The sequence below is a fragment of the Nicotiana tabacum genome, chromosome 16 (genome assembly GCF_000715075.1).
Source record: "Nicotiana tabacum cultivar K326 chromosome 16, ASM71507v2, whole genome shotgun sequence".
Lineage (NCBI taxonomy): Eukaryota > Viridiplantae > Streptophyta > Magnoliopsida > Solanales > Solanaceae > Nicotiana > Nicotiana tabacum.
In genome coordinates this window covers 165751222-165823310 of record NC_134095.1, presented here as the reverse complement: position 1 = coordinate 165823310, position 72089 = coordinate 165751222, and the positions used below count along the sequence as shown (strand labels likewise).

The window sequence follows — 72089 nt, the reverse complement described above, 5'->3', positions numbered from 1 at the left end:
AACTTGTGATTCTCTCTGACAGACAAATTGCTCAAAAAACAAGAAGCCATTCAAGATATCAGAAAAGGTCACCTAAGCAAATATCTCCAGTTGGGATAAGGCTGATTGAGCCACAAATACAAATGGTACTAGGTGTGAAACAATCAGGATTGATGCAGAGCAAAAATCTCTTGAAACCGACTCAAGTTGATTGAGCAAAAGCCAAGTTGCCCAAGACTAAAGACCACAAACCGACCACCACTTTCAAAACTGACAAAATTTCCTTAGTTTGAAACAGGAACAAAGCAGTGTAAGGAAAGTGGTTAAAAAAACAAAAAAAAAAGAAAAAAAAAAAGAAGATAAGAGAAGAGTCGACAAAGGGAAGTTTTTGAAATCTTTACCTTTATCTGTCTTGCTAGTGTGCATAAATTTTTCCATTGCTCTTCACATTTTTTCCTCCTAGGATAAAAGTCCCAGTCTGATGGATTTTCCTCCCAATAAAATCTTAGTCTGATGAATCTTTCTCCTAAGATAAAAAACCTAGTCTAATGAACTTTCTCCTAGGATAGACATCTTAGTCTGATGAATCTTTCTCCTAAGATAGAAAACCTAGTATGATGAATTTTCTCCTAGGATAAACGTCTTACTCTGATGAATCTTTCTCCTAAGATAAAATACCCTAGTCTGATAAATTTTCTCCTAGGATAAATAATCTTAGTCTGATGAATCTTTCTCCTAAGATAAGAAACCTAGTCTGATGAATCTTTCTCCTAGGATAAACGTCTTAGTCTGATGAATTTTTCTTCTAAGATAACCAAAAAAAACTAGTCTGATGAATTTTTCTCCTAGGATAAACAATCTTAGTCTGATGAATCCTTCTCCTAAGATAAGGAATCTAGTCTAATGAATCTTTCTCCTAGGATAAACATCTTAGTCTGATGAATCTTTCTCCTAAGATAACAAAAAAAAGAAAAAAAAACCTAGTCTGATGAGTTTTTCTCCTAGGATAAAAAATCTTAGTCTGATGAATCTTTCTCCTAAGATAACCAAAAAAAAACCTAGTCTGATGAATCTTTCTCCTAGTATAAACGTCTTAGTCTGATGAATCTTTCTCCTAAGATAATAAAATAAGAAGCCCTAGTCTGATGAATTTTTCTCCTAGGATAGAAATCTTAGTCTGATGAATCTTTCTCCTAAGATAAAAAATCTAGTCTGATGAATTTTCTCCTAGGATAGAAGTCTTAGTCTGATGAATCTTTCTCCTAAGATAACAACAAAAAAAATCTAGTCTGATGAATCTTTCTCCTAGGATAAACATCTTAATCTGATGAATCTTTCTCCTAAGATAAGAAAACCTAGTTTGATGAATTGAAAAAAGAAGTCTGGTTTGAAAAAAAAAGAATCGTTTGTTCATGTATTCAAAAAATAAGCGTTGGGAAATTTATTTTTATTTTTTTAAAAACAATCAGTCACATGTTAGCGTATGATACATCTTTCCCTAGCTGCATTTTCCCAAGATAATTGAAAAAAAAAAAAGAAGTCTGGTTTGAAAAAAAAGAATCGTTTGTTCATGTATTCAAAAAATAAGCGTTGGGAAATTTATTTTTATTTTTTTAAAAACAATCAGTCACATGTTAGCGTATGATACATCTTTCCCTAGCTGCATTTTCCCAACATAAGGTACACCAATCCTTAGTTAAGACATCTTTTTGACAATAAAGGAACACCATAAAAAAGCATCACGATCTTTTTGGGGTACACCACTCCCGGCTTTTATTGCTTTCGATAATGAAGTAGTTTAGAGTTTTTTGTTACAAATAACTCACAAAATTTTTCTAGTGAAAACTAGGGTAGAAAAATTTCGTTCGTTTGTTTGTTTTGGTATCTAAGCAGGTTTTATCTCGAGACACAAGGTTCGAGATGACCAGAAAGAAGTATCAATCCGAAATAATGAGAAGAAAAAGAAAAGAAGTGAATCCAAAATGCAGAAGCAGATGAAAGATGTGAACTGCTCAAGTCATGGCTGAAGTCACGAGCACTGCATTCCCCGTTCTTATCAGAAGAAGTCGTAGAAGAATGAACTAGCACCTACAGCTTGCAAGCATCAAGGTTCAAATTAAAAGTCTGCATGAAGAACTATTCAAGACTCAAGATCAAGCTTGAGAAGACTTATAGATAGGAATCTTGTAATTCATAGCTAATAGACTTGTTTAGTTCTTTTAGATTTTGATTTTTGATGTAATAACAGGGTCACAGACCGGAGCCTCGACGAAACCTCACTCGACTCCCCAATTCATCATTCCATCATTCTTCTCGAACTACAGGTGACCTGATACCCTTATAACCAGAGATATATAGGTTGTCTAAAACCAGGACTCGGTTGCAACTTCTTCTTTTATTTTCTTCCTCCTTTGAATAACGATATGGTAAAAAGTTAGTCACACGACTCACTTTGTCTTTTCTTCAAAACTCTTCATGTTTTCAAGCAAAGAGAGGCATACTGTGAGCACCTAATTTTTTACCATACTCAAAAATTTACCACTTTTAACATTTAAATAGTTTTTAAGTTTAATTTTGATATTTTTAGCTTTGCTTCACTTTTTATAAGTTTATATTTTAGAATATTAATTTTGTTTCCATTTGCATAAGAAAGAGAAAATATACAAAAAATATTTATTATTAAGCTGATGATTTTATAATTCTTTTATATTTTTATCTTGGTATTTTTAATATAGGCAGAGTAGTATTTTATTATCCTTTTAAAAGAAAAGTCAAAAACAAGAATGACCACATGTCAAAGATTCCAATTTATCCAAAACAATAGTTAACTTTGGACTCACATGCACTAGTCTTACGTCATTCACCAATACTAATTTATTTTTTATTATTTGCATTTCTTCCAATCACAATATAATCTACACACAATAGCATAATTCTAGAATATTCTGTAACGACCCGACTGGTCGTTTCATGAGTACCGCGTTGTTTCCCCCATTTCTGCTTCTTATTACCCTGTTCAGCGGTATTATTTGTTATCGGGTTGGTTGACTCGGGTTCGGAGAGGTTTTGGTAAGGTTTGAGACACTTAGTCTCTTTTGAGTAAGCTTAAGTTAGAAAAGTCAACCGAATGTTGACTTATGTCATAAAGGGATCGGATGTGAGTTCTGATGATTCGGATAGCTTCGGGAGGTGTTTTGGGATTTATGAGAATGATCGGAATGTGTTTTGGAGGTCCAGAGTAGATTTAGGCTTGAATTGATGAAATTAGAATTTTGGCGTTTTCCGGTTGGTAGGTGAGATTTTGATATAGGGGTCGGAATGGAATTTCGGGAGTTGTAAGAGGTCCGTTGTGTCATTTGGGATGTGTGTGCAAAATTTCAGGTCATTCGGGTGTTGTTTGGTAGACTTTTTGATCGAAAGCGGAATTTGGGAGTTTTTGAAATTCTTAAGCTTGAATCCGATGCAAATTTGGTGTTTTGATGTTGTTTTGAGCGTTCCCAAGGTTGGAAAAAGTTTGAATGATGTTATGGGATAGGTTGGCATGTTTGGTTGAGGTCCCGAGGGCCTCGGGTGATTTCGGGTGGTTGAACGGATCATTTCAAGATGAAAAAGATTGCATAAAATCTGTTGTGAGTGTTGCACACTTTTGGCCTTCGCGTTCGCGAGTGGGCCCTCGTGTTCGCGAATGGTTAGGATGAGAGGCAGGAGGTTTGGCCTTCTCATTCACGAAGGGTTGAGGTCAGTGAGCTTCGCGTTCGCGGGGTGTGGGGTCACGTTCGCGATGAGTGGGAAGGCCGAGGTTTCGCGTTCGCGTACGGGGTGTCGCATTCGCGATGAAGGAAAAGTGGTCAATGCCAGGTTGTGCTTCGCGAACGCAAGGCGTTGACCGCGTTCGCGAAGAAGAGGTTTTAAGTGTTGGGCAGAATGTTTTAAAAGACCAATTCCGCGATTTTTAGCCTAGGTTCTACCATTTTTGGGCTATTTTAGAGCTTTTTGAAGAGGATTGAAGAGGGAATCAAAGGGGAACACTTGGAGACAAGATTTATGGAATTAATACTCAATCCTAATGTATTTTATACCTAATTAATCATGGAATTTGTAGAATTTAAGCCAAAATATTGAAAAACTAGGGCTTGTAATTGGGGATCAAAAATTAGGGATTTGAGGGGTTATTTGTGATTGGATTTTGGTACTTTTGATACGAATAAACTCGGGGAGTGATAAGGAGTTTATTGATATAATTTTTATTGGATTTCGAGATGTGGGTTCAGGGGCCGGGTTTGGCCAATTTTGGGATTTGTGTTGTAATTTGATTAATTTCAAGTGGGCTTTGTTCCCTTAGTATATTTTGATGGTTGTGTACTGATTTTGGTTAGATTTGGAGCATTCGGAGGCTGATTCGAGAGGCAAAGGCATCGCGGGCTAGAGTTTGGACCGGATAAAAGTGAGTAATGATTGTAAATGTTGTTCTGAGGGTATGAAACCCCGAATTTCACATCGTTGTGTTATTTTGAGGTGACGCACACGCTAGAAGACGGGCGTGGGGTCGTGCACCGTTGGAGATTGTGACTTAGTCCATCCCATATGATCGTTTAACTGCGTATTTGATTGAAAATTATTTGCTATCATCATGTTTTGGGATGAATGCCATATTTGGGTCTCGTGTCAACCGTTTGAACCCTTAGGGGATTTTTACTAATATTCCTCATTGTTTTGACTTCGTAGTTATACTCGGTCATGCTATATTATACTATTTTCACAATCAGCCATCTTTACTTGTTTTTGTATTTTAAATGATATTTGGGGCTGAGCATCATGTTTTACTGTTGCCCGAGTGGCTTGTGAGATTCTGACTGAGTAAGGCCGAGGGCCTCTGTTGTGAGGATACTTTTGGATTGGGCTGTACGCCGCAACAGTGATATACTGATTCATGATTATGAGGTCGAGGGCCTGATTTGTTACACCAAGTGGTGGCTTGTTATAAGGCTGAGTGCATGTTTGATTATACCACGAGATGACTTGATATTGCGGTTGGGCCATAAAAGGACCCCTCCCGGAGTCTGTACACCCCCGGTGAGCATGGGTACCCAGTGTGAGATGTGATATAGCCCTAGGGGCTGATGTTGTTCCATGTTATTGCCCGAGGGGCTGGTTCTGTTGGTATTTTGCCCGATGGGCTGATTCATATGTCTATCTTTTCTCCCTGTTTTCATTTACTCGTTTGAACTATTAAAAGACCTTTTTAAGAGATTTTTGCTGAACTAAGGTGTTTTTATAAGTTTTCACTATTTTATTGCATTGTATTGGCTTTATACCGCCTCTTTGTAGCATGTTGCTGTATTTTATGTGTTTTCTTATCGCTCAGCTTCCTTTACTTTTATTACTCACTGAGTTGGCGTACTAACATTACTCCCTGCACCCTGTGTGCAGATTCAGGAACCTTGGGTCTTGCTAGCAAGGGTTGATTGCTTCCGACAGCCTGTTCAGAGTCCACTAGGTAGCTGCTCAGCGTGCACAGCCCACTGCTTCTCATTCCTTTCTTTATTTTCATTTGTACTGGATTTGTAATAGACTATGTAGACTTTTTCTACTCTTACAAGGATATTTAAATGTTCATGACTGATGATACCCCGATGTCGAGCTGTGTTTATTTCCTCATTTGTTTTGCTTCACTCTATTTTTGGTATTTATCACTTATTAATGACTTAAATTGAATTATTATAACTGTTTAAATGGATTGGGAATTTGTCTCAGCTGGCCTTGTTTCACGATAGGCGCCATCACGACCGGGTCCAGGTTTAGGGTCGTGACAAGTTGGTATCAGAGCCTAGGTTACATAGCTCTCACGAGTCATGAGCGGGTTTAGTAGAGTCTCACGGATCGATACAGAGATGTCTGTATTTATCCTCGGGAGGCTGCAGGACCTTTAGGAAAAACTTCATATTCTTGAAATTCTTGTCGTGCGAATCTGTTGATCTTAGTATTGAACTTCTGTTATTCTATTCTCTCACAGATGGTGAGGACACGAGAGATCGGTCAGGATGGACAACCATCAGTACCACCAGCTGTGGCCACCAGAGGTCGAGGACGCGGTCGAAGCTGTGGTAGGGGCAGGGATTTAGCTCGCATAGCAGCTAGGGCAGTACCTGCAGATCCACCAGCCGCCCCAGTTCAGGATCAGGTCCCAGTTATAGACACTCCAGCAGCACCCGCTCAGGCACCAGCTGTGCCCATTGTGATTCCGGGTCTTTAGGAAGCCTTGGTTCAGATTCTATCAATATGCATTGGCCTAGCTCAGGCGGTCTCAGTTATTACAGCCGCAGCTACTTCTCAGGTCGGAGGAGGCACTCAGACTCCCGCCGCTCGCACACCTGAGCAAGTCATGCAGGGACTTCAGACACTGGGGGCACCTCCAGCCTAGCCGGTTGCAGCTGTTCAGGACTATGTAGCTCCTGCTATGCCAAAGGACGAGCAGTGCAAGTTGGAGAGGTTTGGTAGACTTCAGCCTCCGACTTTCAGTGGTGCAAGTGGTCGGAGCCAACCCTACACCACTACAAAGTGGCAAGAGCGGTCGAAGCAGCTTTTACTCGAGATGGTCGGGATCGAATCTACAGGGAGCTAGAATTGGGAATTGGATTCCTATCTGAACTAGAAATGCGTAGTGCTCTTAATTACACTTCCAATCATAATTGTTGTTTGTTACTTCTACTTTTATACTAAAGAGATACTAAATTAAACTAGGAGTAAATGCTTGTAAGGTTTTCTAAATAGTTAAATAGGCACTAGGGAAGTGACTTTCTCCTGGGTGATACTTGACGGGATCTAAAGCCTAAGGCAAAGCTATTATGTTGGGGATTGTGGTATAGCCAATGCACGGAACTACTCACTGTATACCTCTCGGTAGCTTGAGTGACTTTGCCCTAATTGACTTTCTCAAGACCAATTGGGTGTCGAAATTGTGCAAGCAATATAGGCTCAAGTCGGGTATACTATCTCTAGGTTTAGCCCTTTAATTGGGGCTATCAATCTCTTGAGTACACCTCAATTCCTTGTTGGACTATTTTCCTAGACTCAATCTCTCTTTCTCAAGAAGAACCCAAGTCAAATAGGCACAAATTAGTTTTTGCAACCACCAATTCAACATGGAAAACATAAATTAGTACAAATATCAACTACCCATAAACATCTAAGCCTTAGAACAAAAGACACATTAAATACCCACACTACAGATGAACCTGGTTCATTTATTGAGGAAACCTTAGCAGATTTTCTAATGAAGGTGGGTGCAAGATATAACCCTAAGAAAAGGAGAACTCCGACACCAAAAGTTCCTAGCACTGCAAGAACCTCCAAGAAAAGGAAGGCTGCTTCTCCAATAACTACTGATATTCCTCTACCAAAAGGAAGGGCCATAAGAAGTAAGTTGAAGCAAAGTGAGGATGAGTTGCAAAAAGCTATGGAAGAAAGTAAGAAGAAAAGAATGGACAAAGGGAAAGCTAAGGTGGCAGAGCCTGTTGATGCTATTGATGTGGATGAGATGGACCCGGTCCATCAAGGTGAACATATGATTGTGGATGTGGAGGTTTAGACCCCTAAGCCCAAGAAGACCAAGACTTCCTCAAAGAAGTCTTCATCTGTATCCAAGTCTGTTGAACCCTCCTCTTTGGCTAAACAAACAAGGTCTGCTGTGAAAGCCAAGCAAGTCAAGATCACTGAGGAAGAAGATTGGAGTGGTGAAGAAGAGGGTGAATCTGACAATGAACAAGATAAGCTGGCCAAGTTGGGTAAATAAAGAATCGTGAAGGGTAGACTTTTGAAGGATTTGGAGGAACCAGGGATGGTTCGACTAGTTGATGCTCTAGCTGTTCAGGGCTGGAAAGACATGGTCCTTTAGTTGGATGGCAGGCCGGTGAGAAATGAGATTATTGAGTTCATGGCGAATGCAGAATTCAAGGATGGCAGAGTTACCAGCGAGGTGAAAGGGGTTAAAGTGTCTTTTGATGCAAAAAGACTGGGTGAAATCCTTAGCATTCCTTCTGAAGGATATGGTGACTACGCAAGGCAAGAATGGTCGAGTCTGGACTCCCTTCCTACTGCCTTTGCCATTACTATGAAGTTTTGTGATGTCACAGAAGTGAATGAGGCCAAGGTTGTGTATAAGAGTGAAATAAAGCCATGCCACAAAGTCCTGTTTGAATTTGTCAACAGGTGTTTGTTGCCTAGGCAGGAAAGAAGACACATCGCTAACTGCATGGATCTGGTTTTGATGGAGTGTCTTGAAAGTGGGCGGCAGATCAACTGGCCTGGATTTATGATCAAGACACTTGATAGGGTTATCAATGGTTCCAAGGCCCATGCCACTCCTTATGGTTTTATTATCACTACTGTTCTTGCTTGTTGTAAGGTGCCACTGAAGAAGTGGGAGATGACCACAAACAAAGACCATTTTGGAATCAATACTCTGATTGCTTGTGATTATGAGGTCAATGTCATTCCCAATGAACCTGGTTTATCTAAAAAGACATCTGTCAACAGCAAGGTCAGAGCCTTAGTGAAGCAGAGTGGGGTAAAGAACGCTGAGATAGGTAGGCTGAAGGCTCGCTTGGCAGAGGTGGAATCTGAGAGAGATGCCCTCATAACTGAGCTCGCTAATGAAAGGGAGAAGAATGATGGAATCCCTAAAGATATGTTGCACCTTATCCAAGCCAATAACCAAGCCCCTAGCTCTTCTAAGCCTTAGTTTTCTAGCCTTTGCCCAGACCTTTCAGTGACCTAGATAAGGGATTTCTTTTGTTTTGATCATGTTTTAACTGTTTTGGTTTCTTTTTGAGGATTGTGGTAGAATCATATTCTCTATCAATGAAGTTTGCTGCTTTTGCTCTTGTTGATATTTTTCCTTAATATTGAATATGTGTAGTTGATTACTGATGATTAATCCATGAATGCATTTGCAGTTGCCCCAGTGGCCATGAGTAATTTTTAATATCTAGGAATCATACTTTGTTTATGCAACTTTTTGATGATGCCAAAAGGGGAAAGAGATATTGTGCCTTATATTCTGAATAGTGATGTTTATAACCTAATGCACCCGGTCCTTGATGATAAGTGAAAAATTTTTAACTTTGCATTGATGTTAAGCTGAGTTCTGACAGGGCCTAAGTGGATGAAAAGCACAGAGTTTGTCATCATCAAAAAGGGGGAATTTGTTGTCTCAAGTAAAGGTTAAGTTTTGAAGATTGACAAAGGAACTCAGACATGAACCAGGTTCATCCTAGTGCACAGATATGGACAGACATAAGCATGTGAGATGCACGTGAAAGAGATAGACTTATCTTGAATGAAGTAATATCTCTTGATCCTGATCGAAATAATTTCATATGGGATAAGGAGAAGGACTCCTTAATCAAAGAGAACACAGTTTAAGAGAAGGATGGAGTTAGAGGTTGAGATCAACTAGAACTCTTCCACCAAGGAAGAGTAGCATCAGAATTCTAGTCAATCTCTATTTTCTAACTCTATAAATATCAGTGTTGTTCTCTTTTACAGGTAACGCACATAAGCAAAAGTTAAACGTGAATTGAGAGCAAAATAGCAAGGCAATTTTGTAAGCAATTTGTGTGTGATTCAAGCGTGCAAACCTGAAGCTACTTGAACTAGATAGAAGAACCAGTTCTAAGTGTCGGTCTTTTATTCTAGTTCAATTGTAGTAGGTGTTTTCATATTGTATCTTTCAGCTTTATCTAGAAGCAATTGTATTAGGTACTCAATGTTTTCAAGTTAGAGTTAACTTGAAGTTGTCACCAGTTGAGGCTGCATGCTACAACGCGATTAGAGTTAGTCCTAGGTTTACAAAAGAGTTTTTGTAAATGCAGTTTTTGGCTCAGTGATTTTAGTGGAGAGTTTGGGAAAATCCTACAGGAAAGTAGGTCGTGATATTTTCACCTTTTGAGCCAGGTATTTTTCACGTAAAATTTCTGTGTTCTTTAATTTCTGTACTTATTATTCCGCAACAGTAGTAGTTGGAACACATAGAAGAACCAGGTCCTTCTATAATCAGGTTAAGTGAAAAATTGGACACCACATAAATCACCCCTCCCCCACCCCTTGTGTGGTATTGAAGTATAAAACATCATTTTTAAAATAAGATTTAGAGCTCGATTCATTATCGGAGCTTGATAAAATTGGTATGGTTTAACCCGTATCGGAATGAGTGTTCGAATTTCGTGAAAATTTTGCTGTGTTCCGAAAGGCCGGCCCCACGTTGACTTTTGGTTGGTTTTTTAATCTAAAATTTTAAGTCGGCATTTTATTATCCGACATTATTTCCGATGAATTTTAGTGAAGTTATACAATTAATTTGGATAGATTTGAGCTGTCCGAAGGTCAATTCAAACAAGGAAACTATTTTGGAATATCGACCTAACTTCAAAAAGATAAATATCTTGGCTAACCTTGTGTGGGGAAATTTTCCCTTAGTCATCGAGTCTTATGTGGAAATTATGTGATTGAAAATCATGTATGCGAGGTGACGAGTACGTACTTGGTTTATATGTGCAAATTATATCTGTTAAAATTTGTATACATCCTTAAGTATTAAATTAAAAAATTGTTGGAACTTATTAAATCCCTTATTTGTCATGCCTCTTTCCTTGTTTGCCAAGGTTGTTTTTATATGATAATTTGGTGTGATTGCCACTTGACGTTTATGTGAATTCTGTGTTTGTTGAGTTGTCATTTAGTGAAAATAATTTTATTATGGATTTTTTATCTGCAAATAATTTATTAAATAATTTTAAAAGGAGGCATTAATCTATTTGCCAAAAAATTAGATTAAAGAAGGCGTTATTTCTTAATGAATTACTTTTCAGTTCTTATTGTTGAAATTGGTATTGAGTTATAAAGGCCGTAAATTATATTGAGGCAAAGTGTTAAATTGTGAATATTATTTTGTTGAGTTTTTCACTCCCGGATATTTTATTAAGATTTTTGTGTGCATTATGGTCGAGCCGTGAGCTTCTTATTGTGGAAAAATAATGTATTGTTGATTTCTGTGGCAAGTTGTAATAATTGAGCACCTGATGTGCAATTTGTGATATGTTGTAATACTTGAGCACTTGATGTGCAATTTGTGATATGTTTTAATATTTGAGCACTTGATGTGCAATTTGTGATATGTTGTGATATGTGAGCACTTGAGGTACAAATTGTATTATGCTATAATATTTGGGCATTTGAGGTGCAATTTGTGAAATATTGTGATATTAATACGCATGTGGTGATATAAGGTCAGGGTGTTGAAACGCATGAGGGTGGCTTGAAACGCGTGGCTAGTGGGGAAACTACTAGAAGTCATGCGCGTGATAAGGGTGGCTAAAATGCGGGATGTTATTTTGGAAAAAATGATTTCTTTAAAATTAAATGTGAAGGCTCCCGCGGTGATATAAAGAAATGAGATATTGTGAACTTATTTATGATTTGGGACTACGAGGCAGTATCTCAGGAGTGCCCCATTAAGATTTCTTTATTTATGTTCTTGTCTTTGGTGATTTGGTTTTATTTAATATGTAAATTCTTGTCTTCTTCCGTGATGTACTAGTTGACTTTATTATTATGTGTTTTGTGCTCCTTGTTACATTGTGTTGGCTTTGACTTTTTAGTACGAGGCTTTGAAGATTATATTTTTGGTTTTTACTGATTTCGATGATTGAGTTGTTTTAAATAAAAGAAATTACTATTATATTTTAAATTAAAAAAGTTTTACATCCAAATCAGCAGCTATCAGGTGCTTCATTTTAATTGAAATGTTATTTTCTTCACCCAAACGATTTCTAAAATAAATTCACTTCTTTGTTAATTTCTTGCTTGATTTAAAAACTGTAAACTTACTTTGTTGGAAATAAATTGATCATGTGGATCTTAGATACATTGATATTATTGGCACGCAAGTTATCCGTATAGTTGTGATAGAAATATGGGCACGAGGTACCGTGAAAATATGAAAGTGGGTTGAGGCCCGTATTTTTATGATTATGAAATGAGGTGTCCCAAGGTGACTTTAATTTGAAGGAATTATATTCCAAAAACTTATATTTGAAAGATTTATACTTGAAGTACTTACATTTGAAAGATGTATATTTGAGGGACTTGATTGATTGGTTGTAATTGTGATCCTTATTCGCTTGAGCAATATATATTGTGTTCTTGTTGCCTTGTTGTTTATATCATTGAATAATTTTTGTTTCCATCATTGCTATTTTTTTCTAATATTATATACTACTACACCGTACAGGTTAATTAATTAGTGAGTGTCTTGGTTGTACCTCGTCACTACTCCACTGAGGTTAGTCTTGATATTTACTGGGTAACGACTGTGATGTACTCATACTACACTTCTGTACATTTTTGTACAGAGCTAGGTATTGGAGATATCGGACTCGAACAGAGTTACAGTGGGATCGCAAAGATTCAAGATAGAGCTGCTTGGTCGTCGCAGTCCCTTGGAGTCTTTACATTTTATCGTACTGTCAATTATTATTCGAGCAGTATTGTATATTTGATTTCCTTGAGATCATTTGATGTATTCAGTTAGAGTTCGTGACTCAGTATTACCAGTTTTGGGAGGTTGTATCATTATTTCCGATTATTTTAAAAAAAATGGCTTGAATTGTTATTATGACCGGCTTACTTAGTCTTAGAGACTAAGTGTCATCACGACGGCTGAGGTGGGATTTTGGTTCGTGACATATAAGGAGAAAACATAGTACTATGAGATTATACTTGACAAGTGATACTATTAATGTTGATTATGTTAAATCTTGTGATAATCTTGCAGATCCACTGACTAAGGCCTTGGCAAGAGAAATGGTCTGGAACATATCGAGGCGGATGGGATTGAAACTCATAAACTCATAAGTCATATATGAGGAAACTCAACCTGGGGACTAGAGATCCTATAACCCGGTTCAATGAGAAGAACGAATCATATGATGGCCTGGTTTGAAATGTACTATTATATTTGTTATTGTTCCATCCCTATAATGTGAATGCATTTATCCTGTAATGATATGCGAGGTTGAGTTTTGTTAACTCTTAATGAAAATTTGTAGTTCATATGAGTGGGGTGTTAGAGTTACATGAGCACCCTTGACAAATTTTACATATGTGAGTGTGGAAGTAAGTCGCTTCCTATGAGAATTGGGCTTATTCTCAAAAACACTCATGAAAATCGGGATAGCACAAGGACATAATGTGCTCGCTAATAAAGCTCATGTTAGTATCTTGATTATTATGTGTAAGCAGTGATACTTTATTTCCCTAAAGCAGTCATAGTTCAAATGTGAGACCACTACTGACTCTGGAGTAGAGATTGTTGTTTTACTAAGTGGAGGTTCAATGGAGAGCACACCTTCATTATTCATAATAGTCTCCCTTCAACTGGTAAACTCTCTTATTTTAATATTAAAATAAGTGGAGGAATGTTGGTGTTAGTGTATTTTAATATTAAAATTATAATATTAAAGTGCATTATTTTACTACTAAAAAAATCAGGTTTTAGCGATTCACAAAATCTGTAGCTAAACAGAAAAATCCGTCGCTAATCTCATTTAGCGACGGATTAGCGATGGATTATCAAAAGATTCTGCTAGCTACGAGCATTTTAGCGACAGATTAGCGACGACGTTCGTAGCTTATTCCAACTTTTTTTTGTAGTGCTTCTTGTGAGATAATGGTTATAAATTGGCAAGAAAGTGATCATTAATTTGGTGTAACTCATGAAATCACTAATGCCATGATCTACCACTAATTACCCACTAAAGATTAAATTTGGTAACCACCAACCATGTTCTACAATTTTATTATCCAACTACTTTGTTATTTATTCTATGGAAGAAATTTTACACCTATAAATGGTGGTGTTTCTTCCTTGTGTTGAAGGTGTGAAAATATTGTAACGTGCATGAAAAAAGTGAAATTGGTATAGTGAAAAAGAGAATTAAGAGAAAGAGAAAAATCTAAGTCTCCAACTTATTCTCTACAAAAGAGAATATTATTTTTGTTGAAGGAAGGTGTTCATCTTGGTGAAACTTTAGACTCAACAACTTGTCCAGAGTTTGTTCGAGTCATACGACATTGCCGGATTGTTGTATCCTGGAGGGGACAAGTCAAGAGTATTACTGCTGGAGCGGTGAAAAATGCTACCACATGAAGAATCTACAGAAACCGAAGGGTTGTAACAAAGATGCAGCGTATTGTCTATTTCACTGCCTCTATTCTCCAACTTTGTCTCTATTTATACACATAGCTAATCTGTTGAATTATACTTAATTACTAACTCTATAACTATACAACTTCTACCTTCTACACAGATTAGGACTTTAACTCCGCGTTTCCAAACTCCTTCATGGACATGGATTGGGATTCCTTTCTCAACTCACTTTCATCCCCCTCAAGCTGGAGGTTGGTAGCGAGACAACTCCAAGCTTGCTCCTCAGAAACTGATATTGTTGCTTCGTCAAAGCTTTTGTAAAGATGTCAGCGACTTGATTTAGTGAAGGCACATATTTTGTAACCATGGCACCTGATGTAACCTTTTCCCTTATAAAGTGGTAGTCTAATTCGACATGTTTTGTTCGAGCGTAGAGAATTGGATTACTTGACAAATGCAACGCACTGATGTTATCCGAGTAAAGAACTGGTGGAGAAGCAAGTAAAACACCAACATGATGCAAAAGATGAACTATCCAAGTGACGTCAGCAGCAAGAGCGGCTAGCGCGCGATACTCAGCTTCGGCACTCGATTTTGCTACTGTGTGTTGCTTCTTCGATGACCAGGAAATGCAATTTGCGCCTAATTAAGAAGACACAAAGACCAGTTGTGGACCTGCGAGTGATGGCACAACCTGCCCAGTCGGCATCTGAGAAGCCGACAACTTGTAGGGATGATCTGGACGTAATGCGAAGGCCAAAATTTACAGTCCCAGCTTGATAACGAAGGATGCGCTTTACTCCCTGCCAGTGTACAGTAGTAGGAGCTTGCATAAATTGACAAACTTGATTTACTGCGTGGGTGAGTTCAGGTCATGTTAACGTCAGGTATTGAAGAGCTCCCACAGTACTTTGATAGGGAAACGGATCAACTGTTGTACCTATTGTTGTGTGGAGATCATTCTTTTGGGATAGTGGAGTATGAAGCGCTCGAGAACAATGCATCATTGTTTAACGAAGAACATCCTGAGCATACTTGGTTTGGCTAAGATAAAGACCTTCTCTATATGGGATGACTTCAATGCCTAAGAAGAAATGACGGTTACCCATGTTTTTTAAAGCAAACTGACTACTCAATTGAGAGATCAATGAATGTAGAAGTACTGGATTATTTCCAGTTATTACGATATCATCAACGTACAACAACAATATAATGATGGTAGTGTTGTTGCGAAGAACAAATAGAGACGAGTCAGCATGACTTCCTTTAAAACCCAGCTGAAGTAGAGCTTCACTGAACCACTGAAACCATGCTTTTGGAGCTTGTTTTAATCCGTAGATGGCTCGTTGAAGCAAACAAACATGGTTGGGAGAGGTTGGATCTTGGAATCCAGGGGTTGTTCCATATAGACCGTTTCTTTAAGTCATCCATGAAGAAAAGCATTTTTCACATCTAGTTGTCGAAGAGGCCACTTCCGAACTGTTGCTAAGGTTAGAACAACGTGAATAGTGGTGGCTTTAACGACGGGACTAAATGTATCTTCAAAGTCGAGTCCTTCAATTTGGTTGTATCCTTTTGCAATTAGACGAGCTTTGAACCTGTCTATTGTACCATCTGCCTTCAACTTAGTCTTGAAAACCTATTTTGAGCCAACTACATTCATACAAGAATCACGAGGTACAAGTTGCCAAGTTCTATTACGAGATAAAGCCTCCATTTCCTCTTCCATAGCACGAAGGACCCCATAGATCACAATGAACTTTGATAAGAGGTTCAATCTCAATTTTATTTGAATTCTCAAAAGGTTGCTTACAACTTTTTCCCATTTGACATGCAGTGCAAATAGAAAAGTTCTTGTTCCAACTACTAAATCTAACTAATCTGTTGGAATGTAAAAATTTCATTGTCCTAGAATTAGGATGCTCTAGTCTTTGATGCCAGACTTCATGTGATGCTTTATTTGAACGTATAGCAGCTAAAGTGCGATGCACCTCTCCATCTGCTTTATTTGAATCCAAGGCATATAGGTCTCCTTTCCTACTCCCCTTTGGTAGTAGGTTCCTTGTTTTCTTGTCCTTAAGAACAAAATCACAGTCAGTAAATTCCAAAAGACATGCATTGTCACTTGCAAGCTTGCTTACAGACAATAAGTTTTTCTTTAACTTAGGTACAACTAGGACATCTTTTAGTTTTAGATTTGTACCTATCTCCTTATTTCCAACATGGGTAATTTTGAGTAGTTTTCCATCACCTACCATAACTAAATCTGAACCTTTGAACAAAGTTGAGTTGTTTAGATTACCTGTTGTATGTACCATATGGTGAGTTGCTCCAGAATCCATATAGAGATTGTTGTCTGATGGTTCATTGATTGTTAAGGCTGAAAGTCCTTGTGGTGTTTCTTGTTGGGATTGATAGGAATAATCCCACCTATAAAAACAAGAGACCGCTGTGTGATTGTTTCTTCCACAGATTTGGCATGGATTTGTTTGTGACGAAAAGCTTTTCTGATTATTTGTCGGAAAACTAGATTGTCTTCCAGGTCTGTAGTTATTGAACTTAGGCCCGTACTGACCTCTTCCTCTTGATTGTCCTCTTCCTCTAAAGGAGTTTCCTCTGCCTTGACCAAATGATCCTTGTGTCTTTTGAGCTTGAAAAGCCATGGCATGATCAACATGATCTTTCTCGCTATCTTCTTCTCTCATATCATATCCTCTTAGTGCATTGACAAACTGTGGAAAGGTTGGATATGGAGGCTTCCCCAACATAACTGTCCTCAAAGTTTTGCATTTGTTTCCAAGACCCTTAGCAAAGTTTATAACTTTACTATCTTCATCCAAAGGTTTGTGTATAGCAGTGAGGCTATCACAAATTCCCTTGAATTCTTTTATATACTCATCCACAGTTTTTGACCCCATTTTAATACTCTGAATTTGTTGCTTCAATTGAAATTCCTTATCTTTGCTAGCTTGTAGGTAATTATCCTCAAAACTTTGCCAAATTTGCTTGGCCGAAGTGCATCCAATAATGAGGAACATTGATTCTTCCGTCATAGTTCCAGTTAGCCAACTTCTAATCAAGACATCTCTTTCTTCCCGTTCTAGAAACTTTGAGTTGGGGTTTTCTTCCTCCCTTTCGTTCATCACAACTGCGGGTGGTGGATCTTTCACTCTAATGTCGCCAACTTTCAGCGTCTGCATCAATTGTATTATTTGGATTTTCCAAACTAGGTAGTTTGGGGATTTCAATTTTATGGGACATATGGCAATGAGTTGATGAAGAGAGGCTGCTGAGAGAGAGAGAGTGTGTGGAGGTTGATGTACTAGCCATTGAAGCGTGGATTAGGGTTCAGGATTTATTTTGGTTAACCAAAGTTCTGCTACCATGAAGAATTTACAGAAATTGAAGGGCTATAACAAAGATGCAACGTATTGTCTATTTCACTGTCCTATTCTCCAACTTTGTCTCTATTTATACACATAGCTAATCTGTTGAATTATACTTAATTACTAACTCTATAACTATACAACTTCTACCTTCTACACAGATTAGGACTTTAACTCCACGTTTCCAAACTCCTTCATAGACATGGATTGGGACTCCTTGCTCAACTCACTTTTATCGTAGTGAGCTTGAATCTCCTTAAAGAGAGCGAGATATCAAAGAAAAAGAAAACTAGCTCTAAATTTCGTAATCATGGAATAAATGGTTGGTTGACTTACAAATCATCCAAGGAGTGAGTTTTGTTTTCTACCATGTTGGATAAATTCTAACAACAATTTACATTCTTGTCAGCGACTCTAAAGTGAAAATGGTTGATTTACTGAAAGGTTTTGATGAAGTTTATAAACTGACAGACATGAAAATTATGATTTTGCATAGATCGAGAAATTTTCAACTAGCTTTTATGTGAAAATTGTTTACATCTAAAGCTTCCAGTTGAAATTAATGCGAACACTTGAAATGGTTGAAAATTTTATAGGCAATAGGCCAAATACGAAAATTTTTATTTTGTCTCTCATACAACTAGTATGAGGCAATTTTTTTGTCTCACAGTTTTGTGGACCCAGATTTTTGTGGATCCAGAAGTGTAAGAATGTGATCCACAAATTTGTGAGACAGAAAGGAGTCTCATAACTAGTGTAAATTGTATGAGACACAAAATAAAACTTATCGCCAAATATATAGGCAGGCCCTTAAACTTGGCTTCAATTTTCATTTGGACACTTAAACTAAAACTAGTTCCTATTAGACACTTCAACTCCAACAAAAGCGTGTCTATTAAACAAGTTTTTTACATTTCCAAATAAAGTGAAGTGCGTGAGTTTCAAATGCATCTCACGTGTAAGAATTTAAAAAATTGTTCTGAGACAAGAAAACTTAGTGTGAAGAATTTCTTGTTTTTTGGGGATATGGTGAACCTTAATTCCAGACCCCCATACCTCACCGAGACCCTAAAATTGGTTAGTGAGTAAATACTTGGACATGACGATAGTGAAGGGAAGTCTATGGTTGTTTAAAAGGAGTAAATGACTAGATTATTTATGCTATAATCTTGATTCAATCACGACCTAGGTGAAAACTCCATAAACAGTCATATATTTGGCCTAGGGAATAATTATAGCCTATATATGCACCGATTTTTTGTTCCATTTTTTGTTGGAAATAACTCTTCGGAAAGTTCATTTTCGACTCCTTTCGAGTTTCGTGGACAATGACGGAGCTGTTAAATTTTTTATTTAGTAATTCAAATTTATTTTTCATGAAGAAAGTTATAACAACAACAACAACAACAACCCAGTATAATCCCACTTAGTGGGGTCTGGGGAGGGTAGTGTGTACGCAGACCTTACCCCTACCCTAGGGTAGAGAGACTGTTTCCAAATAGACCCCCGGCATCCTTCCCTCCAAGAACTTCCCACCTTGCTCTTGGAGAGACTCGAACTCACAACCTCTCGGTTGGAAGTGGGGGTTGCTTACCATCAGAGCAACCCCTCTTGTCTGATAATGTTTTTCATAAATAATGTCAAGTTTGAAAATAGTAAGGTCTACATATTGAGTAAAAATGGCGTGTAGTAGCCACTAAATAAGGGTGTATTTAATTTTTATCCACTATTTAAAATGCTTATCAAAAATAGCCACTACTAAGGGGGAAACGACACAATTACCCTTCCTCTATTTCTTGTATAATCCCAAAATCGACGAAAACCCTTATTTCATTCGTTCAGAGTTCTGCGCTTCTTCATCTTCCTCGTATGCAAATTGCAATCTCAGTTAAACTTCTGCTTCTTCATCTTCTCCGTCATCTTCTGTCAATCGCGACTGGTAATATGTTTTTTTTATGCATTTTCGTTTTTCTTTATTTGTAAGTTGGTTCAATGTCATGTGAAGTATGTGTGAAATTTCAAAAATTAGCATTATATGTTGATTCAGTGTAGTATATTTTGTGTGATTCTGTTTTTGATAAATTTTTAGTGTGTGAAATTTGAAATGTGTTTGTGGTTGATTCAATATATTTGATTATGTAGGCATATTTCATAAAAATAGTCGTAGAAATTCATAAGCTTACTGTGATTATGAATTTTCAGTTAACTGTGTTCATTAAATGTAAGGAAGAAACGACATTAAATTTTGTAGTTGGAATTCAAAGTTAAGGACTGATTGTCCTTAACTTTTGCACATGAAACTTGAAGTTAAGGACAAAGTGTCCTTAACTTTGGATGTTGAAAGTATATGTTAAGGACTGTATTTCCTTAACCTATGCACTTACAATTTAAAGTTAAGGACTGATTGTCCTTAACTTTTGCACATGAAACTTGAAGTTAAGGACTAAGTGTCCTTAACTTTGGATGTTGAAAGTATAAGTTAAGGACTGTATTTCCTTAACCTTTGCATTTACAATTTAAAGTTAAGGACTTATTGTCCTTAACTTTTGCACATGAAACTTGAAGTTAAGGACTAAGTGTCCTTAACTTTGGAAGTTGAAAGTATAAGTTAAAGACTGTATTTCTTTAACGTTTGCACTTAAAATTTAAAGTTAAGGATTGTATTTGCTTAACATTTAAACTTGAAATTTTAAGTTAAGTCCTAATCTTTGATTGTTTTTCCTTCTTTTCTAGTGTTATAATGGAAGGCGATCATTTGTTTGATTTTGACGATTGGCGTAATTTTCTGGTATATTGGAAAGGAGATTTTCAATATAAGGAAACAATTAAAAGTTTCTGTCGAATAGCCAATGGAAGAAATTGAGGGAAAGTATTTTTGGCAACTTCTTCAGATTACAAAGTGTGAAGTTCTCGGGTAAACTTATGCACTGTGTATTGCTTTCTGAAATTGTTAGTAATGAACCTGATTCGATGACCTTCAACGTATTTGACCGCGATATTAAGTTTACTCGTGATGCATTCCATATTATTACTGGTTTGAAGTCTTATTCGTCGCTTGACATGAAAGGTTTAAATGAGAAAGAGAATAGGTTTTTAAGAGTCTATTTCCCTGGAAAGGACAAAATTGAGTTGGCTGATTTGTATAGTTTTATTTCTAGTCGCCCACATGGTACAACTTCATCATTTGCTGGCAGTGATGATGATGCTTTGAAGTTGGCAACACTCTATTTTGTTGAGTCGGTTTTGATGGGAAAGAGGAAAAATAGGAATGTGTCGGAGCAAATAATGAAAATTGTTGACGATGATGCACTTTGCGCTTCCTTCAACTGGGGCTCTCTTGCTTATGAGACGCTATTAAAATCATTGAAGAGTTGCTTGAAATCAAATGAGAATGATGTTCAGAAGGAGAAAGAGAAAGAAAAAGATATTGATAGCTACACTTTAGTTGGCTTTCCTTTTGCGTTTTGTGTCTGGATTATGGAAGTACTTCCTATTTTCCAAGAGAGACAATTTGTGAACTTCAAAGAAGTTGGTTATCCTCGAATGTTATGTTATTCTGAAATGAAGTCTCCACAATTTGATGCTCTTTGTAGAAAATATTTCCATAATGAAAAAGTAAGTTAATGTAATTACTATCTCTTTTTTTGTTTATTTGTTTTAGTTATGTATACTTATGTTTAGTTTTTCTTATATAATAGGTGTTTAAGTTGATTGAGGTGTCACCCTTTATTCCCGTGGAAGAAGAAGATACAGAGCCTCTTTGTGTGGAGGAACCAGTTTCACAAGATCGAGGCTCAAGGTCTTCTTCCACACAATTTGACGAAGGCATACTTAAGGAAATTGTTAGAGTATATGTTTCTGCCTTTGAATAGTATTAGTTTCTTATTTGATTATTTCTTGCTTACGAACACCTTTTTTTTATATTATATTTTTTGATTCAGAGATTATCAGAGAGTTTTAAGAAGGATTTGCAAGTAGAAGTTACCAGAGTTAATCAGAAAATTGTTGTATCAGAAAAAAAGATTGAGAACGAAATCAAGGTAATTTCAGTTAGTCCAACTTTAGGATTTTGTGTCCTTAAATTTTGAACTTGGAATTGAAAGATAAGGACTTCTTGTCCTTAACTTTTGAACTTTGAAATGAAACTTAAGGACATCATGTCCTTAAGTTTTGAACTTGGAATTCAAAGTTAAGGACTTCTTGTCCTTAACTTTTGAACTTGGAGTTCAAACTTAAGGATTGCATTTCCTTAAGTTTTGAACTTTAAGTTCAAACTTAAGGACTGCCTGTCCTTAAGTTTTAAACATGTCCTTCTCTTTGTAACTTAGTTGCTTTCTCAGGATTTAAAGAAAACTCTAGGATCAAAGCTTGATACTTTGATGAACATGTTTGGGAAAGCTGATCAGATGAACACAGATAGAGAATCTAGTGTTCCAATTAGAAAATATGGAGTTGATGATCATTGTCGTGCTACTGAGCGTACTGGCATATTCAACCAAGATGCAGGTGGTGTTGAACGTGATGATATGGATGTGCATGCAGAGGGTCAGTATGAAAGAGAATTTAGAGATGCACATCTAGATGATGAAACTGAAAATGTTACTGATATTGGGAAAGGTTAGATATAGATTTTGATTTTTATTTTCGTTGAAATGTATATTCAATAGATTAATACATATAAACTATGCATGTGCATGCAGAAGTTTGTGGAGTGCCAGAGAAAATTTGTAGAGTTTGTGGATTGCAATCACATGAGGATTTAACAAGTTCATTGGGGACAAGTGTCAGCGAGATTGTATGCAAATGCTTAGAAGGAACGTATGATCTCTCTACACCGTTGTCATACAAAGAAAAATTTGGAGTTCAAACTTGTGCCAGTCAAGGTTAAATAAAATTTTCATTATATATTGTATCTTTATTTCATTATATATTGTATCTATTGAAGCAGCAAGCGAAGAAGCTGGAGTGCAGTATCAAGAGAAAACTGGACTACAATCTCAAGACATAAGCAGAAGTGAGATTGGTTCCAAATCTATAGATGCAACATGTGATGATGATGATGTAGCTGGAATGATCTTGGATATTGCAAATGGTTAGGCAGTGCTTTTTTAATTTTATATATGTTTGTTTTAATTAAAGATTATTAACATGTTAGCTGTTGTAAATATTTTTGCAGAATCTTGTCAACAAGCATCTAAAGATCATGGTGAACAACTGCAAGATAAAGAAAATGTGGAATTGCAAGAAAAAGAAAATGTTGCACGCAATATTTTAGCTGAGTTGTCTCTTGAAAAAACACAAGAAGGTACTGCGGAGAAGGCAGGTACTGATTGTTCCCTAATTATTATATGTACAATTGAAATTTTGTCTCTTCATTTGACCTGTTGCAGAAAACTAATATGAATATGTATATATATATATATATATATAGTGTATATATATATATATATATATATAGTGTCGCCAGCAGAGGAAAACAAAGAGGACACCAATGATGACAATCTTAACCAATATACAAGGAAAAGAAAGAGAGACAGTATTGGTTATGATGGTCCGTCATTTTCTCTTCTTACTCCTATCCTTCAAGTATACAAATGGACATTGATGCGACTTTGACTATAGAGGGTGAAGGAAATGTTGAAGAAGAACTTGGTCGAGGTAAAAGGAACAAGAAGTTAAGCTGGCAGTTGAAATCTCCTTTTGATAAGGAAGGAAAAGCAGTAAGTTCCAAGGCAGACAATCAAAATACTCTGAAGAGTTCAAGTTGGATAAAATCAACCTATACTCGTAGGTGTATTTTTCATTATGCCAAAGAAGATGAAAAATTAGTGAAGAAATTCATTGTGTGGTTGGGCAAGGAGAAAAGGAGAGGTCGCAAAAAAGAGTAAGTCTCTTAATGTATTTCACTACATCCTTAACTTCTGTTATTGTAAGACTAATTTTAGGACTAACTGTCCTTAACTTATAGATTCAAGTTTAAAACTTAAGGACTTCTTGTCCTTAAGTTTGAATTCAAAATTCATAAGCTAAGGACATGCAGTCCTTAAGTTTGAGTATCAAATTCAAAAGCTAAGGACACTTGGTCCTTAACTTATAGATTAAAGTTTTTAAAATTCTAACTTGACATTTTCAAAATTTTCAGGGGACAAATTGATTTATATGCTGATGATAATAGTGTGAGGAAAAAACCATACAAATTGTATCATCAAAAAATCAGTAGCAAAATATTTTTCCTTGAGCTTTCAGATAGCAAATTTGTTCTTGATAATAAGGTTAGATAATTCATAAGGCATTTATTTTTTCTATTATTAATTTATTATTTTTTCATTATTTTATGACTGATTTGTTATTGATTTGTTTTATTTTTTGCCTTTTTATGAAGCATATTGACATTGCTCTCTATTATCTAAGAAAGAAGGAATGCTACCACCCTCGCGATCATCCTTTTCGATGCACAACTACTGATGTTCTTTTTGATAATTATATGGCACTTGTGTATAAAGATTTCAGTGAAGATGCTAGTGATGAGTTTTGGTGTGCTGGTGATAATCAGTTATTTCTGACACCATATGTGTGGGGGGACAGCCGTAGATGTGGAATTGCATGGACTGAGGTTGACAAAATCTTTTTTCCATGTCGGCTTCCTTCAGAAGATGATGAAGCTGTGACACACTTTTTGTTGGGAGTATTGGACTTGAATCAAAAAAAGATTGATGTATATGATTCCATATACAGTGAGCCATATGAAGCAGGAATGAACTACATGCAAATGTATGCACGCATGATCCCCCATTTGCTAAAGTTCTCACAGTTTGACAAAATCACAAGTCTTTTGGGAATGTCTTCAACAAATTTGATATACAGTGGCAAAGATCACCATACCAAACTGGATCGTACGTGTTGTTATTTGTTATATTATTTATATGTACTTAAGATTTATTGTTTAATTCACTGCATATCTTACATTTCTCTTAGGACTGATTGTGGTGCATTCCTGATCAAATTTGCCGAGTTGCTGATGATTGGAAAGGACGTGCAACAATTCCAACCCGAAGACATAAAAGACTTTCGAAAAGAACTTGCTGCAAATCTTTGGGCACATGGTGAATGGAAAAGAAATTCTGGTTATGATACTCCACCAGAAAATATTGGTGATGATTATGGGAGTGAAAATGAAACATTCTGTCCAAAGGAGTTGTAAAAAAATTGTGGTGTTATTTTTGTATAAAATTGCTGTAAAGGTGACATCTGAATTATGCCAGTTTAGGATAGTTCTGAAATATTCTGTAAATTTGTGAAAAGGCACTTATATTTTGTTTTGTTGGCATAGCGTAATTTTTTGTAACAGCTATGCAAAATTACAATTTCAAAAGTTATGTCAAGGCATTTTGTTATTTATTTCGTTGTTTCTCTCAACTGTTGATTTGTCCATTGAGTTTGTTAGTATTTGTTCATGACTAAGTGTAAGTGAACTTCAAATTCAAAGTTAAGGACCAAATGTCCTTAACTTTTGAACTTGAAATTCAAAGTTAAGGACCGACAGTCCTTAAGTTTTGAACATGGGACTATAACTTAAGGACCTCATGTCCTTAACTTTTGAACTTGTATTTCAAACTTAAGGACTCCTATAGTTAATGACAAACAGTCCTCAAGTTTTTAACATGGGACTATAACTTAAGGACCTCATGTCCTTAACGTTTGAACTTAAAATTCAAAGTTAAGGACAGACAGTCCTCAAGTTTTTAACATGGGACTATAACTTAAGGACCTCATGTCATTAACGTTTGAACTTAAAATTTAAAGTTAAGGACAGACAGTCCTTAAGTTTTTAACTTGTATTTCAAACTTAAGGACTCCTGTAGTTAATGACAAATAGTCCTCAAGTTTTTAACATGGGACTATAACTTAAGGACCTCATATCCTTAACTTTTGAACTTGAAATTCAAAGTTAAGGATAGACAGCCCTTAAGTTTTTAACACATGGGACTATAACTTAAGGACCTCATGTCCTTAACTTTTGAACTTGAAATTCAAAGTTAAGGACAGACAGTCATTACATTTTTAATATGGGACTATAACTTAAGGACCTCACGTCCTTAACGTTTGAACTTAAAATTCAAAGTTAAGGACAGACGGTCCTTAAGTTTTTAACATGAGACTATAACTTAAGGACCTCATGTCCTTAACTTTTGAACTTGAAATTCAAAGTTAAGGACAGACAGTCATTACGTTTTCAAAATTGCAAGTTGAACTTACTGACTCCTGTTAATAACTTTTAATTGTTGAACTCAAAAGAAATTAAAAGAACATAACAAGATATAAATAGTGAAAATCTAGGCATCAACTCAAATTAGAATAATAATGAATACAATCTATAGCAAAAACTTAAAAGAGTCGATAAACATGAGTGTATATTTCTACTCTTCTGTATGCTTTCTTGAAAATGGATGGAGTGCTGGAGAATATATACAAGTTGTTCTATTATGACCAATTCTTCTACAATGACCATATTTGAATGTTATTTTTGATGGCTCGGTAGCAGGAATATGCCTTTTCTTTTGCCTTCTACCTGGTGGCACTTTGAAATCTGGAGGTTTAACAATTTGTGACTTAACACTCTCTGGTACAATCCAAGAATCAGTATGTCCTACATGATGTATTTGTCTTTCATATGTTTTCAGCCAAGATTCCTTTAAGTACCAGTGCGAACAAAAGTCGGACTTCTTGATGTTTCTCTTCTCGATATCTGCAATTGCATGTATGCATGGTAATTCATCAAGTTGAAATTGAAAATAATCACACGTTCTTTTGTTTAAGTCCACCAAGAAAGTTATTCCTTCTTCTTCAACTCTAGAACGCCATGAATCAACAGGGAAGACCTTCAATGTTGAAAAATTATAAGTGAGTACATTATGTTAAAAAATGTCAAAATCATAATATAAACATAAAACATAATACTTACGTTCAAAGTAAATGCTAAATCTATTCTGTTCTTCAATTCCTCCTCTACCCAACAAGAAACATCATAAAATGTTCCTTCTGCTTTATTTCTTCTTTCATAAAACCAATGTTGTAGCTTCACTTGAATGAAATCCATCATTCTTAGTATAGGCAGCTCCCTTGCTTCTAATAGCACTGAATTCATCGACTCAACTATGTTTGTTGTGAGCATGTCATATCTTCGTTGTGGACTACAAGAACGTGCCCATCTTTCCGGTGGTTCTTCCATCAAGTAGTCATAAGTTTTCTTATCTACATTTGCAATATCTGACATGTATATGTCAAATTCTTTATGCCTGTATACTCTTGCAGCACTTTGGAAAAGTTTTATGACCTCACTTTTCACATTTCTTCGCTTTAGGTTCTACTCCAAATGATAGATGCAAATCCCATGATGGCTTTCAGGATATACCTTTACAATGTCATTTGCAATAGCTTGACGCATGTCTGATAAAAAAATCAAATTCTCACGGCTCCCAATTGCATTGCGAAGCTGACTAAAGTACCACTCATAGGAATTGTTGTTTTCAGATTCTGCTATTCCAAAGGCTAATGGGAAAATTTGGTTATTTGCATCTTTTGAAACTGAAATCATTAAAACACCACGATATTTTGACTTCAAAAAAGTTGCATCAATAGCAATCACTGGTCTACAATGATTCCAACCAGCTATCGATGATCCATATGCGTAAAACATATAAAGAAACCTGAAAATACAATATAAAACAAGGTTAAAATACTCGAAGTTTAGGACAGTCAGTCCTTAACTTACATTTACAAGTTATAAAGTTAAGGACATGTTGTCCTTAACTTTTATTTCAAAGTTCAAAACTTAAGGACCGGAAGTCCTTAACTTTTAATTACAAGTTCAAAACTTAAGGATAGGCAGTCTTCAACTTCTGGTTATAACTCAAAAGTTAACAAGGCTAAAGACAGCATGTCCTAAATTGTTTACCTGTTGTTGTCGTCTATCTTTATGTTAGTATAAGTTCCCGGGTTTTAACTTGTCATCATATACAAGTATGAACACAATAATTCATAATTTTCTTCGGGACTTCCTCTTATTAAAGCGGAAGCATGTTGAATAGCACGCCACGCCTTGTGATATCCAATGTCTAGTCCATGCAATTTTTGCATCTCTGCCATGACAAAAGCTGGTGTAACTTCAAATCTTGGGTCCCGAAGATTGTCGATAATGTAACCACTAATCAACTTTGAAGTAGCATGCCTTTGATCTGCTTTCCTAGTATTAACAGAGCAGTCATGCTTTTTCTCAAGCTTTACTATCTTGAATAATGTTGAGTCTTTAATTCTGAAAGCACGCATACACCAACGACACTTATCATCATTGCATGTCAACGAATATCTTGTTGAGCTTGATCTAACAACTTTGAATTCAAAATGTCATTTGATTGCTATATTGGAAAAACAATTAATTATGCTCTTCTTCTTGTCAAATACTGATCCGACTTTTATTTGATCCAAAGAAGCATTTTCTCTTAATATCGTAGTTGGGGATTCTTTTTGTTTCAAATTTGATCTTCGTCTAGTTATTTGAGTGCAGGTTTTGTCAGCAACTACTTCGATTACCGGTGCACTCTCTAAGACTTGAATACCCAAAGCTTGTTCGTTGTCAATCTCTATAATGCTTTGTCCTTCTACTTGAATAGAATCCAATGTTTGATGCACCTCTTCATTTAATGGTTGAGCTTCAACCATATCTACTTCAACTATCTGTTGGCATCGCTCTTGATTGTCATGTTGAGTTTTTGTGTTGGCATGTTCATTGCTTGTTGATGCAAAAACTCTTTCCAAAATATCAACTATGAAACGACAGCTCTTGAAGAGTGAATGAGTTTTTAGCAACTCTATACATGTGTGAAGATCTAAATCTTTGGATACAAGCATTCCTTTGCTTGTTCCAAGGTTGATATCAAACCATATCACTATTTCAAACTTTTCTCTATCCAATTCAATAAGCTCAAAAATCTGTTTAACGAAATCTTCAAACTGAATTGACTCAGGTGCTAGGAAAAGCTTTGTTTGATGATCAAGATATTTATAGTCTTCAGTCCATCTACCATTAAAAGCAACTACTATGCATATTGTTTCCATCCTACAAGTCAAGAGAATGGGAAACAAAGGACATACGTTATAAAACAATCCTTGTAGAATTAAGAACATGTGTAGTGTAAGTGCAAGACCAAGATAAGGACTGCATGTCCTTAACATTTAAACATGTAATTAAAGTTAAGAACTGCCAGTCCTTTAACATTTAAACATGTAATTAAAGTTAAGAACTGTCAGTCCTTAACATTTAAACATGGAATTAAATGTTAAGGACTGCCAGTCCTTAAGTTTTAAACATGGAATTAAAAGTTAAGGACTGTCAGTCCTTAACTTTTGAACAAGAAATTAAAAGCTAAGGACTGTCAGTCCTTAATATTTAAACATGGAATTAAAAGTTAAGGACTGCAGTCCTTAACTTTTAAAGATGGAATTAAAAGTTAAGGACTGTCAGTCCTTAACTTTTGAACCAGAAATTGAAAGCTAAGGACTGCATGTCCTTTAACATTTAAACATGGAATTAAAATTAAAAGTTAAGGAATGTCAGTCCTTAAGTTTTAAACATGGAATTAAAAGTTAAGGACTGTCAGTCCTTAACTTTTGAACCAGAAATTAAAAGCTAAGGACTGTCTGTCCTTTAACATTTAAACATGGAATTAAAAGTTAAGGACTGTCAGTCCTTAACTTTTGAACAAGAAATTAAAAGCTAAGGACTGTCTGTCCTTTAATATTTAAATATGTAATTAAAGTTAAGGACTGTCAGTCCTTAATATTTAAACATGGAATTAAAAGTTAAGGACTGCTAGTCCTTAACTTTTGAACCAGAAATTAAAAGCTAAGGACTGCTTGTCCTTTAACATTTAAACATGGAATTAAAAGTTAAGGACTGCTAGTCCTTAACATTTAAACATGTATTCAAGAGTTAAGGACTGTCAGTCCTTAATATTTGAAACAGAAATTAAAACATACAATTTGAAACTCAAGCTATAGGACTTTGTATACAAAAGAACAGCAACAAAGTGAAGGACATTTTGTCCTTAAGTTTTTTTATTCAATTTGCAAAATGAGGCCAGTAGAATCAAAGTTAAGGACATAGTGTTCTTATTTTTTTGAATTCAATTTCCAAAATGAAGACACTATGTCCGGAATACAGAATTATCATAGGAGGCGGTGTCTATAAATTTATCAATCCAGAAATTCAAAAAAAATCAAATTCTTATCTAATATATAATCAAATCAATACAGATCTAAAAAAGTATAACTATAGCGAAATAAAAATTGATAGAAACACATGAAATTACAACTTACTGTTTATCTATGTCGTTTTTTTGGATTAGATTGCTGAATTTTTGAAATCGGGAAGAGAAATGGTGGTTCGTCCTCAGTTGATCGCCGACGTGGTAACTGCTGTTGTTGCTCGCTTCTTCTCTTTGTGTAACTGCTGCTTGTGTTGATAGCGTAGGTATAAGTTATACCAGAAGGGTATTTTCGTCCAATCAGATATAAATTTTTTAAAAGAAATGGCTAAAGTCTAAATACATTGAAAACAGTGGCTTTAAAATAAAAGCCGCAGCTTTTAGTGGCTATTTGTGCCGTTCGCCCACATATTGAACTGAAAATTGTGTATTGTGAAGTGGATCTCATATAACTAGCTTAAATGACAAAGTGGGAATGAACTTTATGAGACAGGAGTAATAAAATAAGTCGAATAGTTATATCACCTTCAAATAATCAGCAGATGTTCCGAAAAAATAATTTGCTAGAAGCCTATTTCATTATTCAGTTTGTTGACGTTTCAACTTAAACTAATTAATAAAAATCTAGAAATTTAATTCAACAACCATTAACTGGAGGAAGGTTATTATTTAAAGATCTTAAATTTTCATAAAGCATTATCTTTTAGTAGTAATTAATCATCTATAGATACTATTTGCTATATTACGGATTATAGATACCTTTTCTGTGGTTATAAGATGTATTTGATGTATTTAAGCTATTGTATTCATGAATACAGTAGCAAAAATAGGCGTGAATCAGGGAAGTCCAACTAATCAGTTGTTGTATTCGAGTGTATTCGACTGTATTCATGGAGTGAAACATGGGATTACAGCTGGACAGATTATTGTATTCGACTGTATTCACGGCGTGAAATAGGGGATTATACTGTTTTTAAAACGGAAAGTGAATCAATTAACATAATAGACTCCTAATATAACTCAACAAACTCAATTATAACACACAAAAATTGTATTTTCAGTTATAAAAAAGATTCCTAACAGAAAAATACCCCAAAAACATAGCAATCTTCAGAGAAATTATATAATACATCTAAATACATAAATTATATTAATTAAAAAAATATATGAATACATTCATGGCATATAGCGAGACAGTGAATACAATAAAATACATAGAATACAGCAGGATACATTGAAATACAATGAAAAAAAGATAGTGAATACAATGAAATACAACAAGATACATTAAATTACAATGGAAAAAAAGACAATGAACACCATGAAATACATGAAAATACATTGAAATATATTAACTGAAAATCAAGTTACTCAGCCCCAAAACTCCGTCGTCTTTGTTAAAAAACAAACCCTAATTTCAAGTGAATCCGCCATAGCAACGTTTGAAGGTACAACATGCGACACCTTTGAGATTTGAAGGTACAACACGCGACACCTTTTTTCATTACCTGCTACCCAACGTTGCTTGAATTATACAAGGGAATAGCTGGTGTATCATAGCCAAACAAGTGAAAGCTCTCTTAGTATTGACCAGTTATCATTAAGAGACATGAATGCTACCTTCCAAGAAGGATTTTCAAGGGATGGGGGTGGTCAGATTGAATTCCCTCCGATGAAATCCCAAAGACTCCATCACCAACGGATAAGACTGATTTGATGAGATCCCCTGAAATTCCATGGTTACCTAACTCAAAGCACCCAATCGTTGCAACCGAATCTAGAATTTTCAAAATTGATTCATTGCTTAACGACACTAAAGACTCATAATTGAGTTTTGATGGATTGCGAATGGATTTTTTCCTGGGAAGAGTCGATCAGGAAGCCTGAGGTCCGCTGCTACCCAACATATTCAATTCGGTGCAAGAATTGATCGGAATGAAAAGAAAATAGTGTGGGTGAGAGGAATTTTGAGATTGAGCATCATGTTTTCAGGGAAGGGGGGAAGAGAATGGGATGTATCAAAGTAGAGAGAGAAAGAAAATAGTGTAACTGAATAGCATAAAAGAAAATAGTGTAACTGAATAGCGTATTTAGTGGCTTAGGGTTAGGAGGTAACCAAAATTAAATATTTTGCTATAAACATTAAAAGGTATCTATAAAATATAATTTTTTTAAATGGTATTTATTTAAAATAAATAAGGTGTTAACCTTTGCTACAGAAAGTAAAAATTCCTTTAAAGAAAAGAAACAAGGTAACTTTTACCCCTTCATGAGCAATTAAATCAATATCATCATAAAAGAGGGTTTTTCTTTTAAGGACTTTTAACTAACTAACCATATGGAATAAAAAATTACTCCATCCGTTCCAATTTATGTTAACTTATTTGATTGGGTACGGAGTTTAAGAAAAAATAAAGATTTTTGGAATTTGTGATCTTAAACAAGTCAAAAATGGGTCTAGAGTATTTGTGTGGTTATAAAAGCTTCTCATTAAAGGTTAGAATTGTAAGTTTAAGCTAAATTGTTTCTAAATTTAGAAAGGGATCATTTTTCTTTTTGAAAAGACCAAAAAAGAAATAGGTTCATATAAACTGAAACAGAGGGAGTACCATTTAAAAATTTACGCATTAACAAATTACAAAGAATAGTTTTGTACGTTATTACCGTCAGGATATACAATTCACATAATTATATATCATGACGGTATACAACACATATAATAGTTGAATCACACTGTTGTATACTATTAAGGTATACAACATGTGAATTGTATACCTCAAAGGTATACTATGTACATATCTACATGGGTATTTTTGTAAAAAAAAAAAAATCTTAAATATGTATATGTTGATAGTTTTCAAAATGAACATTTTCGGGTTATTAATTTTAATTGCATGAGATTTTGTTAATTTTCCCCTTTTTTTAGGGGTTTTTATCTAGCTATACTATAATAGAAATTTATTTACTACTTTTATTTAGGTTTCTTATTAATTACTTTGTATATCTATATTTACTAGCTATATGCAAAACCATAAAAAAGAAGAAATTTAAGATTCCTTAAATCTAGCCTATCAATTACATGACACTCAACCTCAATTTCCAAGAATTACTCCTACATTTAAGATTCTTTCTTTTTTCCAAAGGATTACAAAATCATCTTCTCTCTCTTAACAATTAGCCAAAATTATTCTTACCTATAGTAAGAATTCTCGCTTACAAAAATCTTGCTTGCCCAAAGTTCCCCCTCCCCTTCCCCCCCCCCCCCAATTGCAGATTCTTTTCCTCTTCCAAAGCGTTTGAAATTCAATTTCGCTTTCTTACTATTCACCCAAAATCTCTATTTCTTATTGATATAATACGACGAAATTCGAAATATTGCTCTAGAATCAAGTTGTAGGTAAGTTTTGAATCTTGTTTTCTTTAAAATCTTTATTGTATGTGACTTGTATATGATGCATCAATACCCAAAATAATACTCGCTACAATACTAATACAATTATAATACGATTCTATTAAATATTTAGTGTAGAGTTGTGATTGAAACTTGAATAAGATGAAGATTATAATTGTGTCACAATTTTTTAGAAATGTATCGCGATTGTATTATAATTGTATATGTATCATAATTGTTGTAGGAATTGTATTACAAATGTATGATAATTGTATATTTATTGTATATTGTTACGAGCAGTTGTGCATTCGTGACGAATTTCACAGTTTGTATCACAAGTATAATAATTGTATATTAATTTATTAGTATTGTATAAGGTATTAGTTTGGGTATTAATATACTAGATACAAGTTAGATACAATAGTGATATAAGTATGATATATTTATGTTTTAGGCATTGATGTATTTGATACAATTCATATACAATTATGATATAGCTATCATACAATTATCATAAAATTTTAAATTATTTTTTAATAATATAAAGTTGTAGGTAATGGTAGAAAGAGAGAAGATGGAGATTCTGAGCATAGATTAAGGGATTTTGATGTTAAAAAAAAAAAAGAGAAGAGGAGAGGGAAAAAAGGGAAGGATATAATTGAATCCCTTAATTGAAGGCATTAATAATGGAGTGAGAGTCTTTTAAGAAGTAATATATATAATTTGTAATAAAAACCTAGATACTTATTAAAAACTTCAAAACATAGAGAACATAGTTAAATAAGTTTCTAATATAGTATAGCTAGGTAAAAATTCTTTTTTTTAACATATAGGCCCGTCAATTTGGAGTTTGGAAGAATAATGGGTAGACTGGGTTAGGAACAAATTAGGGAATTCGGCACAGTATTCACTCGGCCTGCTAAATGGGTGAAAATAGCACGTTTTCGGACTAGTAATAAAAAAATAGTCAGCATTTGTATAATCATTGAAAAAATGCCAATGTTTGTTGAAACACGAAAAGTTCCAACATAATATGCGAGATTATGGAGCTCTTGCATAAACTTCCAACATGTTATGTTGAAACTCTAGCACACGGAAAGTTCGAGCACAATATGAGGGATTATGGAGCTCCTGCATATAAACTTCCCGCATATTATGTTGGAACTCCAGTACATTATGAAATTCCAGCACATTATGTTGGAAGCTCATATATAAAAAATTCGAACTCCAGCATATTATGCTGAAATATTTCCGATTTTTTAAGAGTGTTTTTGTTCGGATTTTATCTTTACATGAAAAAATGACTATATTTCGGTTATTTTTGAAATTGTAGCTATTTTTCAATAACCAATTGTAAATTTAGCTATTTTTTATATTTTTTCTACTAAATGGCTATAATTAATTGAATTTCTATTTATTGGCATCGGGTAGCCAAATCAGCTTCTACAGCTCCTTTATCATTCTTAAAAATAAGAAAAAATATTTAGTACCTTTAGGGTTTCGATATTATGTGCGTCTCTTCAAGTTTTTGGATAGAAAATTTGTTAGCCGAAAAGAACTAGTGAAGATTACTTGGGTGTATCTGTTTTCTTAAGAAAAAAATGGCTCACATGGTAAAAAGTTTAAACTCGAAAAAACGCTAAGGGTTTAATAATTAAAATTTCGAAAAAATATTATTAAATTCAATGAATGTTATTGCAATTTCGTGGAAACATATATGGGAACCTAAATCTGAAATTTGAACTCGTTTGGAGAAGATTTGATGTGGTTTAGATCGGACTTTGGTGGCTATGGTTGTTTTATATATGTGTATATCTCCATGTATAACATGTATATCCTTGTAAATTCATGTATATCTTTGCATATTCATGAAAATCTTTGTGATATATATACACACACGTCGTAGGTTTTCTATATTATACGTGTAACAGTGATATACATAGATATATAATAGTATACACTAGATATAATATTGACTGAACTCACGAGACTGAATATTGGGTGAATATTTTCACTTTTTTTGGGACGAATTTGAATTTTGGAAGGGAACAAATGTGAAATTAGGAGTTGAATATTCAAATTATCCTCTCTTTTTATAGTTCGTTTCGTAGGATTTGGCTATCCATTATCAATTTTTACGCTCACAGCTTGTTTGGACGGTTGTTATACACTGTTTCATAATGTAGCGTATTGTATTGTATTGTATTGTACTGTATTGTACTGTACTGTATCGTTTGATGAATACAATATTTAGATAGATACTATTGTTTGCTGTTGTTTTATGATATGACGCACCAAAAATATGAAGAATAAACTTGCAATATTATAAAGAAAAATTATGATATGGGATAAATTTATTATATAAAAAGGTAGGGTAAATGATAAAATAAAATTATTTAATAATAATGAAGGGTGAGATGAGAGAAAAAGACAAGATAACAACGCAACCACACCAAATTGGTCGTTACATAAAGTGATACATTTTGTTATTACGTAACGACAGATTTAATGATACAATACAATAAAATTTAAGTAACAACCAAAACAAATATCGTATTTAAAGTAACAATAAAATACAATACAATAGGTAACAACCATCCAAACAAGTTGTTAGTTGCTAAGCCTAATTTTTGGCTAAAATCTTGCCAATAGTTATTGAGTAGTATGTATATTCAATTTCCAAACAAATAATTCTTAAGATGTCAGCCTGGCCCAATAACATTTAGAGTGTGTTTGGCATATAGGGAAACATTTCAGGTAAGTTAATTTTGACAACCAAAGATTTAAAAATATATATATTTTTGTTAAGTGTGTGATCACTTGTTTTAGAAATAATTTTGTATTTCGAGGCCTTAAAAACCTCTCTGTCTCACCTCGATTTGAGTGCGCAGTCCGGACGCGTAGCCGGAAAGCCATTATGTGAAAATATGTGAAAAATGATAAATTTTGCCTTTAAAATGAATTTAAGTTGACTTCGGTCAAAATTTTGGGTAAACGGACCCGGACCCGTGATTTGATGGTCCCGGAGGGTCCGTAAGAAAATATGAGACTTAGGCATATGCTCGGAATCGAATTCCGAGGTTCCAAGCCCGAGAAATGAGTTTTTAAAGAAAATTGTTTTCTGGAATATTTATGAGTTTTTGGAAATGAAACGTGTTTGAAATTTGATGGTATCAGGCTCGTATTCTGGTTCCGGAGCCCGGTACAGGTCTTATATGTGATTTAAGTTGAGTCGGTAAAATTTGGTAAGAAACGGACTTGAAATGACGTGAATCGGACCTTATATGAGAAAATTGGAAAATTTGAGGTTCTTAAGTGATTTCATGATTTTGATGCTAAATTCATAGTTGTTGATGTTATTTTGGTGATTTGAATGCACAAGCAAGTTCGTATGATGTTTTTAGGTTGATGTGCATGTTTGGTTTGGAGCCCCGAAGGCTCGGGCGAGTTTTGAATAGGCCACGGAGTGAAATTTGCACTTAGGAAATTGCTGGTATGTTGCAGGCCTGCAGGCTTCGCATTTGCTCGCAAATGTGAGAAGTCCATCGCAAATGCGAACAAAGGCCTGGGCAGGCCTGATCGCAAATGCGACCATTTGGGTCGCAAATGCGGAAGGGCCCAGTCGCAAATGCGACGCCTGAGTCGCAAATGCGAACCCCTCAGAAATAAGAGGTGGTCGCAAATGCGGTAATTTTCTTCGCAAATGCGAAAATTGCAGTCCTCTGAAGAGTTCGCAATTGCGAACCCTGGTCGCAATTGCGACATCAGAGACCAGTTAATTAACACTTAGATGCATTTTCAGTCATTTTTCATATCTTCTGAAAACATAAACTCTCTTGGGCGATTTTCCAAAGAAAATTTCTTCTCCAAATCGATTATAAGTTGTTTCTAACTCGTTTTCTTCAATCTTTAACATCTTTTCACATGATTTCAACTCAAAATCAACGGTTTTCATAAGGGAAATTGGGTGTTTTGGGTAGAACCTAGGTTTTTTAAATTTTGGGGATTTGGACCTCGATTTGAGGTCCGATTTCAAAACAAATTATATATTTGGGTTCGTGGGGGAATGGGTAATTGGGTTTTCGTTCGAACCTCGGGTTTTGACCATGTGGGCCAGGGGCGATTTTTGACTTTTTGGGAAAAACTTTAGAAAACCTATTTTCATGCATTGGAATTGATTCATTTAGTATTTATTGATATAGTTAAGTAACCTGTGGCTAGATACGAGTGAATTGGGGGTGGAACCAAGAGGTAAAGCGATAGTTGAGGCTTGAATTGTGTTCGTAGCATCGAGGTAAGTTGGTCTAACCTTAGCTTGAGGGAATAAGAGTTGTGTCCTATTTGCTATGTGGTATTTGTTGAGTACGACGTATAGGCATGGTGACGAGTATCTATACGTTGGTGTCAAACATGCCCGTTAGTCTTAAATTAAAATCATTGTGTTCTTAATAAGTACTACAAATGCCTAAGTTGTTGATTCTCTGTGTTGGGAAAGGATTATGATTATTCTCGTGAAAATTGCCTATGGTTGAGTATTGGTGCTAGTTGAGGTTTCTTTGTGAAGTTAAATGTTGGAACAAGTTTGGTTATAGCTGATTTCCTTGCCGGGACGTATTTACTTACACTGTCGATTCCCTTGCCGGGATGTTGTTGTTCCCTTATTGTCCCCTTGTCGAGACTCTTTTGTGATTGGTGTTGAATTGTATATTGGGACCGGGTTGTACGCCGCAATAATATTATATTTGGATCGGGTTGCACGCCGCAACAATATTATATTCGGATCGGGTTGCACACCGCAACAATACTATATTTGGATTGGGTTGCACGCCGTAATAATATTATATTTGGATCGGATTGCACGCCGCAACCGTGTTTATTTATGGTTTAGATCGGGTTGCGTACCGCAACAATAAAGGATAAAGGTGGTTATTGATTTTTCACGGTTTCCTTATTCTTTCTGCTGCGAATTTTAAATTGTTCTTTATGTTATTCTCCTGAGTTACTATTGGTAAATGATATTCCCTCGCAGCATGTTTACCCCTCCCATTCTTAACTGTACATTTCTGCTTTATTTTTCTGTTGTATATGATATAATCGTGCAGGTTTATTTGGTAGTCTGGTCCTAGCCTTGTCACTACTTCGTCGGGTTTAGGATAGGCACTTACTAGCATATGGGGTCGGTTGTGCTGATACTACTCTCTGCACTGTGTGCAGATCCTGGAGTAGCAACTTTTGGACCTTAGCTTGGGTGGCTGCCTTCAGATCATACGGAGATCCAAGGTAGTCTTGCAGGCGTCCGCAGGCCCTGGCGTCTCCCACTATCTTTTCTTCCTGTTTCACTTATGTAATTCAGAAACAGTGTTGCATTTATTTTTAGGATCTTGTTTGTAGAATTCCTAGATCGTCTGTGGAGTTGTGACACCAGTCTTGGGTAGTTTTTGATTAAGAAATTATGTTGAAATTATTTAAATGGTTTAATTATTTCTTCCGCTTGTTTTAAATTTACGCTATTTATAAACTGTTGATTCACATATGTTAAAGAATTAAAATGGAAAAAAGGTAATTTATTCAAATGGTCGGCTTGCCTAGCTTTCACTAGTAGGCACCATCACGACACCTAAGGGTGGGAAATCCCGGTCGTGATATTAAGAAGCATTTTACATTAAAAGGGACAAAATAGCTTTGTTTGCTTATATTTTTCTTCAATAACAGTGCAATAAGCTCCTGTTATGCGCGAGAAGGCAGGACCGCAAGGGTTTATTGTACACAGTCTTACCCTATATTGTTGCAAGAGATTATTTTTACGGTTCGAACCAGTGACCTCCTGGTCACATGACAACAACTTCACACACTACCCTCCCTAGACTCACTTTGTGGAATTTTACTGGGTTGTTGTTGTTGTTGTTGTTGTAGTACATTTGAAATAGTTTTAAAATTTTGAGAGAGCATTGAATAGTAAGACAAAAATTCTTTGATAAATGCAAGGTTTCTTCTCTATTTTCTGGCCCTGGGTGGAGGTATTATTACTTAGTATGTAGTTTTTCATCTTAACTCCTTTTATGATTAAAAAAAATAGAGGCCTTGTTAATTTTTTTGTTTAATATGGCAATTTTCCAATATTTTAAAAGTGTAGATCTTGCATTGCTTATAGTACAATGATGATTTATCATACATTTTTGGTGTTGAAGAAAGGAAGAATGGACTAATCTATTTAATTTTCATCGATTAAATTCTGTTTATAGTACTAAATATAGGTATAATTTTATTTGTTTTCTTGATTTTTTTTTTGGATTGTTCTTCGGGATAATACAGACCTCCCTGCGATGTATTTGTTCTCCATGAAAGTCGAGCAATATATTGTATGTTTCTTCTTCTTGAAGTATTTAATTATCAAAAAGTGTTCAGTCTTCCGGCCAACAACATTTTACGTTAATTTTGATAAAGAACGTCTCTTAATCACTTAACCACTCCAGAGCAGATGGCTCCCCAGTTTCAGACTCCAGTAGCTTAACCAGTTGGAGCAGTTCAGTCGAGTGTGGTAGCTCAGACCGGTAATGGAGCAGCTATGTCTGCCGATGCTTTGTGGAGATTGGACAGGTTCACCAAGTTCTTCACTACCACTTTCAGCAATCTTTTGAGGATCCCCAGGATTTTCTAGACAACTATCATGAGGTTCTCAGGAACATGGGGATAGTGGAGACCAATGGGGTCGCCTTTGCTACTTTTCGCCTATCTGGATCTGCCAAGACTTGGTGGAGAGATTATTGTTTGGCTAGACCAGCCGAATCACCAGCTTTGACTTGGGAGCAGTTCACTCAGCTATTTCTGGAGAAGTTTCTCCCTATCACTCAGAGAGAGATATATTGGAGGCAGTTTGAGCGTCTCCAATAGGGTTCTATGACTGTCACTCAGTAGGTGACCAGGTTCATCGACTTGGCCCATCATGCTCTTATCATGCTTCCCACCGAGAGAGAGAGAGAGAGAGAGAGAGGGTGAGGAGGTTCATTGAGGGACTCATTCAGCCTATTCAACTTTAGATGGCTAAGGAGATGAGGAGTGAGATTTCTTTTTAGGAGGCGGCCAATGTGACCAGGAGAGTTGAGATGGTTCTATCGCAGGGAGGTGGCCAGGGGTCTCACAAGAGGCCTCGTCATTCAGGCAGATTCAGTGGTGCCTCGTCTGGAGGTAGAGATTCGTATGGTAGAGGCCATCCTCCTAGGCCTTTCCAGTCAGCACTTCAGGTTTCTCACAGTGCTTCAGGTGGTCGTGGTTCTCATAGGCAGTATTCTGATCAGCAGCCCTACAGTGCACCACCAGCTCCTATCAATACACCGCCGCTCCAGAGTTTTCGGGGTGATTATTTAGGTCGCCAGGGTCAGTCTCAGTTTCCTCAGCCGCAGCACTCAAGTGGATGCTTTGAGTGCGGTGAGTATGGTCATATCCGGAGGTCTTGTTTGAGATTAGTGGGTATTCAGTCGCGGCAGCAGGGTTCCCACGTTATGGTTCATGCACTGAGTGTTCCACAACCCGCTCAGCCAGTTAGAGGTGGAGGTAGAGGTGCTAGAGGTGGAGGTAGAGGTGCTAGAGGTGGAGGTAGAGGTATTAGAGGTGTAGGTCAGGCCGCTAGAGGTACAGGCCAGCGAGCAGCAGGCCATCTAGAGATATAGTTTAGGATGGTGGGGCCCATCCCCGATGTTATTGTTACACCCCATATTTTCGTACATGAAAATACGCCATAAATAAATTAATGAGAACCCGAAAGTGAGATGTCACGTCCCGCAATATTACATTACAGTGATGTCACGTTTCGCAATATTAAGTTACAACGATATTGCACCCTGAAGTATTGTACGTTAAAGATTTCATTTTCAGTTAACCGACGTAGAATCGGGAATAAGATCGTCTTGACGTTAACGTACTTACGCTATTTATAACAAACGATAAATAAGTGTTATGAAGAATAAGAGGGTACACGGATTAAAGAAAATGAGTTTCGTTGAAAGTGGTCAATTTAGAATAAAATACGGGTCGAGCGATAATAGCCGATAATTATAAACTAGTACCATGTAAGGTACCATATGATTACGGTAGTATAATATATAAAGTATATATGAAGTATTTTAAAAATAAATAGAATTTTAAGTAATTTGTAGTAATTTTTAAATTATGCAGGTAATCGATTAATTACCGGGTAGCGGGATATTATCTGGTTAACTAATAAGTGGATAAAACTTAATTAATTATACTCGAAAAGACATGTGGCAACATATGAGGTGACTAAGCAATTAAAATAGCATATGTGGCAACCTAGGAAATGATATTATCCAAAAGCAAGATATTTGTTCAAGTCTTAAAATTCCAAAGACTAAAAAAGTGACGTTACTCATTCAGAAAGAAAACAAGAGAGATTTCTTTCTTAAATTTGAAACGTTATCCTTACAAGTCCTCTTTCCAATATTATTTCATTTCAAAAACAAAAGTCTTCATTCTAAGATTATTTCATTTTAACAACAAACTCCATTCAATAATATTTTCGTTCCTAACTTCAAACAGATAACGTTTTCCTCTCAATTTCAAGGAAGCCAAAACTGTTATTTCGTTCCAGAATTTTTAAGAAGTAGAAGTAAGTTTTCGTCCATGAATTTCTAAGGAGTAGAGGCAAATTTCGTTCAATCTACGAAGATTTCCAATGAAATATTATACGGAGTTTTCCCTACTCCAGGTATGTTAAGGTCCTCCCTTCTTTTCTTTTGGCATGATCCATACAATAAATTTAAATAGCATACTTGCAAAGTCGTGATGTCTATTAGTATTACCCAGAAGGGTACTTAGAAATTTAAGTAATAGAAAGGCTCACTCTGTTGCTACACAAAAAAAATACAGAATATGACATACCATAGAGTAATATATTAGATTGGTAAAGAAAGAGGAAAAGGAAAATGCTTTAGTTATGGTTATGCATGACACTGGAGGATAGAGTTTATAAAACAAATATGGATCTTTAGGAAAAAGAAAATGATAGACAAGCTATCAGCACCTTTTTATAACAGTAATCTCCATAATCATAGTAACTTCTTTAAGTATGAAGTAAATGAGCTTCCGTCCCTTTAATTTCAAGACACAACTACTGATGATTAAATGCTAATGAATTTAACCTTTTAGTATGTTAAAGCTAAGCTCTTCTTTCATTTGGCATGATCTCGTCATTACATTCACATCCCGGAATTTACGTATATTTTGCTAGTCTCGCAAATTGCGTATATTTTTCTAGTGTTGTAAGTTATAATATTCTCCTTATCGGGATTTCATATTTAGTTGAGTATTTCCTTCTTCAAGTCAAGAGAGCATAGAAGTTACATATATACAATATTAAAAGTATTTTAATTACCATCGAGCTATAATCGATGGGCAGGCCCCTATTGGGCAACCTCTGATCAGATGGCAAGTTATATGACGATCCTACTGTGGCCGAGCGCATATGAGCGAGCCCAGTTGGTCGAGATACATAGCCTAGTATGGCCGAGCGCTTATGAGCGAGCCTACTACGGCAGAGCAGTTATATATGTATATACCGAGCCTTATAGGGCCGGACAACTATTTTACTTACTATATTTAGAGAGTTGAGTCAGTATCAGCAGGTAAGCATATCTTCAGATTATATTTGACTTCTAGCTACTTGCAGTTATTATATTATGAGTTCAGTTTCAGCTTTCAGTATATTGCCTTACATACTCAGTACATTATTTCGTACTGACGTCCCTTTTTCTGGGGGCGCTGCATTTCATGCGTGCAGGTCGGACAGACAGATGAGTAGGCCTCTTCAATAAGTGTTGCCCGAGTTCAGCTTGATCGGTAATCTCCATGCCTTTCGGAGTTTCAGGGTCTAGAGCCTTATGTATATATTCTATATATATATATGTACATATGTCATGAATAGGTCGGAGGGCCATTCCGATCACAGTGTATCCATCAGTAGAGGCTTGTAGATATATTTTGTCAGTTAGTGCAGTATGTTGGGCTTTCAGGCCTTGTATGTATATTTGGTTGGTTTGTCAGCTGTAATAAATATGACGGCCTTGTCGGCCAAGTTTTATATTGATATTTAGTCAGCATTCGCAGTTGTCTTGCAATGTGGCCCATGGCCAAAGTATGAAATCACATGCGCAGAGTTCCTTAGTCGCAAGTTGGTACGCAAGGATAGGTGAGGCATTGAGTGCCGGTCTCGCTTCCAGGTTTGGGGCGTGACAAAAGTGGTATTAGAGCAGTTCTGTCCTAGGGAGTCTACAAGCCGTGTCTAGTAAAGTCTTGTTTATGGGTGTGTCGTGCACCACACTTATAAGCAGGAGGCTACAGAGCATTTAGGATTGTCACTCTTTCTTCTTACTCTAGATCGTTCTATAGATCTCACTTATAATAATCCAAGTTCCGAAAATTTTATTTTATTCGAAATAAGACGATGTCTACATCAAGAAAGAAGGTTGGAAAGAGAGATAGTTGTGGAGGAGCTGAGTCAGAGGAATTGAATTTTTGTATAATGCCTACGATAAGTAAATGTGAGGTCTTTAGCAGATCATGGGTATACTGAAAGGTGTAAGCTTCTTGATAAGAAGCCATAAGGCAAGAATGCTTATCCATCTTTATGGTGAAGGACAATGAGAGATTAAGAAGATAAGTACAAGTTTCAGCAAGTAAAAGGAGTAATGTGAAAAAGGGTACGAGGTACCCAGTTAATGAAGGTTAACAATGGTTATAATTGAGGTAGAGGAACATGAGCTTTTTGAGTTATATTCAATAGTAACAAAGGTATATACAATTGGCCGCACCCATTCTAGATATGCTCTATAGGGGTTAACAGAAGTAGTGTAAAAAGATATGATGGATGAATTGTTTGCGTCAGTTGACATTTTCGAAGGATATTACAAATGTTCTACTAGATTTCTTTATGAGACACCCAAATGGTACACTATAAAATAGTGCAGCCAGATATGAGTACTATAAAGACATGTACTATAAGCCTTGAAGGGATAAATATTACCTTAATGTGGTTCGCGTCCCTAGTAAGTGAGAATGTTAAGAAACTAGAAGAGCCACTGGATGGAGCAAAGGAAAGCTAAAAGCGAAAGAACATCGTATTGAAGTTTTCACAAGAAAAGGGATATGCAAAAATATTAGCAGAGTAATGAGAAGAGAGAGAACGAAGAATTATGAATAAGGTGTGACACGTAGATAAAAACGGTAGAGTGTTACAGAACCTATGGTCAAATGAAGGAAGATACGAAAGGTGATGGGCCTTAAGACAACACAAAAAAGTATAGTCCATAAGGTTATATCCACATTTCGAGAAATAAGTTCGTAACTCCAACGTGACTACCAGAGGAGAAAGTTAATCCCCAGAGTAATGAAAATTTGTATGTGCTGGTAAACAAGATAAACTAAAAATGAATTTGGGACTGAATGATTGGAAAGTGCTCGGCATCATGGTAATTTTAGGTTTCGTTTCGGCGGTAATAGAATGGACCACAGAAGAAGATTCATAAGGAATTCACAGAATGGTCATTCAGGAAGACGCTTCCCTAAAGCAAGCAATGATAGCAAAGTTAAGCTTAAGGGACTATATGTACCAGTTACATTAAGTGTCACCCTCGCGAGTAAGGGAATTTGTCATCCTTGGTACAGAAGGATTGCCGCAAGGCGAGTAAGGATCATTGATGTTGAGAAACAACACTAAAGATGAAGAGGTAAAACATCTATAAGTAGATCCTCGTGGCTTCAGCTCTTAGTACACCCCTAAAGGGGGGAATATGGAGTGATGTGGCATTAAGTCAAATAAAGGGGTCCTAGTGACTATGGAATGGTAAAGGAAGAATGTGATAAATGAAAGAGGAATGAGATGTCACTTATCCAAATCTTACAGATACACAATGATTCAAGAATATTGTGCATGCACGACGTCAAGGAGAGGAAGTAAAGGTTCCTGCCTGAGTGGTTATTAGTAAATAAGGAGCCAGCGCGAGACGTAAGTTAAAACAAAGTAAATAACCCAAGAAATATTACAAGGATGATTGATATGAGAATGGAACAACAAGTAATTAGTAATTGGTCAGGGAGATCCCAGTTACGGCTAAACAGGAGGTTACAAATGAGTCATCAGTTCGTGTAAGATAAACATAGTAGAACCCAACATGGAAAATTCAACCTCGAAGAATGTCGTTATAATACTCGAGATATATTCAAACAAGAGTCGGAGTAGTTAAAGGTACCGTATGAGTGTTACGAGGGTAAAAGAAAATGCCACTAGGAAGGTAGTCAAAATATCAGTTCAGAAGCAACCATACAAGCACAAGGGCATGGAAGTAAGCAACTACAAATGATTATAGGCAAGTAAGGACATCGAAAAGGTCCGTAATAAGCTCACAACTTTACGAGAGTCAAGGGTTCTCCCAAAGTACTACAACGAAAGACTAACTGAGAAGATAAAAAAGAAGGCTTAACCTAAGCACAACGACCTAAAGAGCAAATGGTCGTGTAATAAAAATCTCGCAACGACATTATAATCATTCCAAAGGAAAATGGCATCTACCGTGGGTCATGAACGAGAAGTAAGTATTAAAAGTAATATTCAAAATCATATGAGTTGTATGAAAACTCTGGCCAGTCTGGCACTAAGATAAGCTAAGTATGGACGCAACAAGGGGTAAATAGACAAGGAAAAGTAATAGCTTACATTGAAAGAAAGCTAAGATGGAACGAAAGAATAATTTGATCAATGATCCAGAGTTAGTACGTTATGGACACACTCCAGATTTTGGAGCATTATCCAGGCAGCATATTTGTTGACAATCATACAACCATAGACGACTCTGGTATAAGTTAAAAGAAAGAATTAAGCCCAGGGCATAGACAAATGATTGAATTGTTAGAAGATTATATCATGGATATTCCATAATACCCTTGAAAGGCTAAGGTAATGATTGATACCATGAGCCATAGATCGGAAGACGGCTTAAGCCTACGTAAAGGCTGATCAGAAGGAGAGGAGACTAAAGAATTACATCAACTAATTAAATCAGGAGTCTGATTATTGGACCTAGAAAAATTATAGAAGTTGTGCTTGAGAACATGACAGAATCACTCTTAATATCAGGTGTTCAAGAAATAATACAACAACCATAATTTATAATGGCTATATAAGGATGCCAGTTAGAAGAAATACCAGCCTTATAAGAAGTCAGTACCAAGCTCCCACCAGATTGTGTATGTACTTGAGGTGCGAGTATTATAATAGAGCTTCAATTTATGAACTTGAATTACACCTAGGTGGAAGGGAGGTCAGGAAAGAGATAGAAGATACGATGAAGGATTTTAAGGTAAGTAAGGTAAAGGGGAACAACGTACGAGATACTCAAAAATAGAAGATCATGAATAGTCCTTACTTCGGATAGAAGGCTAGAAGCACAGGAATCCAATAACCGGGAATGATAGTGGCATCGTCGGTGGCATGTCTTCTAACCTATGGTTTCTATGTACTGAGAGATCTAGTTAAGAGAATAGAGAAAAGTTGGAGATATCGCTTGACATTCTAGAATAACATAAGGAAATCTATGGTGCAAGCAAGTTGAAGGAAAGTTGCGAGTATTATAAATAGATATTTATAGGTCGCAAGTTAAAGTATGGTAGAGCGACAAAATTAATAAAACATGAGTAAGATTGAGGAAAGACAAGTAAAAAAAAGAAAAACCAACGAGAATGGATAAGTCCTCAGGATTAAGTCTATGAAAACAAGAGAGATAATGGTTTCTCTAAGTTATTGAAAGTTCAGTATAGCCTGAATGAACTTAAAGGAATCTAAAATTAATAGCATTCAGAAAGAATGAAATGCTGACCTAGTAATAAAATGAGGGGATAATTGTGGCAGATAAATGATGACGTTTGGGCCTTCGTTTGAATAATGATTTGAAAAAAAAGAAGAGAAAATAGAAGAAGAGAAAGAGAAAAAGATTTCGCTGGAGGCACAAAATCAAGATACCCCATAAGGTGAATCGCATTGAGACACTATGAAATATGATTATGGAAATCACTTCAAATATTCCTCAATACAACGTAAGCTCTAGCGGTAATGTATTCTGTAAAGAAGTTTCAAGTCTTCAAGTAAAAGATTATAGATCAACGTTGAGGCGAATCAACAATAGTCAGATATAAGTTACAAAGTATGACATGAGGCTAGGCCATGATTCTTAAGACGAACGGTAATGAAGGGGCAGTGAAGGACTGAGATTTATACCTAAAGTGTAGGCAGCAAAAGTAACTAGGAACTTGGTAAGCATACCTCAGTAAAGGTAGATTGAAGCAAAGATTATGGTATAGTATAACCCATGTAAATGCAGTATAGTCATGTGAATGGGTAACCAGATCTATGAAATAAGATATAGCCATATTCCCAAGTTCTACAAAGTATCGAGCAAAGGACTTCAGTATACCTCTAGAGGCCCAGAGAGGTATCCTATTAAGCCTTGTATATACAAAGTAAGACCTAAAGATTGACTAAAGGATAAGATGAAAAAGGAAAGATGAATTACATAAGTGCACCTATAAAGCCGAGGTCATACAAGCTGCATGACAAGAGGTAACAGAAGTTGCAAGATTAGGAAGATTTCGACCACAGGTCGTGATATGGGCAAAAAGACTAAAGGGGGGAATACCCTGGCCTTTAGACTTATTCGCAGAACAGTTGCCTAAATGGAAAGAGGACTACTAAAGTATTCACAAGAGCTATGAGATATGAGAACGATAAGCGCATCAGTCAACATTCGAGGACGAATGTTCAAAAGGGGGGAATGATGTTACATCCCATATTTTCGTACATGAAAATACGCCATAAATAAATTAATGAGAACCCAAAAGTGAGATGTCACGTCCCGCAATATTACATTACGGTGATGTCACGTTTCGCAATATTAAGTTACAACGATATTGCACCCTGAAGTATTGTACGTTAAAGATTTCATTTTCAGTTAACCGACGTAGAATCGGGAATGAGATCGTCTTGACGTTAACGTACTTACGCTATTTATAACAAGCGATAAATAAGTGTTATGAAGAATAAAAGGGTACACGGATTAAAGAAAATGAGTTTCGTTGAAAGTGGTCAATTTAGAATAAAATACGGGTCGAGCGATAATACCCGATAATTATAAACTAGTACCATGTAAGGTACCATATGATTACGGTAGTATAATATATAAAGTATATATAAAGTATTTTAAAAATAAATAGAATTTTAAGTAATTTGTAGTAATTTTTAAATTATGCGGGTAATCGATTAATTACCGGGTAGCGGGATATTATCTGGTTAACTAATAAGTGGATAAAACTTAATTAATTATACTCGAAAAGACATGTGGCAACATATGAGGTGACTAAGCAATTAAAATAGCCTATGTGGCAACCTAGGAAATGATATTATCCAAAAGCAAGATATTTGTTCAAGTCTTAAAATTCCAAAGACTAAAAAAGTGACGTTACTCATTCAGAAAGAAAACAAGAGAGATTTCTTTCTTAAATTTGAAACGTTATCCTTACAAGTCCTCTTTCCAATATTATTTCATTTCAAAAACAAAAGTCTTCATTCCAAGATTATTTCATTTCAACAACAAACTCCATTCAATAATATTTTCGTTCCTAACTTCAAACAGATAACGTTTTCCTCTCAATTTCAAGGAAGCCAAAACTGTTATTTCGTTCCAGAATTTTTAAGAAGTAGAAATAAGTTTTCGTCCATGAATTTCTAAGGAGTAGAGGCGAATTTAGTTCAATCTACGAAAATTTCCAACGAAATATTATACGGAGTTTTCCCTACTCCAGGTATGTTAAGGTCCTCCCTTCTTTTCTTTTGGCATGATCCATACAATAAATTTAAATAGCATACTTGCAAAGTCGTGATGTCTATTAGTATTACCCAGAAGGGTACTTAGAAATTTAAGTAATAGAAAGGCTCACTCTGTTGCTACACAAAAAAAATACAGAATATGACATACCATAGAGTAATATATTAGATTGGTAAAGAAAGAGGAAAAGGAAAATGCTTTAGTTATGGTTATGCATGACACTGGAGGATAGAGTTTATAAAACAAATATGGATCTTTAGGAAAAAGAAAATGATAGACAAGCTATCAGCACCTTTTTATAACAGTAATCTCCATAATCATAGTAACTTCTTTAAGTATGAAGTAAATGAGCTTCCGTCCCTTTAATTTCAAGACACAACTACTGATGATTAAATGCTAATGAATTTAACCTTTTAGTATGTTAAGGCTAAGCTCTTCTTTCATTTGGCATGATCTCGTCATTACATTCACATCCCGGAATTTACGTATATTTTGCTAGTCTCGCAAATTGCGTATATTTTTCTAGTGTTGTAAGTTATAATATTCTCCTTATCGGGATTTCATATTTAGTTGAGTATTTCCTTCTTCAAGTCAAGAGAGCATAGAAGTTACATATATACAATATTAAAAGTATTTTAATTACCATCGAGCTATAATCGATGGGCAGGCCCCTATTGGGCAACCTCTGATCAGATGGCAAGTTATATGACGATCCTACTGTGGCCGAGCGCATATGAGCGAGCCCAGTTGGTCGATATACATAGCCTAGTATGGCCGAGCGCTTATGAGCGAGCCTACTACGGCAGAGCAGATATATATATGTATACCGAGACTTATAGGGTTGGACAACTATTTTACTTACTATATTGAGAGAGTTGAGTCAGTATCAGCAGGTAAGCATATCTTCAGATTATCTTTGACTTCTAGCTACTTGCAGTTATTATATTATGAGTTCAGTTTCAGCTTTCAGTATATTGCCTTACATACTCAGTACATTATTTCGTACTGACGTCCCTTTTTCTGGGGGCGATGCATTTCATGCGTGCAGGTCGGACAGACAGATGAGTAGGCCTCTTCAATAAGTGTTGCCCGAGTTCAGCTTGATCGGTAAGATCTATGTCTTTCGGAGTTTCCGGGTCTAGAGCCTTATGTATATATTCTATATATATATATGTACATATGTCATGAATAGGTCGGAGGGCCATTCCGATCACAGTGTATCCATTAGTAGAGGCTTGTAGATATATCTTGTCAGTTAGTGCAGTATGTTGGGCTTTCAGGCCTTGTATGTATATTTGGTTGGTTTGTCAGCTGTAATAAATATGACGGCCTTGTCGGCCAAGTTTTATATTGATATTTAGTCAGCATTCGCAGTTGTCTTGCAATGTGGCCCATGTCCAAAGTATGAAATCACATGTGCAGAGTTCCTTAGTCGCAAGTTGGTACGCAAGGATAGGTGAGGCATTGAGTACCTGTCTCGCTTCCAGGTTTGGGGCGTGACAGTTATGCTCTTCCAGCCAGGCCTGAGGCTGTGGCTTCCGATGCAGTTATCACATGTACTGTTCTGGTATGTAGCAGAGATGCTTTAGTTTTATTTGATCCAGGATCTACATACTCCTATGTGTCATCTTATTTTGCACTGTATCTGGTCATGCCTAGTGATTCCTTGAGTGCTCTTATATATGTGTCTACATTGGTGGGTGATTCTATTGTGGTAGATCGAGTCCATCGTTCGTGTATAGTTGTGATTGGGGGTCTTGAGACTCGTGTAGATTTTTACGTTCGTGTATAGTTGTGATTGGGGGTCTTGAGACTTGTGTAGATTTGTTACTTCTGGACATGGTTGATTTCGATGTCATATTGGGGATGGACTGGTTATCACTATACCATGCTATATTGGACTGCCATGAAAATATTGTGGCCTTAGCCTTGCCGGGTTTACCTTGTTTAGAGTGGAGAGGGACTCCTGGTCATTCTACCCGTAGTGTTATCTCATATATGAAGGCTCGGTGTATGGTCAAGAAGGGGTGTTTGACCTATTTGGCATATGTTCTTGATTCTAGTGCCGAGGTTCCTTCTATTGATTCTGTGCCTATTGTTCGTGAGTTCCCTGATGTATTCCCTTCAGACCTGTGGGGCATGCCACCCGATAGGGATATTGACTTCTGCATTGATTTGGTTCCAGGCACTCAGCCCATTTCTATCCCGCCGTATCGTATGGCCCCGCCTAAGTTGAAAGAGTTGAAGGAGCAGTTGCAAGACTTGCTTGAAAAAGGTTTCATTAGACCTAGTGTTTTGCCTTGGGGTGCACCGGTGTTGTTTGTTAAGAAGAAGGACGGATCGATGAGAATGTGTATAGATTATCGATAGTTGAACAAGGTTACAATCAAGAATAAGTATCCATTACCGAGGATTGATGATTTGTTTAATCAGCTTCAGGGTGCCAAGGTATTTTTGAAGATTGATTTGAGATCTGGCTACTATCAGTTGAGGATTAGGGCATCCGATGTCCCTAAGACAGCTTCCCGCACTCAGTACGGGCATTATGAGTTCTTTGTGATGTCATTTGGGTTGACAAATGCCCCAGCAGCTTTTATGGATTTCATGAACCGAGTATTCAGACCTTACTTGGATTCGTTCGTGATAGTTTTCATTGATGATATTTTGATCTATTCCCGCAGCCGGGAGAAGAATGAGCAGCATCTGAGAGTGGTCCTCCAGACTTTGAGAGATAGTCAGTGTATGTGAAGTTTTGGAAGTGTGAGTTCTGGTTGAGTTCAGTTGCATTCTTGGGTCATGTTGTATCAACAGAGGGTATTCAGGTTGATCCGAAGAAGATAGATGCAGTTAAGAACTGGCCTAGACCAGTATCAGCTACAGAGATCCGGAGTTTCTTAGGTTTAGCAGGCTATTATCGTCGATTTGTGGAGAGGTTTTCGTCTATTGCAGCCCCGATGACCAGGTTGACCCAGAAGGGTGCCCAGTTCAGGTGGTCAGACGAGTGTGAGGCAAGCTTTCAGAAGCTCAAGACAGCTTTGACTACGATGTCGGTATTGGTTTTGCTTGCAGGTTTAGGGCCATATATAGTTTATTGTGATGCGTCTCATATTGGACTTGGTGCGGTGTTGATGCAGGATGGCAAGGTCATTGCCTATGCTTCATGCTATTTGAAGATTCATGAGAAGAACTATCCAGTTCATGATTTGGAGTTAGTAGCCATTGTTCATGCGTTGAAGATTTTGAGGCATTATCTATAAGGCATATCATATGAGGTGTTCACAGATCACAAGAGTCTGCAAGACTTGTTCAAGAAGAAAGAGCTAAATTTGAGGCAGAGAAGGTGGTTGGAGCTATTAAAGGACTATGATATCACCATCTTATATCATCCGGGAAAGGCCAATGTGGTGGTCGATGCTTTGAGTAAGAAGTCAGCCAGTATGGGCAGTCTTGCTTATATTTCGGTCGGTGAGAGACCACTTGCTTTGGATGTTCAGGCTTTGGCCAATCAATTTGTGAGGTTGGATGTTTCTGAGCCCAGCAGTGTGTTAGCTTGCATAGTCGCTCATTCTTCATTATTGGAGTGTATCCGAGATCGGTAGTATGATGATCCTTATCTGTGTATCCTCAGAGACACGGTGCAGCACGGAGGTGTCAAGCATGTTATATTAGGAGATGATGGAGTTTTGAGGCTGCAGGGTCGAGTTTGTGTGTCTAATGTGGATGGGCTCCAGGAGTTGATTTTAGAGGAGGCCCATAGTTCCTGATACTCTATTCATCCGGGCACCGGTAAGATGTATCAGGATTTGCGGCAGCATTATTGGTGGAGGATAATGAAGAAGGACATTGTTGTATATGTGGCTCGGTGTTTGAATTGTCAGCAGGTTAAGTACGAGCATCAGATGCCTGGTGGTTTGTTCCAGAAGATTGAGATTCCCGAGTAGAAGTGGGAGCGTATCACTATGGACTTCGTTGTTGGACTCCCACGGACTTAGAGGAAGTTGGATGCAGTGTGGTTATTATTGATAGGCTGAACAAGTCAGCACATTTCATTCTCATGGCAGTCTCCTATTCTTTTGAGAGGTTAGCTGAGATCTATATCCGGGAGATTGTTCGTCTTCATGGTGTGCCTGTGTCTATCATTTTGGACCGAGGTACGCAATTTACATCACATTTCTGGAGATCAGTTCAGCGGGAGTTGGGCACACGGGTTGAGTTGAGCACAACGTTTCATCCTCAGGCGGACGGGTAGTCCAAGCGGACTATTCAGATTTTGGAGGATATGCTCCGAGCTTGTGCCATTGACTTTGGAGGCTCGTGGGATCAGTTTTTGCTTTTAGCAAAGTTTGCCTACAACAACAGATACCAGTTGAGTATCCAGATGGCTCCTTATGAGGCTTTATATGGTAGGCGGTATCGGTCGCCGATTCGATAGTTTGAGCCGGGAGAGGCTCGGTTGTTGGGTACGGATCTAGTATAGGATGCCTTGGACAAGGTCAGGATTATTCAGGATAGGCTTCGTACAACTTAGTCCAGGCAAAAGAGTTATGCCGACCGTAAGGTTCGTGATTTGGCATTCATGTTCGGTGAGCGGATATTGCTTAGGGTGTCGCCTATGAAGGGCATGATGAGATTTGGAAAGAAAGGCAAACTTAGCCCTAGGTTCATTGGCCCGTATGAGATTCTTGGTCGAGTGGGAGAGGTGGCTTATAGACTTGCGTTGCCGCCGAGCTTATCAGCCGTGCATCCAGTGTTTCATGTGTCCATGCTTCGGAAGTATCACGGCGATCCATCCCACGTGTTAGATTTCAGCACTGTCTAGTTGGACAAGGACTTGTCCTATGAGGAAGAGCCGATAGCTATTCTAGACCGGCAGGTTTGTCAGTTGAGATCGAAGAGTTTCCCTTCTGTTCGTGTTTAGTAGAGAGGTCAGCCTGCTGAGGCATCGACCTGGGAGTCCGAGTCCAATATGTGGAGCCGTTATCCCCATCTTTTCCCCGACTCAGGTACTTCCTTCTTATGTCCGTTCGAGGAAGAACGGTTATTTTTGAGGTGGAGAATGTGATGACCCAGAAGGTCATCACGTGTTTTAGAAATAAATTTTGTGTTCCGAGGCCTTAAAAACCTCTCTCTATCTCACCTCGATTTGCGTGCGTAGTCCGGGCACGTAGCTGGAAAGCCATTATGTGAATATGTTAAAAATGATGAATTTTGCCATTAAAATAAATTTAAGTTAACTTCGGTTAATATTTTGGGTAAACGAACCCGGACCCATGATTTGACGGTCCCGAAGGGTCCATAGGAAAATATGAGACTTGAGCGTATGCCCGGAATCGAATTCCGAGGTCCCAAGCCCGACAAATGAATTTTTAAAGAAAATTATTTTCTGGAATATTTATGAGTTTTTGGAAATGAAACATGTTTGAAATTAGATGGTATCGGGCCCGTATTTTGGTTCCGAAGCTCAATACAGGTCTTATATGTGATTTAAGTTGAGTCTGTGAAATTTGGTAAGAAACGGACTTCAATTGACGTGAATCAGACTTTATTTGAGAAAATTGGAAAATTTGAGGTTCTTAAGTGATTTCATGATTTTGATGCTAAATTCATAGTTGTTGATGTTATTTTGGTGATTTAAATGTACGAGCAAGTATGTATGATATTTTTAGGTTGGTGTGCATGTTTGGTTTGGAGCCCCGGGGGCTAGGGTGAGTTTTGGATAGGCCGCGGAGTGAAATTTGCACTTAGGAAATTGCTGGTATGTTGCAGGCCTGCAGGCTTCGCATTGGCTCGCAAATGCGAGAAGTCCATCGCAAATGCGAACAAAGGCCTGGGTAGGCCTGATCGCAAATGCGACCATTTGGGTCGCAAATGTGACGCCTGGCTTGCAAATGCGAACCCCTCAGAAATAAGGGGTGGTCGCAAATGCGATAATTTTCTTCGCAAATGCGAACCCTGGTCGCAATTGCGACATCGGAAACCAGTTAATTAACACTTAGATGCATTTTCAGTCATTTTTCATATCTTCTCAAAACATAAACTCTCTTGGGCGATTTTTCAAAGAAAATTTCTTCTCCAAATCGATTGTAAGTCGTTTCTAACTAGTTTTATTCAATTTTTAACATCTTTTCACATGATTTCAACTCAAAATCAAAGGTTTTCATAGGAAAAATTGGGTGTTTTGGGTAGAACTTAAGTTTTTCAAATTTTTGGGATTTGGACCTCGATTTGAGGTCTGATTTCAAAACAAATTATATATTTGGGTTCCTGGGGGAATGGGTAATCGAGTTTTCGTTCGAACCTAGCGTTTTGACCATGTGGGCACAGGGCGATTTTTGACTTCTTGGGAAAAAATTGAGAAAACCTATTTTCATGCATTGGAATTGATTCATTTAGTATTTATTGATATAGTTAAGTAACTTGTGGCTAGATACGAGCGAATTGGTGATGGAATCAAGAGGTAAAGCGATAGTTAAGGCTTGAATTGTGTTCGTGGCATCGAGGTAAGTGTTTGGTCTAACCTTAGCTTGAGGGATTAGGAGTTGTGTCCTATTTGGTATGTATTATTTGTTGAGTATGACGTATAGGCATGGTGACGAGTATCTATACGTTGATGTCAAGCATGCCCGTGAGTCTTAAATTGAAATCATTGTGTTCTTATTAAGTACTACAAATGCATACGTTGTTAATTCTCTGTGTTGGGAAAGGATTATGATTATTCTCATGAAAATTACCTATGGTTGAGTATTGGTGCTAATGGAGGTTTCTTTGTGAAGTTAAATGTTGGAACAAGTTTAGTTATAGCTGATTTCCTTGCCGGGACGTATTTACTTACACTGTCGATTCCTTTGCCGGGATGTTGTTGTTCCCTTGTCGGGACTCTTTTGTGATTGGTGTTGAATTGTATATTGGACCGGGTTGCATGCTGCAATAATATTATATTTGGATCGGGTTATATGCCACAACAATATTATATTCGGATTGGGTTGCACGCCGCAACAATACTATATTTGGATCTGTGTTGCACGTCGCAATAATATTATATTTGGATCGGGTTGCACGCCACAATAGTGTTTATTTATGATTTTGATCGGGTTGCGCGCCGCAACAATAAAGGATAAAGGTGGTTATTGATTTGTCATGGTTTCCTTATTCTTTCTACTGCGAATTTTAAATTGTTCTTTATGCTATTCTCCTGAGTTACTGTTGGTAAATGATATTCCCCCGCAGCCTGTTTCCCCCTCCTATTCTTAACTGTACATTTCTGCTTTATTTTTCCGCTGTGTATGATATAATTGCACAGGTTTATTTGGTAGTCTGGTCCTAGCCTCGTCACTACTTCACCGGGGTTAGGCTAGGCACTTACCAGCACATGGGGTCGATTGTACTGATACTACACTCTGCACTGTATGCAGATCCTGGAGCAACAGCTTTTAGACCTTAGTTTGGGTGGCTACCTTCAGTCCATACAGAGATCCAAGGAAGTCCTGCAGGCGTCCACAGGCCCTGACGTCTCCCACTATCTTTTCTTCTTGTTTCACTTATGTAATTCAGAAATAGTGTTGCATTTATTTTTCGGACCTTGTTTGTAGAATTCTTAGACCGTTTGTGGAGTTGTGACAACAGTCTTGGGTAGTTTTTTATTAAGAAATCAAGTTGGAATTATTTAAATGGTTTAATTGCTTCTTCCGCTTGTTTTAAATTTTCGATGTTTATAAACTATTGATTCACATGTGTTAAAGAATTAAAATGGGGAAAAGGTAGTTTGTTCAAATAGTCGGCTTGCCTAGCTTTCACTAGTAGGCGCCATCACGACACCCGACGGTGAAAAATATGGGTCGTGACATTAAGAAACATTTTACATTAAAAGGGACAAAATAGCTTTGTTCGCTTATATTTTTCTTCAATAACAGTGCAATAAGCTCATGTTATGCGCGAGGTTCGGGAAAGGGCAGGACCGCAAGGTTCTATTATACTCAGTTTTACTCTGTATTGTTGCAAGAGGTTATTTTCACGGTTCGAACCAATGACCTCCTGGTCACATGACAAAAACTTCACACACTACCCTCCCTAGACTTCACTTTGTGGGATTTTATTGGATAGTTGTTGTTGTTGTTGTTGTAGTAGTACATTTGAAATAGTTTTAAAATTTTGAGAAAGTATTGAATAGTGAGACAATATTTCTTTGAAAAATGCAAGGTTTCTTCTCTATTTTCTAGCCCTGGGTGGAGGTATTATTACTTGGTATGAAGTTTTTCATCTTAACTCCTTTTATGATTAAACAAAATGGAGGCCTTGTTAATTTTTTTGTTTAATATGGCAATTTTCCAATCTTTTAAAAGTGTAGATCTTGCATTGCTTATAGTACAATACTGATTTATCATATCTTTTTGGTGTTGAAGAAAGGAAGAATGGACTAATCTTTTTGGTGTATAATTCTGTTTGTTTTTTTGATTTTTTTTGGATTGTTCTTCGGGATAATACAGACCTCCCTGTGATGTATTTGATCTCCATGAAAGTCGAGCATTATATTGTATGGATCTTCTTCTTGAAGTATTTGATTATCAAAAAGTGTTCAGTCGTCCGGCCAACAACATTTCATGTTAATTTTGATAAAGAACGTCTTTAATCACTTTGTCTTTGAGAAAGATATTATTTTATGTCTTGATCTCCTCCTAAATAACCCCAAGAATTTATGGAATTTTGGAGATAATCAAAGACATTAGCTCATTGTACTAAATTGGCTATAATTAAAATATCAAGTACAAAATTATTGTACTAGGTTGGATAACCTTGCTCCCTAGGGATATTCTCCTACTGATAGAGTCTTTAGCTCTCATTACAACTAGCTTAATCTTGAAAAGTAATTTTTATTGATCGATTGATCAATAAATAAGAAGAGGAGTCTTCGCGTAATTGGTAAAGTTATTGTTATGTGACCAGGAGGTCACGGGATCAAGCAGTGGAAACAACATCTTATAGAAATGCAGGGTAATGCTGCATACAATAGACCCTTATTGTCCAGCCCTTTTTCGGACATCGCGCATAACGAGAGTTTAATGTATCGGGCTACCTTTTTATTAATCAATAAATGTAATTATGTGAAAGAATCAAGCAAACGAATAAAATGACAAAGATCGAAATGAAAATTTACTGAAAATAGATATTGCAAATAACTAAACCAGAAGGAAAGTGAAAAAGAAAAAAGAAATTGAAAAGAGTTCTATGAAATGACAATCTACTGGATACTAATTAGCGCAAACTAACTAATCATAAGGAACGTGAGAAAAGATTGAAATGACAACTTAAACAAAATGGCCATCTTTTCAACTTGCAACTAATTTATAAACCATCTAGGGTTAGATGAAATAATAAGAGCTCATAATGCTCTTGAATCCAATGGTAAACAAGAAATAGATCCGCGTATAGTGGCGGAGTAAGAATTTAAAGTTTATAAGTTCAAGATTGAGTTATTAGGTTTTAATTTAATAATTTATTCATATGCAATTAATTTTTTGAGATAAATATAAAGTTTGAACCAAAGCTATTGAGTTCGGCCGAACTCGTAACCGACACTGTAACTCTGCCCCTAGTGCAGTAGTGCATAATTTACAAGTTCAGTCCAATACGGTAATTTTGCGTCAAACTATGATATATATATGTATTAACAAAATTCATTAAATAAACGCAAACAACATATTTTTAAATCCAATAATAGAATTTCGAACTGTAGACTTTAATGTTTAAATCTTGAATCCGTTCATTTAAGTTTATGCAATCTGTTGATCACTAAAATCTGAAATTGAGTCCCCATCGGTGACAAGATAATACTAAACTTTGTTTATGTTTAGTCATCTAACTGCCAACATAATTCACAATCATTAGTGGTGTCAATTCATCCAAAAAAGAAAAGAAGATAGTTTTTCTAGACTTATTTTCTTTCTGAGTTAGGAAATTAAAAAAATATCTACAAAATATTCCCTTATTATTGTTACTATATAGATTTATATGATTATTTCGCATCATATCACACATAAAACAATGGAGTATATGTTTAAACTTTCAAATAATTTATTGCAAATATTGTTTAATGCTCTTAACTAAATATTGCGACGATTATTTCTTTCTTATGAAACTAATCAATCACTATAACTTATGCAGCATTTTATGGTGCAATTAATTATAAAAATACAACTAACCAAACGACCCCATGATTCACAAAAGCCTTAATCAAGAACAAATGTTGAATTAATAATAACTAATCGATTGGTTATGCAATAAATCCTAAGGGGACCCATTAATTATTATAATCACGTTAAACTATCCCTATCTCCTTACCCTCCTAATTATTTCCCTATCGCTTTCTCCAATATTTATCCATCACTTAGCTCATGAGATATTGATGCTTTTGTCTTTTTTTTTTTTTTTTTTTTTTTTGCGTGACAATAAATTAAATAAAAAGGCATTTTAATCTCTAACATCTTATTAACAAAAGAGAATTGTGATACATCTCATAAACTATTTGATTTAGATTGCAACCAAAAAATAATAACTGATCCCGACCAGGGGCAGCTCAACGAATTTTGTGGCCTAAAGCCAAAACATATCAAAAGGCCCTTAAATTTCTTTTTTAAATTTTTTATAATAATTAGATACAAAGCAAACTCCTAGAACTTTGGCTTAGTGGTAAGTATACAACACCTGATGTATGAATTAGGTGCACCTTACTGTTGAAACTCTTTTCGTAAATGAAAATATGACATTAATTAAGTGGAAGAAGATAGAGGAGGCATGCCGATAATTTGTGGACTTTCGAACCTTGCGCCCCATTGCATTTGAGGATTTCTCTTAAGAAGATGAAAAAAATTGAGTTCTAATGGATGAACCAATAAAATATGGTGAAAAGAAATAGTCAATCAGAGAAACTGAGTTAAAATTAGAAAGTAAAATCAAAAGAGCATTAAAAAAATATGAGTGTACATAGAGAGAAAAAACTAGATTTGATAATGAAGGTAAATACATCATTTAATTAAACGAGGGAGAAATTTATCGTTATTTGTCACTTATTTGTCAAACTCAATCGTATAACTTTAATTAAAACTTTTAAAATATTTTATTAATAATAATTACATAAAATATATGTGAGACATAGTACTTAAAAAATTGGGGCCCTTAATATTTTGGGGGCCTAAGGCAATGGCTTCATTTGCCTTAGGGAAATTTTCGTTCCTATACCATATAGGAAACTATATTACCAAATATGTTCATAGTTTGCATATTACCCTTCATGCTAATAGTATTTCTACATAATATATGCAATGCATTAAATAAGGAATCATTATAGTTGTAGGATTCCTTATTTAGGCGTGCTAAAAAAGGGGAATTAAATATTTTCCAGATCTTCCAACGCAAATCATGCACAGTAATCACTCTCGTCGACTTCGTTACAAAATTTTCCTACTCTGTTTTTTGCGCTAAACTCTGTTTCAACATTTTCTCTGATTTCACAAATCAAAATCGACAAAATCTTCTATAATTTTTCTGCAACAAAAGCAATTATGGAAAAAATACAAAGCAAAGGAAAAGAGAGCAGAAATTCCACCGTTGACAGCCATTAAAAAGCTTTGAATTCAAATTTGGTTTTTCAAAAATCATTATTTGTTTGGATTGGGTGTTGTTGAAAATAATTTGGAATATGGTTTGGAGTTTATATCTCAATTTTGAGGGGTTTTGGTGAAGATTAGACTTGGTTTTGACTGAATTTCAGATTGAAACTCGAAGAAGAAGAAGAAGAAGAAGAAGAAGAAGAAGAAGAAGAAGAAGAAGAAGAAGAAGAAGAAGAAGAAGAAGAAGAAGAAGAAGAAGACATGACAAACATTATATTACAGAAATTGTAGAAAAATTATAGATAAATTGTAGACAGTTGTTTATTTATTTTTCTTTTATTCATTTACCTATTGTATGAAAGTTGAACAACATTGTATAAAAATTGTATTTAAGTGGATGATTTAGTACTGTTTTGGACAAAAATATGTATCAAAAATGTGAAACATACATTTCAGGGGAAGCATATCGAGTCCAAATATGTACCCAGTTTGTAGATATTTTGTAGATAAATTGTAGATCATTTGTATTCTAATTGTAGATGCTTTATTTTCTGTTTTCACAAATAAAAAACGACTAAACCTTCTACAAATCTTCTGAAAAACGCAATTATACCAAAAATCCCAATTATGCTACAATTGAATGAGAATAGGGATATTAAAATTCAATGTACCCAGTTTGTAGATATTTTGTAGATAAATTGTAAATTATTTGTATTCTGATTGTAGATGCTTTGTTTTCTGTTTTCACAAATCAAAAACGACTAAAACTTCTACAAATCTTCTGCAAAAAACGCAATTATGTCGAAAATCCCAATTATGCTACAATTGAATGAGAATTGGGATATTAAAATTTAATGTACCCAGTTTGTAGATATTTTGTAGATAAATTGTAGATTATTTGTATTGTGATTGTAAATGCTTTGTTTTATGTTTTCACAAATCAAAAACGACTAAAACTTCTACAAATCTTCTGCAAAAAACACAATTATGTCGGAAATCTCGATTATGCTACAATTATGTGATTCTCCTATATGCTCTTGTTACTCCTTATGAAACTGCTATACTAAATATGGAATCCAAAAAAAAACATGATGAAGGGATAGATCTTCCTAAGAAATTTTGTAGATAATTTATAGAAACATTGAAATTCTGTATTTTCATATTAAATTTTCAAATGATATGTAGTTTTGTTATGTAGAAAACAAGCCATTGTGAGTCTTATTTGATTCATTCCTCACATTCAACTTATTCTACAAATTCACGCCTCTTTAAATACAATACAACCATACTTTCTTGAATTTAAATTCAAGAAAGTATCTACAACAGTCTCCTCTGCACAAGTTAGCTCCAACACAGATGAAGTGGAATAACAAGCTCACATCAAAACTTTTAACACAAAAACACAAAGCTTAAAAATAAATAAACAACAGTCTACAATTTATCTACAATTTTTGCAATATAATGTATGTCATGTCTTCTTCTTCTTCTTCTTCTTCTTCTTCTTCTTCTTCTTCTTCTTCTTCTTCTTCTTCTTCTTCTTCTTCTTCTTCTTCTTCTTCTTCTTCTTCTTCTTCTTCGAGTTTCAATCTGAAATTTAGTCAAAAACAAGTCTAATCTTCACCAAAAACCCTCAAAATTGAGATATAAACTCCAAACCATATTCTCAATTATTTTCAACAACACTCAATCCAAATAAATAATGATTTTTGAAAATCCAAATTAGAATTCAAAGCTTCAAAGCTTTTTAATGGCTATCAATGGTGGAATTGCTGCTCTCTTTTCCTTTCCTCTTATATTACTGAAATTTGGGATTGCGAGATAGAGAGAGACGTAGAGAGAATTCTCAATTCTTTGTAACAACATCCAATCCAAACAAACAATGTCTTTTGAAAACCCAAATTCGAATTCAAAGCCTTGGCTATGGAAGAAATAATGGGATTTTGATACATAAATTGTGGGTGTGGGAGGGAAATGTGTGTGAAAGTGTGGGAATTGGAGAGAGAAACGTGGGGGAGTGGTATTAGAAGGAATATACGGTACCATTAAATTAGGAGTGTAATTAATACCCTTAAATACCACTAATATAATTATATCAAACCTTAAACATTGAGGGTAATATAGTTTCCTATATGGCATAGAAATGTAAGAATTCCTTTGCGTTACCCTTAGGCCGCTCCTGATCCCGACTTGCTCGTGATTAAAGAGTAATCTAAACCACAATCTAATTCAATTCAATTGAGGTAAACTTATTATTGTTGAACATGAATGCGTTTAAATTGATTGACATAAATATTAAGTATTTATATAACTGACGTTAACTTGCTTGTGATTTGATTTGCAGCCATTATTTGTTATCACATTGTAATAAAAATGTATATAGCATTGTCAAATAAGATTGTGGTTATTATAATTCTTTTCTCCATTGTCGCTTTTGTAATTGATTTCTTGGAATTTTGTCTCTCCGATGAAAGACGAAAATATATCACCTAATTTAGTAAGATTTCAAACACAAAGAACCAAAACGAATTTAATTATGTTAATTAGTTTGGGATAAGTCTTTGTCTTGAGTCTCTAGATAAAAATTCTCTCAAATGGGAAGTCACGTGAAAAGACAGAGATTAAAGATCACATGAAATGTCCAAGCTAGACATAAATGACATTGTCCACTGGTATACCTTTCATGTTTCTTGGGAAATGGATCTAACTGAAATAATACTAAATTAACACTATTATTTAAATTTCAATTGTTGCGAGTGATGAAGTTGTAAAAACTAAATAGATACTTCCTCCGTTTATTTTTACTTATCCATTATACTGAAACTACATTTTAACTTTTACTTGTCTATTATACTAAATCAAGAGAAACAACAACAACAACAACAACGACCCAGTATAATCCCACAAGTGGGGTCTGGGGAGGGTAATATGTACGCAGACCTTACCCCTACCCCGAAGGGTAGAGAAGCTGTTTCCAGGAGACCCTCGGCTCAAAAAAGCAACAGGAGACGATATATTAGTACCATAAAAATGCATAATAAAATAACAGCTTTATAAGAGATATGAAATACAGAATACGAAATACGAAATAGATGGCTGGTATAGTAAAAACTAGCAGGTAAAGCTCTGCATCAATAGACGACCAATGGCATTTTCAGTCTAACTCCTAACTGGCTAGTCTCACTCTATTGTGCTGTAGAAAGACAATTTTATTTCTGTTTTACCCTTATCATTAATTACTCATTTTCAAAATTATTTCCCAAGACTTTTTGAAATGCTTTCATTATTAGGAGTTATATAGTAAAATACATATTACAATTATTATTTCTTAAGGGGGAGTGATAAGTCTAAAGTGGACAAATAAAAGTGAACAAAGGTAAATTATAAGTCGTGTTGATATATACATGATTCAATATTAATGTTTACCTTGAAAATACGAGTAACAATTAAACTTGACTGTGGTTTTAAAGATATGTGATTTAATTCAATACCAATTAATAATCAAGAAATATGAAGTAGAAATGAGTGAGACAAGTGAATCAAACTAGTGTTACTCAACAGCAGTGACCTCGAGCTTAGTGACCTCGAGGTGAGCTTAGAACAGTAAGAACAATTAATTAAGAAAAATAAAGTAAGAATAGTAGAGCTGCGGACAATTCTGATGAACAGTAGGCCAAAAGTAGAGAGTATATTCTCTTCTCAACGATTAGATGATTTTACAAATGATTGGGGTCCCCTTTATATAATAGGGGAACCCTAAATAAGGAATATTTCTATTTACAGTAAGGAATGTTCTTGGTACAACTGTCTAACCACCTAGTACGAAACCGTACAATCCTATCTCGGAATTTGCGCCATGACTTTGGGGACATATAGGAATCTAGTTTGTTCTGGTACAAATTCATAACAGTACTATTTCGTGGTTGAGCACACTTGATCTCGGTATGTATCATGCTCTGTCTTTGAACTCGGGTCTGGAACCTCGAGCTCGAACTTGATATTGCCTGGCCTCGGACTTTGGATGACCTCTCGAATATATAGATTGAAGGCATTCGATCTCAACCGTATACAGATAGTCCCCGCATTTCTTAGAGTAAGATGATAAAAAACGATTTGATCCTCGTTTTCCCGAAGTCTTTAGCGATGATGTCACTCTCGTGATGTAGGCGCTCGAAGTGACTGAAATGTCCCGTCGATTCACTTCCCCAAAACATTAAATGCACGCCAGTATTGGTCGGACACTAGCGTTGTTGAACCATCACCGCCCATCTATAAATATAAGGTCATACCTTTGAGAAAGCTTTACTTCAATTTTCAAACATCTCTGAACCTCCTACATACCTTTCTCTCTTAATCTGTTCCCTTTTATTTTTGTGTCACGCCCCGAACCATGGTCTAAGCGTAACACGACAGTCGGTGCCTGACTGCATGTGACCGAGCGAACCAACTGTATGGCTGGATTAACATGTGGTATAACTATGAACTAGAGTTAAATATAAAACATGATAATCTACTAAAGAGTATGACTGAAATATCATAGATGCGGAAAATACTGAAAGGTCTGCAAGTATAAACAAGTAGCCGACAAGGCTAACACATGAAAGCCTGCTTATATCTGGCTGACTGGGTTATAGTCTACGAAGCCTCTAAAGAATACTGAAAATGCTAACTGTTTACCGGGACAAGGTACCCGGTATACCTTATTAACTGAAATACTATAATGATGGAAAGAAAAGAGGGATAAGGCCCCGAAAGACTAGGGCTCACCAATAGCTTATACGAGATGTCCTAGCAAGCAGAATCGTCAACCTATAAATCGTTACCTGCATCGCGAGATGCAGGCCCCAGGCAAAAAGGGATGTCAGTACATTTGAATTGCACTGGTATATAAAACAACTGAAGAAAAGAACTATAAATACTGAAATTGAAACTGAAAACTGATAACTAATAACTGAACTAAACATAGGAAGTAAGGTTATGAATACTCCCTCTCTTGAATGATGAGCCACCTGTTTATCTGAATATTAAACTGTGGCCTCAGGCCCAATATATATATGTGCACAACTGCGGCCTCGGGCCCAAGTATACATATACATAACTACGGCCTCAGGCCCAAAGATGCATAAAGCATAAACTGCAGCCTCAGACACAAATACAGGTGTTCATTCAAGGATTTAAAATTAGGAACTAAGAATCATACTGCAATACATGATACTGAAATAATGAACCATACCGAGTTACATGATACTGGAATAGTGAATAGGATTAGACTGAGATGAGTATTCATAATAAGCTAATTTGTCATAACTGAAACTCATAGAATATCAAATGATTATGAAACTATGCCATCTAAAGAATAGAAGTTCTACTACTATTCAGGGAACAAAGACATAATTACTTTCTGAGGAAACTAGTAATGGTCATAATGAATGGGACGTAGGGAGAATCATAGATATTCCCAAACGTGAGTTAGCCTCACATACCTTAACTTCCTGCTCTTGAGCATAATATAACATTTGTCAATCCTTTCAACTTTAATCTATAGCAATACAAGTCAAAGGGATTCCATATTAGCTATGATGCTCATGTTTTGGTCACTTAAGTATCTTATCAAACACTTGGTGAAAATAAAGCTTCATAGTCCTTATAATGGTGTCTCTACACCCAATAACCTATTCTCTTGCTCCTAGATAAATTCTAAAGTCTCAAATGGTTATAATCAATACTATTCTTTATCACCCATAAGGTAAAAAACACATTTAACCAATGATCAACAATCAACACCCCAAACCTATAATCATTTATACTCTTCTATCAAACCCATCAATTCATATGTCATGAACTAGAGTCTATAATTATTAAACCAATGCTAGAATCAATTAGAGGGAGAAGACATTACCTTTTTGAAGTTCAATCCCCTTGAATTCGAGTTCTAGGGTTCCTTATCTGAACAATGATGTCCCAATCGAATATCTAATGATATGGAGGGTTTACCCATGTTAATAAGATGTTGGAAAATTAAAATTAACTTAGAATCACCATTTGAACATACCTTGGGTGGTGGAGGGATCCTTAAGGAGTTAGGTTTTTTTGAGAGCTTTCCTTTCTAGAGCAAGTTTTTATGTTTTGGGGATGTGGGGGACGAAATAGGGCTAAAAAAATGACTTCCCAAGTTGGACACCATGTCCCAGTAGACCTGACCGCGTTCCCAACTGCGGTAAATAGCTGGAGCATTGCCTCACAACCGCGGTCGCGGTCAAACGCAACCGAACGTGGTGGTTATGCACTATTCTGTAAAATGGGCATAACGTTTTGCGCAGAGCTCCGCTTGGGCTTCACAATATATCGTTGGAAAGATATTTCAAAGGTCTACATCTTTTATGCTTTGATTTTTCCCAAGTTTATTACAAATTTTCACTAAACCCTGATGGAAGATGGACCTTCTGCAAACTTAGTCAATTTTGTCAAATCTTATGCACCTCACTTTCCATCTTGATTTTGAAACAACTATTTTCACCCATAATCATCCCAATGAGACTTCACATGTCCAAAATATAACCTTACTACTCCTTTAACTCATTCATACCTAAGCCAATTTATGGGGTGTTACATTATCTCCCCCTTGGAATCATTCATCCTCGAATGATGGTCCTGGCTGCAACTACGACTATCTATGGACATTAAACGGGTGTGATGGAGATATGCGAATATTGAAATATCATGAATACATGTATATCAAACTGAACAAGCACGTGATCACTAAATACTAAGCTGAGTAAATACTGAAGGACATGGAGATTATAATATAAGTCCTGAATGGAAAGGTTAATTACCTTCCACATTTTCCTTTTGCTCTTCAAAGAGATGGGGATATCTCGACTTCATGTCCTCGCCGGCTTCCCATGTAGCCTCTTCAACCCTTTGATTCCTCCAAAGCACTTTTACTGAAGCAATTTCCTTAATTCTGAGCTTGCGGATTTGACGATCAAGAATAGCCACTGGAATTTCTTCGTAAGACAGGCTGTCTTTAACCTCTATAATCTCTGTAGGAACCACAAGTGATGGGTCTCCCATGAATTTATTCAACATGGACACATGAAACACTGGGTGTACAACAGCTAATTTTTGTGGCAATTCTAACTCATAAGCCACCTGTTCGATCCTTCGCAGGATTCTATATGGCCCAATGTAGCGGGGACTAAGCTTCACCTTTCCCAAATCTCATAACGCCTTTCATGGGCGAAACTTTCAGAAACACCCAATCATCAACTTAGAACTCTAAGTCTCTACGCCGCACATCCAAATAGGACTTTTGGCAATTTTGAGTCGTCTTCAAATGCCTTTGTATCAAGTTGACTTTCTCCATAGCTTGATAGACCAGATCGGATCCTAACAACTCTGCTTCTCTGACTTCGAACCAACCAATTGTTGGTCTACACCTTTGCCCATATAGAGCTTCGTACGGTGCCATCTTGATACTAGAGTGATAGATGTTATTATAAGCAAACTCAATGAGAGGTAGATGATCATCCCAATTACCTTTAAAATCGATAACACACGCCCTCAACATATCCTCGAGAGTCTGAATGGTGCATTCCGCTTGGCCATCTATCTGAGGATAAAAAGCGATGTTGAGGTTCACCCTTGTGCCCAATCCCTTCTGAAAGGATTTCCAAAAGTTCACTGTGAACTGGGCACCACAATCTGAGATAATGGACAAAGGAGTCCCATGCAATAGGACAATTTCTTTGATATACAACTTGGCATAATCCTCCGCCGAATTTGTAGTCTTCACTGGCAAGAAGTGAGCTGACTTGGTAAGTTGGTCTACAATCACCCAAATTGAATCATGCTTCCGAAACGAGCGAGGTAGACCTGTTATGAAGTCCATGTATATCATCTCCCATTTCCAAATAGGAATTTCTATATTCTGAGTTAAACCGCCAGGTCTCTGGTGTTCGACTTTCACCTGCTGATAGCCACGAAAACTGCTATATTTTTTTTCATATCGTTCCACTAATAAACCTCCTTAAGATCATGATACATCTTTGTGGAACCTGGATGAATAGAATACCTGGAATTGTGGGCTTCTGACATAATCCGCTCTCTGAGCCCATCTACGTCTGGAACGCATTGTCTGCCTCTATACCTCAGAGTACCATCATCTCCCCCTTGTTCAAAAGCCATAGTCTTGTGTCTATGAATTCCCTCTTTCAACTGCAATAAGTAGGGATCACTAAATTGTTTTTCCTTCACTTCGGCTACTAAGGAGGATTCAGCCCTATTCTGGAGAACAACGCCACCATCTTCGGAGTCCAAAAGTCGAACTCCTAGATTTGCTAAGCGGTGGATTTCCTTCATCATAGTTTGCTTGTTCGCCTCAACATGAGCTAAGCTTCCCATAGAATGCCGACTGAGAGCATCAGCTACAACATTTGCTTTCCCCAGATGATAGATGATATCAACATCATAATCTTTAAGTAATTCGAGCCACCTTCTCTGAGGTAGATTTAATTATCTTTGCTTGAAGATGTACTGGAGACTCTTGTGATCTGTAAAAAATGTCAACATGCACCCCATACAAATAATGGCGCCAGATCTTAAGCGCAAATACCATAACTGCTAATTCAAGATCATGAGTCGGATAATTCTTCTCGTGAACCTTGAGTTGTCTCGATGCGTAGGCTATGACTTTATCGTGCTGCATTAATACACACCCAAGACCAACCCCTGAAGCACCACAATAAACAAAAACCCTTCGGTTCCTTCCGGTAGTAACAAGACTAGAGCTGAAGTCAACCTCTTCTTTAACTCCTCAAAACCTTTCTCGCACGTGTCCGACCATTGAAACTTGACTTTCTTCTGAGTGTATCTAGTCAAAGGGGACGAGATAGAAGAAAATCCCTCTACGAAATGCCTATAATAGCCTGCTAGACCAAAAAAAACTTCTTATATCGGATACTGAGGTGGGTCTAGGCCAATTCTTCACTGCCTCTATTTTTTGAAAGTCCACCTTCACGCCTTCTAAGATGATATGGCCCAAAAATGCTACTGATTTCAGCTAGAATTCACACTTAGAAAATTTTGCATATAGCTTATGATCCTGCAGTGTCTGCAACACAATTCTGAGATGTTCTGCATGGTCAGTCTTGCTACGGGAATAAATCAAGATGTTATAAATAAACACGATAACGAACAAATCAAGATAAAGCTTGAAGACCCTATTCATAAGGTCCATGAAAGTTGCTGGTGCATTCGTTAAACCGAATGACATTACTAAAAATTCAAAATGCCCATATCGAGTCCTGAAAGCTGTTTTTGGAATATCAACTTCCTTAACCTTCAACTGATGGCATCCCGATCTGAGGTCAATCTTGGAATAACACTGGGCACCCTAAAGTTGATCGAATAAATCATCTATTCTAGGAAGAGGGTACTTGTTCTTGATGGTGACTTTATTCAACTGACGATAGTCAATGCACATACGCAAAGACCCATCCTTCTTTCGTACAAACAAGACCGGTGCGCCCCAAGGTGAGACATTTGGCCTTATAAATCCCTTATCCAGAAGATCTTTCAACTGGACTTTTAACTCTTTCAACTCTACTGGAGCCATTCTATAAGGCGGGATAGATATTGGCTTAGTGCCTGGAAGTAGATCAATTCCAAAGTCAATCTCTCTATCGGGAGGGATTCCAGGGAGATCTTCGGGAAACACTCTTGGAAACTCATTTACAATTGGTACCGACTGGAGAGTGGGAATGTGAGCATCTGCATCCTTAACTCGAACCAAGTGATAGATATATCCTTTGGAGATCATCTTTCTGGCTTTAAGATAGGAAATAAACCTACCCCTAGGTGTTACTGCATCACCCTTCCATTCTAAGACTAGTTCACCGGGAAATTCAAAACTTACTATTTTGGTTCTGCAACCTATCGTGGTATAACAGGACTCTAACCAATCTATGCCCATGATCACATCGAAGTCTACCATCTCCAATTCTACTAAGTCTGCTACAGTAAGACGTTGATGCACTTTGACTAGACATCCCCTATAGATACACCTTGTTATAACTGATTCTCCAACTGGAGTGGACACTTCAAAGGGTTCACACAACTTTTCTGGTTTTATCCTAAATTTCTTAGCAATATATGGGGTTACATAAGATAGGGTGGATCTCAGATCTATAAGAGCATAGACATCAAAAGTGAATATTGTTAGCATACCTGTGACAACATCTCCACGAGCCTCTGTATCCTGACGGCCTGCCAGTGCATACAAGCGATTCTGACCACCGCCTGCATTACTAGATTTTGATGCACCACACCCTTGTTGGGCCTCAGAGTTATGATGGGCTGCTGAATTAGTGGACTGCGCTACATAGCCTCTATTGTTCTACTTTGCCGATGGATAATCCATCAAGAAATGGCCCTGCTGACCGCACCCAAAGCAACCATTTGTGCCCAAACGACACAACCCTGGGTGCCTCTTACCACATATGTTGCAAATAGGGTAACCAGGGAGTCTGTAGCCTACACTAGCCTGTGTCTGTGAGCATGCTGCTCTAAAATTTTGGTTTTTCTTGTTAAACTTGGACCTCTGAACCGGTGCACTAGCTGAAGATGGAACGGGTCTTGATTTTGATTTCCTGAAGAACTGGCGATTGTCTCCTGCTTGAGATCCCCCATGGCTGAAATTTCCTACAGACTTAGCTCTCTTGATGTCCTTCTCTTTCAATAGCCGCTCTTTTTCCATTAAACATGTCTTCATTCCCTTGAACAAAGGCAACCATCTTAGTAATGGTCATGTCATTATTCTGAGCTGCTATATTAGCATCAGCAAACAAATCGTCTGAAAGTCCCAACATAAACCGCCTAACTCTGGCGCTCATATCACGTACCATTTCCGGAGCATACTTGGCCAGAGAGACGAACTTGAGGTAGTACTCATTCACACTCATATCATTCTGTTTGAGTCTCTCAAACTCCAAAGCCTTAGCATTCAAGACCTCAATGAGTAGAAAATGCTCAAGGAATGCATCTGCAAACTCCTTCCAAGTCGCAGGAGCCGCATCCTCCCCTCGGGACTCTTCCCATGTTTCATACCAAGTGTTGGCAACATTCTTCACCTGATACGCATCAATCTCTACTGCCTCAGTGTCTGTAGAATGCATCACTCGAAATATCTTCTAAACCTCATCAATGAAGTTTTGCAGATCCTCATCCTTTTTGGACCCTGTGAAGACGGGAGGTTTTATGTTGAGGAATTCCCTAGACCTGGAACTACCCATCTCATGAACATCACTTGTTCCCTATCTTTGAGCCTGGGTAGCAACAATCTGGGTGACCAACTGGATAGCTCCCCTGACATCTATGTCTG

The 72089-nt window shown here is 36.4% G+C and overlaps 3 protein-coding genes and 2 long non-coding RNA genes across 5 annotated transcripts; 2 read left to right on the top strand and 3 right to left on the bottom strand.

Annotated features, from left to right (window-relative positions):
- Nucleotides 1-14405: 14405 nt before the first annotated feature.
- Nucleotides 14406-17385, bottom strand: LOC142170506 (uncharacterized). The gene is made up of 4 exons (XM_075232433.1): nucleotides 15887-17385; nucleotides 15208-15601; nucleotides 14880-14988; nucleotides 14406-14827 (listed from the first exon to the last, which is right to left on the bottom strand). Exons 1-4 carry the CDS (start codon nucleotides 17383-17385, stop codon nucleotides 14406-14408), a joined length of 2424 nt encoding a protein of 807 aa, XP_075088534.1.
- Nucleotides 17386-25988: 8603 nt separating this feature from the next.
- On the bottom strand, nucleotides 25989-27897 carry LOC142170505 (uncharacterized). The gene is made up of 4 exons (XM_075232432.1): nucleotides 27590-27897; nucleotides 26984-27278; nucleotides 26534-26935; nucleotides 25989-26450 (listed from the first exon to the last, which is right to left on the bottom strand). Exons 1-4 carry the CDS (start codon nucleotides 27895-27897, stop codon nucleotides 25989-25991), a joined length of 1467 nt encoding a protein of 488 aa, XP_075088533.1.
- A 13701-nt stretch (nucleotides 27898-41598) lies between these two features.
- On the top strand, nucleotides 41599-43322 carry LOC142170601 (uncharacterized). Its single transcript, XR_012699867.1, has 2 exons — nucleotides 41599-41947; nucleotides 43019-43322. It is a non-coding gene; the product is annotated as an uncharacterized LOC142170601 (long non-coding RNA).
- A 5275-nt stretch (nucleotides 43323-48597) lies between these two features.
- On the top strand, nucleotides 48598-50478 carry LOC142170808 (uncharacterized). Its single transcript, XR_012700396.1, has 2 exons — nucleotides 48598-49086; nucleotides 50158-50478. It is a non-coding gene; the product is annotated as an uncharacterized LOC142170808 (long non-coding RNA).
- A 16966-nt stretch (nucleotides 50479-67444) lies between these two features.
- On the bottom strand, nucleotides 67445-71883 carry LOC142170504 (uncharacterized). The gene is made up of 9 exons (XM_075232431.1): nucleotides 71611-71883; nucleotides 71204-71483; nucleotides 70937-71086; nucleotides 70251-70894; nucleotides 69324-69410; nucleotides 68784-69208; nucleotides 68249-68697; nucleotides 67543-67752; nucleotides 67445-67449 (listed from the first exon to the last, which is right to left on the bottom strand). The coding sequence occupies exons 1-9, from the start codon at nucleotides 71881-71883 to the stop codon at nucleotides 67445-67447; spliced, it is 2523 nt and encodes an 840-aa protein (XP_075088532.1).
- Nucleotides 71884-72089: the final 206 nt, after the last annotated feature.

Bases quoted from the DNA above. Each gene is read 5' to 3' on its own strand.
- LOC142170506 (XM_075232433.1), bottom strand. From the start codon at position 17,385: ATGCAGACGCTGAAAGTTGGCGACATTAGAGTGAAAGATCCACCACCC. The intron at 15,602-15,886 runs GTAATAGAACTT...GATGACTTAAAG, and splicing joins GGAAATGGAGGCTTTATCTC to AAACGGTCTATATGGAACAA. The intron at 14,989-15,207 runs GTTCTTCGTTAA...GTACACTGGCAG, and splicing joins AAACCAAGTATGCTCAGGAT to GGAGTAAAGCGCATCCTTCG.
- LOC142170505 (XM_075232432.1), bottom strand. From the start codon at position 27,897: ATGCGTGCTTTCAGAATTAAAGACTCAACATTATTCAAGATAGTAAAG. The intron at 27,279-27,589 runs GTATATGATGAC...TTGTATTTTCAG, and splicing joins GAATTATTGTGTTCATACTT to GTTTCTTTATATGTTTTACG. The intron at 26,936-26,983 runs GTATATCCTGAA...CATTTGGAGTAG, and splicing joins TTGCAAATGACATTGTAAAG to AACCTAAAGCGAAGAAATGT.
- LOC142170504 (XM_075232431.1), bottom strand. From the start codon at position 71,883: ATGCATTCTACAGACACTGAGGCAGTAGAGATTGATGCGTATCAGGTG. The intron at 71,484-71,610 runs GTACGTGATATG...CCTTTGTTCAAG, and splicing joins CCAAGTATGCTCCGGAAATG to GGAATGAAGACATGTTTAAT. The intron at 71,087-71,203 runs GTAAGAGGCACC...GAGGCTATGTAG, and splicing joins CCCTATTTGCAACATATGTG to CGCAGTCCACTAATTCAGCA.